General features: G+C 44.9%; 1 protein-coding gene across 2 annotated transcripts; it reads right to left on the bottom strand.

Annotated features, from left to right (window-relative positions):
- Nucleotides 1-17,904: 17,904 nt before the first annotated feature.
- On the bottom strand, nt 17,905-63,468 carry LOC143929707 (NTPase KAP family P-loop domain-containing protein 1-like). 2 transcript variants are annotated; one of them, XM_077453700.1, is made up of 5 exons: nt 63,369-63,468; nt 31,183-31,241; nt 24,751-24,882; nt 19,726-21,506; nt 17,905-18,992 (listed from the first exon to the last, which is right to left on the bottom strand). In XM_077453700.1, exons 2-5 carry the CDS (start codon nt 31,193-31,195, stop codon nt 18,681-18,683), a joined length of 2,238 nt encoding a protein of 745 aa, XP_077309826.1. In that variant the 5' UTR covers nt 31,196-31,241; nt 63,369-63,468; the 3' UTR covers nt 17,905-18,680. The 2 variants fall into 2 exon arrangements, with proteins under 2 accessions (XP_077309826.1, XP_077309881.1); XM_077453755.1 differs by lacking the exon at nt 63,369-63,468 and adding an exon at nt 43,727-43,823.
- Between the last annotated feature and the right edge of the window lie 8,621 nt (nt 63,469-72,089).

Here is a 72,089-nt window from a genome sequence, read left to right as displayed (position 1 = left end):
TCCAGCTTCAACATTTTGCTGGCTGGGGAGTTGTGAACTGAGAGGACCCTATACAGGCCCTACTGCTAAGTAACAGTTCACACTATAACCTCCTGGCCCAGCTGGAGTCTGGGGCCTTTGTTTATACCTGTAAGAGCCCAACAATGTCACTCATGAGGATTGAAAAAAAAAAGCTTGATCTCATCTCTGTATGGTCAATTTACGAGATCATGTTGAGATGAGGGTGTTGGCTCGGGCAGAAGAGGATGGGAGCTACAGGGTATATAGAACACAGGTCAAACTATTTAAGTGGGGTTGGCGTGATTCCCCAGACTGTCCACGGTGCCAAATATCACCTACTGATTTAATACATATGTTGTGGAATTGTTTTAAACTGGCTAAATATTGGCGAGAGGTGGTGAATACAATTAATGAAATATTTAATATAGATATCCATAAGCACCCTAAAATTTGCTTGTTGGGCTACCTTGACGAATAACTTATGCCCCATGAGATTCTGATACCAATTAGCAGACTACTTTTTATGGCACGAAAGCTAATTGCCCTAAGGTGGATATCTCCGCATGCACCTTCTTTTGAGGAATGGCGCTTTCAGGTAAACGACATTAATCTAAAAAGAACAACAGGTCTATTGTAACAGATGCATACCCTATTACCTGTACAAACTGTGGAAACCATGGATTTCGGTTCCACGGTTAGCCCCATCCTCACTGGCTTTTGCTGATCTTTAGAAGGGTGGGCAAGCATAGTTATGGAGAGTAAAAATGATACCAGACAAAAAATGAAGTTAGAGGGTAAAATCAGTGGGTAGAGAAGAAACTACTGACTTACGAAGATGGCAGAGGTAACTTTTTATATCGGTACAGACACATAGAATACTATAGTGGGCAGGAAATGGAACAGTCATCTGATTTGCCTGGGGTGGGGGTTTGGTTTTCCTTTTTTTTTTTTCTTCTGTTTGTTGTTTTGTTGTATGTTTATAAATATGTTGTTTATTTGTGGTTAAATACTTGTTATGTGGAATAGAGAATATATGTAAGAAAAAGAAAAACTCAGACTTTGCCGTGGATTGACCATATGTAAGGTATTATACAAACTGTATAAGTGATCAATATTATATCCAATAATAATGTATTTTGGTTTGTAATGATGAAAACAACTGGCCCATAGCCCAATGACGGCTACAGGGCGGTTGCTTAAAGAGGGAGTCCACTGGAAAAAAAATGATTAAAAGTCAGCAGCTATAAATACTACAGCTGCTTCCTTTTAATAAATGGACACTCCCCTGTCCCAGGGTCCAGTGATGTCGGCAGCCGAGGCCGATCGGTCACTCGGCTCTCGGCTGCTGCCACCACCATTCTCGGTTAGGGAATCAGGAAGTGAAGCGTTGCGGCTTCACTTCCCGGTTCCCTACTGCACATGCACGTGTCGCGCAGCGCAATGGGTATGGACCGCGCTGTCTCTGGGACCCGTGTGTGTCCCGGCAGGCAGCGCGCCGGGACAGGAAGAAGCATAGACTCCCATGGGAGTCAATGCCCGGAAGTGGGTGCAAATACCTGTCTTGGACAGGTGTCTGCACCCCCCTCCCCCCTGAAAGGTGTCGAATGTGACACCGGAGGGGGGGGTTCCAATGAGTGGAAGTTCCACTTAGAGTGGAACCCCGCTTTAACTCTGGGAGGACTTTATAGTACGTCCTCACAGAATTCCGATCTCGTGCGCACTCGAGAGCATCCGTGACCGCCAGGTCCACAGGACCCGGCGCATCACGGATCAAGGCTGTTTACCATGTGATCGCTCCGTCAAATGACAAATTAAATCCAACTCGCCAATATGATCAAAGCCAGAATCTTTTTTATTTTTTATTTCGGGCTTCCCAGCCTAGAGGTGAAATGTGGGGTCTTATTGACCCCATATCTCACTGTAAAGAGGACCTTTCATGGCATATTCCTATTACAAGGGATGTTTACATTCCTTGTAATAGGAATAAAAGTGATCAAAAAATGTATTTTTGGGGAAAAAAGTGTCTAACTAAAATAAAGTAAAATGAACAATAATAATACGTTTTTTTTTTTAAAGCGCCCCTGTCCCCATGTGCTCGCATGCAGAAGCGAACGCATATGTAAGTCCCACCCACATATGAAAACGGTGTTCAAACCACACATGTGAGATATTGCTACGAACGTTAAAGCGAGAGCAATAATTTTGGCTCTAGACCTCCTCTGTAACTCAAAACATGTAACCAGTAAAAAAATTGAAAGCGTTGCCCATGGGGATTTTTAAGTAGCGACCTTTAGCGCCATTCCACGAGTGTATGCAATTTTGAAGGGTGACATGTTCGGTATCTATTTACTTGCCGTAACTTCATCTTTCACATTATGCAAAAACATTGGGCTAACTCTACTGTTTTGTTTTTTTAAAGCACAAAAGTTTTTTTTCCAAAAAATAGCGTTTGAAAAATTGCTGCGCAAATACCGTGCGAGATAAAAAGTTGCAATGACCACCATTGTATTCTCTAGGGTCTTTGCTAAAAAAAAACATATATAATGTTTTTAGGGTTCTATGTAATTTTCTGGCAAATAAATGATGATGTTTACATGTAGGAGAGAAATGTCAGAATTGGCCTGGGTGCTCCAGAACGCCTGATGGCGCTCCCTGCATGTTGGGCCTCTGTATGTGGCCACGCTGTGTAAAAGTCTCACACATGTGGTATCGCCATACTTGGGAGTAATAGCAGAATGTGTTTTGGGGTGTAATTTGTGGTATGCATATGCTGTGTGTCAGAAATAACCTGATAATTTGACAATTTTGTGGAAAAGAAAAGGAAAAAAAAATCTTGATTTGGCAAAGAATTGTGGGAAAAAAAATGACAACTTCAAAAAACTCATTATGCCTCTTACTAAATACCTTGGAATGTCTTCTTTCCAAAAAGGGGTAATTTGGGGGGTATTTGTACTTTTCTGGCATGTTAGGGTCTCAAGAAATGAGATAGGCCGTCAGTACTTCAGGTGTGATCAATTCTCAGATATTGGCATCATAGCTTGTGGACTCTCTAACTCTCACAAAGACCAATTTGTACTAATTTTTACCAAAGATATATGTAGTATTTTTTTACAGAATTTTCTGTCTTTTTTCTTTTATAGCACAAAAAATAAAAAACCCAGCAGTGATTAAATACCACCAAAAAAAAGCTCTATTTGTGTGAAAAAAAAAGACACAAATTTCATATAGGTACAGTGTTGCATGATGGAGTAATTGTCATTCAAAATGTGAGAGCACCGAAAGCTGAAAATTGGTCTGGTTATTAAGGGGGTTTAAGTGCCCAGTGGTCAAGTGGTTAAAACATAAGTTTGCTTTATCTGCAATTCTCTTCTCTACATTCGTTCAAAGTCCAAAATTTTTAAAGCTTGGCTGAGCTTTCAGAAAATGGGGACGTAGAGCTGAAATGACACACTGCAGAGCTCAGTGAGAAGAGCTGAGAGCTGATTGGAGGGAAGGGACACGCCCTCCTTCACACAGCACAGAGAACATAGTTGAGCTGTCAGTCACAGGTTGTGTGCTGGAGGGGTCTCTCCCCAGTCACCTTTCTTCTTTTGGTTTCAGGAACACCTGCCAGAAGTGATTCGTACTGATAGCAGAGGAACTAATCAGCAGACAGAAATAACATTTATTGCTCTTAATTGAGACAAGTACATACTATATAGGATTATGCTTTGTTCATATTTCATGTCTTAGGTTTACAACCACTTTAAACATTTAAGTTGCTTAAAAATCATATGATGAAGTTGGATGGGCAATAAAAGCTTTTTTAAAGTGTAGAAAATTGATCAAGGAAAACTGTAGCAATCTAGGTTTAATCATCTAGATTTTGTTACTCCTCGCCAATATTGCTTTAACTTCTGAGGCAGTGATGACATTTTTTGAATTATCAGTCAGACAGGCTTTATGTGGATGTAAGCTAAAAAAAAAAAAAAAAAAATTTGATAAAGATGCAGGTTACCAAACTTTAAACTTGGCTCAAATCTGTGCATGCGCATTTGCGTGTGCACATTGTGGGTATGGTGGAGTATTCATTTCAATGGGCTGCCCTACCCATGAGAAATGCAGGGAAAGAAGTCCTCGACTATTTTTTAAAATCATGCTGTACCAAGTTTTGCACTTGTGCTAACGCGCCATAGTTGCGGATGCGTGGGGGTGACATTATAAATGAATGGTACCCCAACACATTTCTCTACAGAGCAGCAAACTTCTCTGTGTGTCAGAAAGCATGCAAAATCACAGTAATGTGACCCTAGCTACATTATTTTCTTTTTTCAGGCTTTTTTCTTAAAGGGGTTGTAAACCATAGAAAACCGAGACTAGCCCGGACTTTACTCTCCATGCCCAAGCTCTACGGCGGCCTCGCCGTTCCGGATGTAAAGAAATACTATCAAGCGGTGCTTCTCGGTAGAATTATAGACTGGTGCCGACACCAAGATCTGAAGCTGTGGATCCGTCTGGAACAGGCCCAGATGCAGGTGCCGTTACCAGGGGCTGCCTGGTGTTATAAGCATCTCCCAGCCCACATGAAGAGACATCCCCTGATAGGGACGACACTCCAGGTGGGGTCACAGATTTGCTCAAAGGAGTCGTTATCCACGCCTTATTCTCCGCTATATCCTATTATAAGGAACCCGCAATTCTCTCCTGGGCTGGACCCCCAACTTCTGAAGGCCATGTCCAGTAGCAAGTGCACAAGCACGACACTTCCGGACGAATGGGTACTGGCCGTCCATAGAGACGCTCTGTAACACATCGGGACCCTATAAACTAGCTTTTTGGACTGCTGTCCAACTTAGACACTTTCTTCGAGCTCTCCAATCCCCCCTCCGATTTGACGAACCGTTGACCGCCTTTGAGGAATACTGCTCTGGTAACCGGGCGCTTCCGAGAACGCTGTCCACAATGTACAACCTTCTTATCACACCCGTGGATGACGCTCATTTGACCTTCCTGACAAAATGGGAGAGGGAATTGAACTGTACATTTACTTCGAGCCAGACTCAAAGTATTGTAACATTGGCCCTAAATTCTTCCATCTGTACGAACATACAGGAAACAAACTAAAAACTTCTGATGAGATGGTACTTAACCCCTCAGGCTCTACATTCCTTCTATCCGAACACCTCTGCGCTTTGCTGGAGATGCGGACTAGAACAGGGCACATTGTTGCATATATTTTGGTCATGTTCGAAGTTGTCTTACTTTTGGTCCACAGTTAGGACCGTTATTCAAAAATTTACGGAGTACAATGTCCCCAATGACCCGGCCTTCTTCCTCCTGCACGTAAATACCATGTCCACTAAAAGTACAAAAAATCCATTCTATGTCACCTAGCAAATGCTGCTAGAGCATGTATACCGCTCCACTGGAAAAGCCAGGCCCCTCCATCGGTGGCGTCCTGGATTCGTAGGGTGGAGGACGTTGGTAAACTGGAAGACCTGGTGCTTACGGGGAAGCAACAGCAGGAAAAATTTAGGAAAACATGGGCGCTCTGGCACCAGTTCATATTCTCGTCCGAAGGAGTATCTTTGAGGACCTTGTAATATGGTCGGCATTATAGACTACATATAGGTTAGGGCAGTCCTGAATCAACCAGAATTCCCCCCACCCCCCCCTTTTTTTTCTCTCCCCCCCCTCTCTCCTTCTCCCCTCATCTTCCCCCTTCAGTGTCCCTTTTCCCCACCCCCGATGGCCTCTGCCCTTGGTACTGGGCTTTTGCCGGGGTATTGAGGTTCTGAGAGCAAGAAATGGGGGAAATGAACGGACTTAGGCTCTCGAATACACTTCTGGCTTCTTAATGACAATTTTATGCTTAGATAAGCGGTTATCCCCAGATGGCAGATTGACTTAGGTCTTTCATAGAGTTATAATTAGTATGCCATGTACAGTGTATACTGTGTACCTACCTCTCCCTTGCTCTCGGCAATATGTTTACTATGTGCTCCCCTTTTCCTCCCTCCCCCTTATGTATCCTACTTCTATGTTGTACGATATGTCCATGCCCATGTTGGGCATTGTTTGAAATTAATAACAATTTATATTTGAAAAAAAAAAGGGGGTTGTAAACTCTTGGGGTTTTTCACCTTAATTCATCCTATGAAAAAAAACTTCTGACACTGACCAGCCCCCCGTTTTACTCACCTGAGACCGTTTGTTCCCACACTGGAGATGTGAAAACCCTTTCTGGCCAGGGTCTCGGCTCTTGATTGGATAGATTAAATGCAGCCATTGGCTCCCGCTGCTGTCAATCAAATCCAATGACCTGGGTGGCGGGGCCGAGTCTGGCATTCTGTGTCTATGGACGCAAATGCTGGACTTTGGAGCGCACCCATACTGTAACCCCCAGGGAGAGCACTTCTCCTAGGGGGTTTTCCGATGCGGGGAGGAGCAGCGAGTGCCGGTGGGGGACCCCAGAAGTCAAGGATCGGGGCCACTCTGTGCAAAATGAACTGCACAGTGGAGGTAAGTATTTTCCACAATATATTTGTGCTAGTAGGTAGGAGCTTCATGAAGAAAAAACTGTTTGCTTTGGTAAGCCTTTATTTGCTTTATTTTCATGGGTAGAAGGTAGTAGGAGGATTTGCGTAGCCTATGGATAAGGAGACATGATGTGGCTTGCTTTTTAGCTTAATTTCGCTAAGCAAAATACAGTATACCTCTTTACTGTCTTTAAAAGTAAACTTTATAAAATCAAGTTGAAAAAGATACAGATCCACCAAATTCAATCTTTCACAAAATCAAGCAGCCTTGGCCTATGTAGTGAAAGACCATTGCTTTTTTAACCATTTGCTTACTGGGCACTTAAACCCCTTCCTGCCCGGGCCAATTTTCAGCTTTCAGCGCTGTCACTCTTTGAATGAAAATTTCACTGTCATGCAACACTACCCAAATGAAATTTTTTGCATTTTTTTGTTACCACAAATAGAGCATTCTTTTGGTGGTATTTAATCACTGCTGGGTTTTTTATTTTTTTGCCAAAAAAAAAAAATTCAAAAAGACAGAAAGATTTGAAAAAACAATACAGTTTTATAGTTTGTTATAAAATTTTACAAACAGGTAATTTTTCTCCTTAATTGATGTACGCCGATGAGGCTGCACTGATGGGCACTGATAGGCTCTGATGGGCTGCACTGATGGGCATTAATAAGACGGCACTGGTGGACACTGATGGGCATTGATGGGCATTGATGAGGTGGCATTGATGGGTGGTACTGAAGGGCAATGATAGGTGGCACTGATGGACACTGGTAGGTGACACTGATAGGCAGTACTGATAGGGAGCACTGACGATGAGGCACTGATAGGCATGGCAATGATTGGAAACACTGATGGGCATTGATAGGTGGCATTAGTGGGCACTGATTGGCGGCACTGATATGCACTGGCAGGTGGCACTGGTGGGCACAGATGAGGCAGCGTTTTTTTGTCTCCTCAAAGAAAAAAGCCGATTGCCGATCTTCTGTGTACATCACATGATCAGCTGTCATTGGCCTATAGCCGATCATATGGTAAGGGGCCGGAATCAGCCCCTTACTCTGATCTGTGATTAGCCGATTCTCATTGACTCAGTGATCACAGAGCGTGCAGCACAGGCCGCTCATGCACAGGAGGGCATCTACTGACAGTCCCTCCCGGCAATTAAGTCCTGTGCTGTAGCCTTCTTTCAGGTATAGCACGGACGGAAGTGGTTAAAGGGAAGTTTTGTTTTGTTTGATTGGGCTGCCCAATAAAGTGTTTTAATTACTGAAAAGTACATATGATTTTAGAATATACCATGCAACACAATGAATGCACATTTTTCAGTGAATATTGGGTCCTCTGTGCCAGTTATTAGCTGCCAAGATGTTTCATTGAAAGATAGTAGGGTGAATGGGCCCATCTCTTCTCCATTGCCAGTAAAAAGTAGAGAACTTTTTACTGGAAATGGATAAATGAATAAATAAATAATTTGGCTCGTATCTGACAATGTTTGCATGCCATTAGGTCCCTTTAATTGCTTTAAGGGTTTATAGTTCATTACTTTGCTTTACAGTGCTGTAGTTTCAATCTAGACACAGCAACTTGTATAGAAGACTCAGGCCTCCTAGATTTGCTAACAACCATACCATACAGTATGTAGCACAGAAGGGATGAAAATAGTAATGAGAATAATCAGTGTGTAGGTGGGGTGCAGGGTGGTGCGGCGGCAGTAATGCACACAGGTGCATTTGGAAACTTTTATAGAAGTAATACAGCAACAACTCAGAAACAAACCCAGTGGGGCAGCTATCCAGGTGTGCACACTCACAGTTCCAGTAACGTGAAACAACAGGTTCCAACCGAACTGACAGTATCTGTCGAGAGGGAAAAGAATGCAGCCTGGCTGTCTCGTGCCCAATCAGGAACCCTTGTCCTCGTCAGGAGCCTTTCCCTATCAATAATACTGTCCCCCACAGATGGGGTACCATTCCGACTCTACCCACTTGCATAAAGCAGACCAAACCCAGGGGCCAGGGTTTTAAAGTGTTACTAAACCCACAACAGTAAAATCAGTCTGTATATGCAGTAAAGCATGCTTGTTATACTCACTGTGGAACATAAGGGGTTAATCCTCTGCATTGTGCAAACAGGCTGTTTGATCCTATCTTCTCTGATCCTCCCCTTCTTCCACTGTCCCCAATCCATCTGCTGACAGAACAGAGCCTTGGAAGCACTCTGCACATGCTGAATTTGGTGTGTATTGCTAGAGCTCTTTTTTTTTTTTTTTGGAGGGTGCATGTGATCAGCACAGGGCCAATCAGCACTGTCAGGACAGAGGGTCAGGAAGCATGCAGCCTCACAGGACAATCAGAAGAGAAAGAAAACTCCTCCTACAACCTTTAACCAGTGCTCAGCCAGACACTGATTAAAGTCACAAGCCTGCTATATACTGATGATAAAAAAATGTATTTAGCAGTTTATAGGGTCCTGGGTTTAGTAACACTTTAAATAGACTCTGCCACACCTAAGATGGCCACCACTCACATGGGTGGCCAGTATCCAAATGGATCGTTGCCCCAGTGACTCAGGAAACCATAGAGGAACCCTGTTCCCTGTGACCTCTTCTCACTCTGCATTGCCACTATGGTTGGGCGCCACCTGCAATGGAGACAGTAGACTGCACCTGCTTACAAGTGTCCAGTTATACAAACATTTTGAATCTCAGATGTGCGTGTTACCATCCTCCCACCATGTGCTTCTATCTAGGTACATATAGTCACCCATAGTTTGACTAAACTAACCTACTAAGGCCTGATTCACACTGGTGCAATTTTAGATGCGACTCGGGTGATACTGAATCTAACAATGGAAATAACATAGTGCCCATACATATCAATGCAGCTCATCTGCAATGCAATTTGGAAAAGGGTCTTGTGCTACTTTGGTGCAATTTATAGTGCGATTTGGCCCTATAAAATGTGCAAACCACATGCAAAACTTAAACAAACATATCAAAGTCGCAATACACAATCGCTCTGCAAATAACGTCAAAATCACACTGCTTTAAATAATCACCGTCTTCTTCTGGCAGGGAGAAAACATTTGCTCGGTGGGAGGGATTCCCCTGTCTGTTACTCGTGGTGGCAGGAAAGAAATTTGATTCATCTATGGCCAGCCTTACTATTATGTGACGATTGTATTGTAGAGAATGTAGCAGGAGACTTGAGAACTTTATAGAATTACAGGAAAACATAAATCCCTATGTGGAAGGATACAGAGCTATCCCCTTAGAAAGCAAATCTTGCCACTAGTGTTACACAGATATCAAACACCACCTTCAACTTTTAGCAAGCTAATACATTATGCCACACTGGACGTTAAAATAACGTTATAAAAACTGCAGTAGCTTTGCAGTGAGTCTTTTTTTAACGTTTTTGCAATAGCGTTTATTAGCCTTTTTTTTCCACGTTAGCATATATATATATATATATATATATATATTGAAGTAACTGATCAATTCACTCTATTCTTATTATTATCAGTTATGTATTCCTTTGTCTAGTCCCTATAGTTCAGCTAGTCTATCAATTACGCCAAGCACATGTTATTGTTAATATCACAATGCTACCACCCTTGGCTATGAAATCAATACACGGTCTAAGATCAATCAAATCTCATTTATTTCCCAAGGAAATAAGAAAACGTGCATCAAGTATCAGTAGAAGTTACAATAATACATAGCATACAATCAAAGTGCAATATAAGGCTTATACTTATCGATCCTCGTGACTGGGTCTCCTGATGGAATAAAGAGAGCCAACTCATGGTTGCAACCCTGTTTTTGTTAAACATACCTCAGCCATACCACACCCCATAGCCCATCCTACTCTTTCCCGTAGACCAATCAGCGTCTCTGGGGCGTCTCCTCCCCCAGGCTAACAGTCCTGCCATACTTGGCCTCTGGGGGGCAGTGTTTGCCCATGAATTGCAACTGCTCCGACTGGATTGCAATCTTGTGGCTTGATCTCGGACGCCCCACCAGCTGTCCTTTGTTCTTGCAGACAAGCCGGCGCCATATTATCTTTGAAGTCAGTACATTCCAGGTGGGCTGAATAGAACTCATTCTGCTATTCAAATTGTGTCACATTCCTTGCTTTTAAACATGTGAAACTGCCTGGCATCAATATGGCTGAGTTCGGCTGTACAAACAGCTGTGTAGATGTATAATAATAATTCCTGTCTGATTCCAACATATTCCGCTTTGCGCCTAAAAGGCGCATACCACCCTTCTTCAGACATGGCTCCTTTTGAACAGTCCATAACTGTCTTAACGTGTGTGGTTCCCCAACATGTGCTTCCGAACCAGTACCTGTGGCACAGTCCTTAGCTTGTGTAACGCGTGGTTGTTTCCAACGAGCGCTCCAGAGACATCTCTTATGGAACAGTACACAAGTGTCTTACCACGCTGTGTTTTCAACGTGTGCAGAAACAGGTCCTATGGAGCAGTCCATAATTGTTTTACCATGTGATGTTTCCCAACACGTGCCGCTTTGCCACTGAGTTACACATCTCCACCATTCTTCAGCGACAGCTTCCATGTCACCATTCTGCATCTTGGGTATCTTCAGGACGGCAGTACAGGCAAGGGGTGCCCATTCATTCACCATTCACCAGCACCCATTCAGAGCAACATATCACCCAGCTTTCAGACCCAGAGTCTTGAGGAGGGCCTTTCTTGCCCATATTACTAGCCTACACTACCCCTAGGTCACACTCTACCACAAACATAAATCAACTTATTACCATAGTATATACATATATATGTATTACGCACCCCGCTCCCAACCTCCTATAACCTTTTACTGTAAATATGGGTCGGGATTAGGCAGGCTTGCTCGCAGCGGCGTTGCAGGGCTCTGACTTGGCAGCAACGTCTCCAATTTGTACACAGAGAGCTCACCGTCAAATCGTCCCTCAACTTGCATAGACAACTGGGAGACCCTTCTAGATAAATATCGCTTAACTACACATATAAGTTTACAACAATTACCAAACCCACACAATTCCACCCCTGTGCCTGGATTTCAGAGATCATGCCCATTGTGTACCATGCACCTCTACCTACGGTTAGGTTCAAGGAACCCTCTAGTCCCTTGACTAACACTACACCGGTATTCTTTAGGACAAAGAAACAAAAACTCGCCTATGTCCTAAATAATACCTGGGTGCCTTCTTCCCAGCAATGACCTCTCCATCCAGAATACAGAGAGAAATAACTTCCCAACATTATTCGTTCATCCCCATGTATTGACCTGGCCTACAAAGGACATCATGGTCATGCTTCCGACAAAGGGAAATATCAACCTGCCTCCAGCGTTTATCTTCTCTGATCACATGTGTGATATAGCCTCAAATGCAACAAGATAAAATCTCCAGTCAGTAAGCCCATTGATGCCACCAAATATACAGACCGAGTCTGCACTTCTGTATATGGGAACATACAGCATAACACCTTTCACAATCCAACTTAGTACAGCCCATACAGGCATTCGACCACTACTTTGGATTAGTGTAAGCAACGTGTTTTGGCAAAATCTTACTGAGCGGTGATGCTAACTCATCAGGCCACTGCCCCTTATACAGAGACAGTACAATCAGCTTGATGTTGGCTGATATTTCCACCTGCCACAGAGTGCGCGCCAGAGCCAATGACAGGTTTCTGTCCTCTCTACCAACCTCTCAACATGGTTGACAAAATCCGGAGCCACTCTAACCTGAGTGTTTCTGTGACTTCATTGAATGTTATCAAGGATACCACCAATCTCCCAGGGTAACAAAGTCACGCTCCTTCTCTGAAGCTATGGCTGTGAGTTTGTTCCTCAGGAGGCTGATGTCCACTCCATTAACAACACCCATCTCAGCTATTGTTCCCCCCCCCCCCAATATAGTGCGGAATACATCCCTCCTCTTTCGGGTTATTCCTCAGAAATAAGCATCCTGCATGGACCTCATTCTCTGGGAGTAAGTCACTGGTGCAATGGGCGCACTTGATTCAGTGTATACTCAGCACATATAGGGTGATAGGTTTTGTCAACCACTGTGAGATGTTGCAGCACCATGTGGTGAAGTCCTACGGTACCCTGGTAGCCAGTATTTGTTCCCTTTATTTTAACAGAGCATGCTCCTGTGTGTATTCACTGGCATTATCTGTGCAGGGTTTCAACTTCTCAGGTGAGACATCAACCAGGCGTATCTTCCCCATGTCTAGTTCTGGTGTCCCACATGTCCAGTAACCGAAAGCTTCTCTCTAGGACCGCAAGGATTGAGACACCACCCCTACGAGGAAGTTTTCACCCCATTGATGTGTCACCTGGCACCCTTTAGTCTGGCCAACAGCTACCTCATTATGCATACTTGCCAGCCTGCCTCCTGGGTACCTGCACCACATTAACTCTGTTACATCAATACATGTCATACATTAAAACCTTTCTTCTTTCAATTCCTCCTTCCAACAAAAAAAACACATATTTTACATTTTCATGTTTTGACGGATTGGATGTGTCATAATTCTTCCCCAACCTCCAACCCATTGCACATGTATAAATAACATGTTTGCATTCATCAGGAGAGACTTCAGCAAAAATATTTCACAAGTTCTCTTTCTAGGCACAGTCTTTCAGATTCAGCATTAGCACCAAATTCTCCATACGAAAAAACAGGTATTAATCTGAATCTTTCAGTTTTCCTTCTCTCCTGATGTTTATCGGAACTAATTTGTGGTATGGTGTGGCACAGACAAACTGCCAACCAGATGATCATCTGTCATCCATGTTCCAGAAGCCTCTCCAATTCTCGCTCCACTTGGATTCTGGAAGTGAAAACCAAGAGCAGTATCAAATTCTTATCCACAATATCTGCTTGCTTACCATGTTTACTTATAGTTCCCTCCTTGGAGCCCAGGACCTCAGTATTCCTGGCTTCTGCAACTTCTGACCAAACTATCCAAACAACCATGACCTCTTTAGGCTGAACCCACTGTAAAATGGATCCCCATGGTATGATCAAAAAATGTTTAAAACTGAACGTCAGTGTTGCTTCTCAAAAACTTCAAATTTTACAAACTAAAAAAAAAAACAATGCATCTATCTGTATCTTTACGATGTATGCACTACCCCTTTTCAGGTGACTGGTTCTAACTGAGGGCATTGTCAATTCCCCCCCTTTCAGGTGGATTATACCTACTACTTTTCCACCTGAATAAAAATATAACTAAAATAGAGGACTAAACCAATATCAAAAACAAAAAATTTGAGAAAAAAACAAACAAAATTAACTAAAAAAAAAAAATGTAAAAAACTTAAAAATCTGGCCATGATCACACAAATAACATGACAAGACAACCATCATACGACAAGACAACCATCATACAACAATGACAAACACTCAACTTTTAGTTGACAACATCCATGGACTTTTCTCCTGCAAAGAGTACTTATTCCAATCTGAAATACAATTAGTTAATGGGGAAAACGAAAAACACAACAAAGCATATGTATCATCACAACATTTTAGCTTCATTTGTAACTCTTTTTAGTACTATTATTTTTCATTGTTTGCAAACAATTACTAACTAATGAGCTCATGGTACCATGTGATAATCGATTATGCATTTACAATAACCTAACCCCTGTTCTGTTATATTTTTCCCACTGTTCTCACTTTGAGAGACCTGCAAACAAATGCAAATGTCCGTATACGAACCAGTTTAACTTCTTCCTGGTCTCTGGAAAAAGGAACACACAAGTGATTACACACAATTCTTATGTTAATCAGCAGTATTGGATATTACTCAGGAAAAGTTTACAAAGACTGACAATAAGAGAAGAGTAAAGAAACACAAGATAAAAAAAAACTCATAACAGAAACATCTTTTAACCACACAAAAGAAAAACCACAATACCAATTCAGGGGTTTATCCCTAAAAGAACAAAACAAAAAAAAAAGTATATCTATATCCAGGTCCTCTATCATATTCTGAACTTGAAACTTACATCAAACCTTTTTCATAGCCGGGAAACATTGACCAGAATATTCTTACCATGCTTGCAGCTCACTAAGTTCTGCTAAAATTGTTTTCCCCAGTGCTATATTTGAGTAACCATGCGTCTATCTCCATTTTGACTCTAAGCAACTGTCCTACATATTGCTTTTTAGTTTCTAGACCCCGCATTTGCGTTTTACACAGGAAATGGGTTTGATTACTATGGGTTCCGTGCTGTGGATGGCTACCCCACCTGGCTGAATAACACACATGAAGCCTTGGGGTCGTTTTCGGGTATAATTTCCTTTCGATATCATTATTCGCCGCCCGACAATATTTTGAAGTGTGACCCCCCCTTTTACACAAAAAACATTTTAGTTCTGGTTTCCCTGCATAGGCCATTTTTTTAGCATATGGCGCTGGAAACCCACATTGCTGGATAATATTACTGCGATTGGAATGCACAGACTTTACACTTTCGTTGTCTGAGGAGTCATCCGAAGTGTCAACTCCTGAGTCAATTTCAAGTGCAGTTATCCCACCTTTATTTTCTTCTTCCACATCGATTCCCATCACAGTACTATCATTTGCAGTGATAATAGCATACGGGTTTTCTTCATATTTCACTTCTAGCTTTTCTATACACTGAGCATGTGTGGAGGGTACCTCCACTATTGCACACTTGGAGGATAATTCCATTATGGCTGCTTGTGCCTTAAGCCTTGTGATAACCTGCAAATTCTCAGCCTCCCTTTGATTCAAAGAGGCAATGCAACTTTCTCTTAATTTACACGTTTGTTCTAATTCATCTAATCTCTGTTGCAATACACATTTCTCAGTCACTAATTGTTTAATCCGACTACTAGTATCTGCATCAGCCTTTTCAATCCTCATTGCTACATCACTTACCTGTTCCATCACTTTTTCTCTATCAGCAAACCATTCTAATTCTTTTTGTTCCGCAATTTCTTTCATTCTCATTAACATGCATACAGAATTGGCTATTCTCTTTTTCTTGCCCTTTTTTGAAGATTTTTTATACTTTATGGCATCATTATGAGTATTGCATTGTTTCAATAGATCATTGAATTGGTGTGTTAAAGCATCCTTTCTTATACTGTTGAATTGAATACAAGCATTTTTCCCAAGAAACTCTTCAAGGATATCCATTGACATGCTAATTAGACTATCCCCACTAGATTGCTCAACCAGTTGCTTAGACAATAGAAAACAGATAAACAAATGGACAACCCCCCCTGGTCCTACCAAAAAAAAACAACAACAAAAAAAAATAGATACGAACCGTTTAAATTTCCAGTGACTTGTGGTTCTACAGCATACAAGACACAAGGCACACTCTTAATCAATGCCTTGGTCTTCTATTGGACCAGAGCAATACACTAAACAAACAGATACCAAGCACACAAAGACACAGATGAAGCTGTTTAGAAGCTAGCTTTGACCTGTAGTCCCACTCCAAATACAAAAAAAAAAAAAATACAAATCCGTTTACCCACGAATTTCTTTAGGAGAACACACTCTTATTCAATGCCCTCCTATCCGATAGCAGGTCATAGGGAATTTCTATTGGGACAGAAAGTTTTTTTCACAATCACGTGGATATTTCCACTTTTCCCTCAAAATTGTATGGTTTATCCTGTCAATCTGCGGTTATATCACATAACCAGGGATGATCAGTCCCTTATCTCGCCAGTGCGCCAATTTGCCCTCTGGTTACAAGTTTCTGCAGCAAACACAACAATACGTACATATATATATATATATCAGTCACAGTTCTCACCAGGTTTTACGCGTGCGTTTATACCAGTGAAATATCTCACAGAATTTTCCTGCTCATCCAAGCGTGGTTTCAGAATTCGCGAGCCAGCGCCAATCTTGTCCACACTAGAGATGACTTTCAGTTCTGGGTGTCTGAGCATCTGTGCTTACAGGGACTCAAACAAAAATACCTTAGATTTTTGTGGATTCTGTGTAAAAATACGTTTTACACGCCTTCTGGGGTGCCAAATGAAGTAACTGATCAATTCTAGTCCCTATAGTTCAGCTAGTCTATCAATTACGCCAAGCACATGTTATTGTTAATATCACAATGCTACCACCCTTGGCTATGAAATCAATACACGGTCTAAGATCAATCAAATCTCATTTATTTCCCAAGGAAATAAGAAAACGTGCATCAAGTATCAGTAGAAGTTACAATAATACATAGCATACAATCAAAGTGCAATATAAGCCTTATACTTATCGATCCTCGTGACTGGGTCTCCTGATGGAATAAAGAGAGCCAACTCATGGTTGCAACCCTGTTTTTGTTAAACATACCTCAGCCATACCACACCCCATAGCCCATCCTACTCTTTCCCGTAGACCAATCAGCGTCTCTGGGGCGTCTCCTCCCCCAGGCTAACAGTCCTGCCATACTTGGCCTCTGGGGGGCAGTGTTTGCCCATGAATTGCAACTGCTCCGACTGGATTGCAATCTTGTGGCTTGATCTCGGACGCCCCACCAGCTGTCCTTTGTTCTTGCAGACAAGCCGGCGCCATATTATCTTTGAAGTCAGTACATTCCAGGTGGGCTGAATAGAACTCATTCTGCTATTCAAATTGTGTCACATTCCTTGATTTTAAACATGTGAAACTGCCTGGCATCAATATGGCTGAGTTCGGCTGTACAAACAGCTGTGTAGATGTATAATAATAATTCCTGTCTGATTCCAACATATATATATATATTTTTTTTTAGCGCTTATCTACGTTCATCAGCGTTTGTGCCCACTTAACATTTTTAAGCATTTTTTGTGGTCAGGAAAATGCACTTTTAGGGCGTTCAGACAACAGCCCATAAACTCCACTGCTGATAAACTTCCAAAAACGTCCATGTGTGCATGAACAAATAGAATAACATAGAGGGGAGTTTATGGGCTGCTAAAAAAAAACACCCAAAAAGGGCCGTTTATGAGCTTCAGTGTGCATGGAGCCTCATGTTTGGGGTTGTAACAGTTGACCACTGAAATTGTCAATACATTTAAAAAACAAGAATTTCACTTTCACTTTTGACATTTTTATTCAGGGTTTTTGTCCAGGAACAAGTAAAAACATTCAACTATCCACCAAATGTATCTTGAAGAGATGACCAAGACACTTGTGCCGTTCAACGCAAATAAGATTGGCCTCTTACCAAATATGAAAGATCCCCACCACAGAGCCAGGCATGTAATAATCAGACCTCCAGACATTCATTAATGGCAATAGCAGGACACCTAGTTTTCAGTGATTCCAAGAATCAGCATGTCAGATCAAGCCGCATCCGCACTCATGGAGAACAACAGAGGCCACACATAGTGTAAAACCGCCAAACAATTTATTAAAACAATAGAGAGGTACTTACAGATGTAAAAGAAAAATAAAAGCATGGTACAGCATGTACTGATACCTTGCCTCTGGCCATACGGTGAGTGCACTGACATCACAAGTTAAGCCCCACCCAACATGTTTCACCATCAAACAGCGTCATCATCAGGGGAACAAGAGACAAAAAATTAAGGCAATTTGCAATTTATGTATTTTTTAAGCTTTCTTAACAGTGGGAACCTATCAGGAACCATTTGTTTATATTTTGCATTTGTGTCCAGAGCAGCTTAGCTATACAACTAAACTCACAATACATGGTGGGATCTGTGGTATTATTGTCAATGTTACTGGATGGATGTATGCAAAGGAAAAGTGAGGAATAAGAACAGTGCCAGTGAAATGTGAGGACCTGTAAAAAGGAGTTATTTACAACACTATATGGCCAAAAGCAAGAACTCATTTTCAAAATTATTGAGTTCAGGTGTCTCCAGTGAGGGGTACTGTTAATGCTACAACATACAAAGATGTTTCCAATCTTGTGGCAGCAGCGTAGGGACGGTTTTCTCCTGTTACAGCATGAGCTTGCCCCTGTACACTAAGCCAGGTCATATAGCCTTCCCAAAAGAGTGGATGCTGTTATAGCAGCAAAGGGGAAAGCAACTTCATATCAATGTTCATGGTTTGGGAATGAGATGTCAAACAAGCTCATATAGGTGTGATCATCAGGTTTCTATATAATTTGTTTCCATACAGTATAAGTGAACATGGTTTAGGAAATATCTTCATCTGAAATAAACAGTGACATTTTGCTTTGTTTTAATAGTTTGTCATTGAATCCAACACCAAGTTTTTGTGCTTCCTGCTTGGCAAAAGCTGGGGCTGTTGTGGGAGCAGCAGGAGGTGGTGGAAGTACACCTAAGAAGTATACACTGAAGAGTGTCCAGTCTCCTAGACCCATACATAAAACATCTTTAATCTCATTATTATCACTGTAGACCAGGGCTCTGCCATTCAGATTGTGCTCTTTTATCTTCTGTACATACATCTGGAAGTTTTCCTCTCGGAAACATAATTTAGTCATCTGGAAAAAAAAGCAGAGGATATAGCGCATAAATATAAATTGAAGTGGAAAGGTTTGCATGTGAAATGTATGCACAATAAAAGGGCTTGAAATTTTTTGGGAGACAATTGTCCTATGTATTGTATAGTATGATAGTAATACACTTATTGCTTATTTGGTACAGATATTTTCTAACCTCAGCTAACCCCACTGGATTTGTTCAAGATGGCAATGTTCTGTTATGCCGCGTACACACGGGCGGACTGTATGGCCTACTTAGTCCGTCGAAACACATTTCAGCGGACAGTCCGCTCGTGTGTGGGCTTCAGCTGACTTTTTCAGCGTGCAGTCTGGCGTACTAAGTATTTCGGATTTTTCGAAATTCTGTCCGTCATACTTTGGTTTCAGCGGACAATCCGCTCGTGAGTAGGCTAGTTCGACGGACTAAGAATGGTGCATGCTCAGAAAGGATTTACACGGCGGAAGGGTGCATTGCTGTGTATTGGACTTCCTATTTCTAGTCCCGTCGTACGTGCTGTACACGTCATCGCGCAAGCTTTCGACGGACTGTTTGTGCATCCGTGTGTGGTCAAGTCCGTTCATTCGAAAGTATGACGGACTGTCCGTCGGATTGTATGACGGACTAAGTAGGCCATACAGTCCGCCTGTGTGTACGCGGCTTAATTTGTAGAAAAAGTATTAGCATAGAAACATTTATTTTCATCCAGTGATTGTAATAAAAGAATACACTTACTTCTTTACAGACTTCATCTATGGTCATATTCAGTAAAGTCAACATGGTCAGTCTGTTGCTCTTCTTAGATTCCCACAAGTTGTTGCTGCCTCTTAAAAGTTCCATTTGTCTTTTAATGGACTGGTCTAAATTGACAGTGAATGGCAAAAAAAAGTTGGCATCTGCTACTGTGAAATTTCCATACAATAGTTTGTGGAAAATCTCTGGGTCCCCATCAAGCTCCAAAAGTTGTTTGAGATTTGCTTTTATGGCATCTAATTCTTCCAAAGACTTCTCAAAAACATCCCAAAGGAATGTACGAGCGTATATAGATGATTCTCCTGTTGCATCCATTTCATCAAGGCACCTCCTCTGCTGTTCGTCTTCAATACACTGCAATATCCAACTAAGGCGACAAGGCCATTGTGTTGCTAGAAGTACCCATTCTGTTACTTTGTGAGGCTTAATCTCAGTCCTTGGCACATCTCTTATCATAAGTCTGATTGTTATGGTGATACTGTTTACTATCCTTCTGATGTGAACAACATTGTCAGTAATATAATCTTTCATTATTTCATTAAAGAGGTATCTGAAGGCATCGTCAATTAAGGTTTTTGTCTGTGGTCCTTTATCTGCAAGCAAATTACTACTTTGCATTAGTTCTCCAGAGCATCTAAAATTCAAGGGAAAGTCCTGGACTCCAAAATCGTTTTGATGGGGAGCTCGTTGTCGAAGGAGTTGTTCTTTCTCATTTGGTACCTCTACTAAATCTTTTATATTTTCTTCTTCAGTTTCTCTTATCAGCTCACCTTTTCCTTCAACTATATTTTTCATCATGTAACACTTAGTTATAGAGTCCATTTTGGGAATGCAAAAAGGCAGAGTTATAATACGGTTTAGGAACAGATATCCATTGTTTGCCATGCCTTTTAACAATAGTGAGCTTTCTACGCATTCCACGATGATCCTGGGGTCCACGGCTAGAATAGAAATAAATGGGGCACTGGGATCGGAAAGTAGAATATTCATGGCATTTAAGACTCCTACTACTTTATCTGGCATGCACTTGTCCAGGTTTGTGATCTCTAGGACCACTTTAATTTTCTGCCGTTGGAAGACTTCCATGACTTGTAGGTAGCAGGTGATGACCTTAACCTCCCGCTTTACATCACTCATGAAGCCCAGCTGGGAACTCATGTCTGTCCGGTTCATCTTTTGCTGCACCACACCCTTTTGGGTGATAATTGTGTTTTTAATGGTCATAATAGCTACTCTCAATATCCCTGCTGCCGAGATGCCAACAACAGTTGCTCCAACACCTTCAGCAGCAGCCATCATATCTCCAGTTGGGCTACCAAATGGAAAGCCATATATTATAAACAAAGCACCAACACCAATTCCAATCAAGATAACTAAAATTATGGCAATCCAGAGTGGGATACATAGAAACTTCTTACTAATCCATTCTTGTTTGAGTGGTGCATCTATAATTTTGGTTTTTCTGGCTACGGCTCGATAGACGCTTATAGGAGCCAGTCCAAAGTAGTTCTCAATACCATCACAGAGGGTGGTAACAAGACCAGCCCAGAGCTGGTCACTACCTGCGTATTCCCATGCACTGAAACGGATGAAGATAAAACGTATATTCTCTCGTTCTTTGTGCTTTTCTGTGATGACAGGATGGTAAAATATCATAAAGAAGATAAGCTTGATGAGGTCTTTTCCTGTGCATTTTCTTGTTTGCTGTGTGGTCCTGGCAACTTCATCCTGTTCTTTTTTCCATGATTCCCAACATAGATATTCTATAAATTAAATGACAAGAGTAAAGTGTAAGTAAAGAAAGAAGAATATGAAGTCATTGCAAAGGCAGTAGTAGAAGCTATGCTGCTTTAGTTTTTAAAGTTGTATTAAACCTGGTAATCTGGCCAGTAACACATTATAGTGCCTCCACTCTGGATGAAGGAGTACAGGGCAAATTTGGACAGCAGCATTGCCAGTCTGGTGGAAGGAGAATGTTAGATGGACTAGCAGAGTAAAGCCCCATACACACTATCAGATTTTCTGCTGATTTTTGTCTTCAGATTTACCAAAACCATGTAGTGCAAGGGCCTACCCGATTGCATACAAATTGAAACTCCTAAGGTTTGACCTCATATTATATGGTTTTGGTAAATCTGAAGACAAAAATCAGCAGACACTAACAAATTGAAGCCAAATTCCAGCTAATACATTATAAGCAGTTACAGCAATATGTTTTTCCTTTTGGGATAAATGTTTTACATGACCAAATAAAAGCTGATCATCGTAAACACCCTTGTCAGTGGTAAATGGTTTGTCTTGACTCTTAGGCCCCATACACACGATTTGATTGTTGGACGACCGTGCTCCTGATTTTTGTCAAAAGTGCGTGTGCAGGATTTTGTCTAGCATACTAACTATCCGCAAATTGTCGTTTGACAAACATGAACATAGTGACCACCGATGAGAGTATAAAGAGGAAGTTACTTTCTCCAGCGCCACACTTTGGGCACCTTATGCTAATTAAGTGTTAGTAGAAGTTAGTAGAATTTTGGTAAGCATTGATTCGCAATTTTCAGATCATATAAAACAAATGCCTTTTAAAATATGTTTGCCATAACTACATCAGTATCACCAGCAAAGCAGCTTCAATATTATCCCATTAAAGAAGATGAGAATGTGCACAGCAGTTCGACATTTCATAAATTGTCACGTCACGAATGTTAATTCTAGATTACGAACGGTAGTTTACAAGACCGAACGCTTCCGACTCGTTCCTTGATTCCGAGCATGCATGATTGTACTTTGGACTTTTGTGTGATGGATTTCTGTACTGACCATCCGAAAATCAGATGTTGAGTTCACATCCAACAAAAACTTTATAGCCTACACATCTATCTTTTGTCTGATGTAAAAGTCAAATCGTCTGTCGAAAGTACCGTACTAACGATCTGAAAATCCGCAGACAGCTTGTCTTCAGACTTTTCACCTTCTGATTTTCGTTCCGTGTGTTTGAGGCCTAACTGTTACATTTATAGGAGATCTTGCTTTGTTGAAAAACAAAATAATTACTGGCAGGATCACCAGATGAAAATAAAGGAAAGAAAGCCTAAAAAAGGAAATAAATGCAGCCATCAAATCTAAGAATTGGTAAGCTGCAATATAATAAATATTTGATTTGAGGTTTAATACCACTTTAAACCAGCTGCAATTCAGTGATTCCCAGATTACATTTTTGCTTTATTTATAATCAGTAAATACTAGACATGTGCAATTTGTTTAATTCCGAATGAGTTTTTTGACAAAATTTGACAAATCCATTAATACTGAAATATTCAAATTAACGAAAACTCGTTTAACACATTTTTCCAAAATTCGAAATAATTAAATTTGAAAGAATTCGAAAGTACGAAAATCCGAAATTTGATAATCCAAAAATTCGAAAATTGAAAAATAAGAACGAAAATCAAAAAGTTTGAAAACCCGAAAATTTAGAAAATCCAAAATGATAATGTCAGGTCACCTTGAGGCAAGGTGACAGATGCACACCGTAGGGATCAGCAGTGCACCGCAAGGTTGTGGACCCTAAGGCTGACTGTTGCGGACGGGAGACAGATCCCACCGAGGTTAGAGCATAAGATTCCCTGGGGCGCGGAGTGTAAGAGCCAGCAGGTGTTCACCAGAGCCTCTAGTGGTGAGGATGGACTTGGCTGCAACTGGCTCCAGGTCGCGACCCCCAGGGTCCCCCAGCTCGCACCCACAGTAGGCAACAGGAGGATAGGGATAGTGAGGGATAAAGCCAAGGTCGGGGCCACAAGCACACAGGAATAGTCAGGGACACGCCAATAGGTCAGGATCACAGGCAAACATGGATAGTCAAGGACACGCCAAAGTCAGTAACGGAACAACAGAAGAGCACACGGCAGGTAACAGGAAGCTAAACACACAAAGGAATACACAATGGTTGATCAGCAGGGTTGGCCTGCAGTGCACAGGTTAATATAGAGTTCTCTGATAGGAGCTAGGGTGGAGTCATGCCAGAGGATGGATTACAAAAGAAGTCAGGTGAGGGGTCGGCTGGTCTCTAGAGATGAACACATGGAAACAGGTAAGCCGACAAACTATTGCATAACCATGACAGATAACTAACTAATAATAGAATTTATTTTCAAATTTGGCTGTTAGTGAATGTAGCGAATACAAATTTATCTAAAGTTACGAATTATCCAAAATAACAAATGCCTAATCTAAACGAATGTAACATAATAAATTAATAATAATAATAATATTTTATTATTATTAATTCTTTAGGTTCCATTAATTTAGATGCAGCATTCGTTATTCGTTATGACCCCAAATTTTTTTTTAACAAACTAAACGAAAACTAACACATTTTTAGCCAGTGCACATGTCTAGTAAATACCCAAGTGCCTCGATTCTGGCATAAAGGAAGATGTTAAATTTAGCTCAAATAATTGTTGGAAAAATCACACATGATTAAGTCCTTACCTTTTCACCAGCAGTCTCCACTCTTCATCCTATTTCAGTAAAGTATTACTCCCCTCCATCCTCCATTTACTTCTTGCAGTTATTAGCTCCAATGCTGCACTTGGCCTTCATCCTATAGTCTTTTTACATTTGTCTTGTATAAAAAATTGACTTTGGGTTGTTCATATATCCTACTCTGATTTGATAGCATTCAATATGTGTACTGGATCATTGTATGGGCCCTCCTAGTTGGTTACAGCCAGTGCTTTCAACATTGTGAGCATGTTATCTAGTAACTTCATGTCCTCTAAAATAGCGATAAGCAGACTTGGCTGTTTAGGCTCATCGGGCAAATTGCATGTGATCTGTGCTACAGATGATGATCTGCAATCTCCCTGCAATCGTTAAGGAACCATCGGTCAATGGCTAACCTTGCATGCAAAAACTGAGTACTCCAGTATTAGACTGAATTCACACTGCGATTCACAGCTCCAGCAGGTCTCTGTTGTCAGCTGAGGTAGGAAATAGTGTGATACTTACTTTGAATTTTGTTAAGTAGAACGTCCTTGCGTCTACCCCATGGGGCATAAAATCCCACCGTCACAGGAGAAACAACATAGTATAGAGCCTTGGCCAGAGAAAAGCAGTAGACATCATCCTTGGTTTCAAATCCTTCAAGAACACAATGAACAAATATAAGAAATGAAAGAGTGATTGTCAGAGAGGTGCAAAGGCAGAGATAGCAGTAAAAAACATTGTCAGAATATTTTCTCCTTCCCCACTCCACTAAAAATTGTGTTGTTGTCTCTTGTCACTGTTGCATCACTTTCAGGTGGAAACATGCTCAGGAATATAAGAGCCCTTTCACACTGTGCCGCCCCGGGCGTCAGCGGTAAAGCGGCTCTATTCGGCCGCTAGGGGTTTGGCCAGTAGTTTAGCAGTGCTGCCCCATTGATTTCAATGGGGGGGGGGTGGTGAAGGAGCGGTGAATTCACCCCGCTCCTTCACCACTCCAAAGAAGCTGCTGGCAGGAATCCTTCTGACGCCCTGCCAGTGCACCGCTCCAGTGTGAAAGCCCTCGGGCTGATCGGAGTGTTTGGGGGGGGGGGGGGGGGGAGGGTGCACCGTAAATGCTGTTGCTTCTTGAGAAGTGAGGAATTAACATCCTGCACTCTCATGCCTCAAATCAGCACCTGCAAATCTGTTTCACCACTGTACCCCCTGCACATCTGCCCCACCACTGTAATCCTCTGCACATCTGCCCCACCACTGTAATCCTCTGCACATCTGCCCCACCACTGTAACTCCCTGCACATCTGCCCCACCACTGTAACCCCCTGTTCATCTACCACACCACTGTACTACCCTGCACATCTGCCCCACCACTGTACTACTCTGCACATCTGCCCCACCTCTGTACCCCCTGTTTATCTGTCCCACCACTGTGACCCTCTGTACATCTGCCCCACCACTGTACCACCCTGCTCTTCTGTCCCACCACTGTAATCCCCTGCTCATCTGCCCCACCAATGTACCCCCTTTCTCATCTGCCCCACCACTGTAACCCTCTGCACATCTGCCCCACCACTGTAACCCCCTGCACATCTGTCCCACCACTGTAACCCCCTGTACATCTGCCCCACCACTGTACCACCCTGCTCTTCTTTCCCACCACTGCAACCCCCTGCTCATCTGTCCCACCAATGTTCCCCTTTTCTCATCTGCCCCACCACTGTACCTCCTTGCACATCTGCTCCACCGCCATACCCCCATGCTCTTCTGTCTCACCGCTGAACCATCTTCTTATCTGTCCTAACACTGAACTTATCTACTCATCTGTCCTAACACTAAACGTATCTGCTCATCTGCCCCACCACTGTAACCCCCTTTCTCATCTGCCCCGCCACTGTACCTCCTGCACATCTGTCTCTCCTCTGTTCCCCCTGATCTTCTGCCCCACCACTGTAACCCCCTTCTCATGTGTTCCACCGATGTACCTCCTTTCTCCTCTGTACATCTGCCCCACCTCTGTACCCCCCTACTCCACTGCCTCACTGCTGTAGCACCCTGCTCATCTGCCCAACCAATGTACCTCCTTTCTCCTCTGCCCCACCACTTTACCCCCTGTACATCTGTCCTACCTCTGTACCCCCTGCTCTTCTGCTCAACCACTAACCCCCTGCTCATCTGTCCCATCAATGCACCTCCTTTCACATCTGCCCCACCGCTGTACCCCCTTGCTCTTCTGTGCCACTGCTGAACCCCTCTTCTCATCTGCCCCAACACTGAACCCCCCTGCTCATCTTTCCCACCACTGTAACCCCCTTATCTGGCCCAACACTGAACCCCCCGCTCATCTGTCCCACCACTGTAACCCCCTGCTCATCTGCCCCATCACTGTACCCCCTGCTTTTCTGTCCCACCACTGAACCCCCTTTCTATCCCTCCACCAATGTACCTCCCGCACATCTGCCCCACCACTGTACCCCCTTGCTCTTCTATCCCTCCACTGTAACCCCCCTGCTCATCTGCCCCATCAATGTAGCCCTTTTCTCATCTGCCTCACCACTGTACCTAAATGTTAAAATGTATAAAAAACCCTGCGCCAAAAATACACCAATCACAAATAATAATTAAGCTGCTCCTCTAATTGCACAATGTGGTCAATAGAAAATGATAATATATAGAGGGCGCTAGTGATACGCTAACAATAGTGATTAATATTGACAAAGTGCTGACGATTGAACATACAAAATGAATCATATAATATATGTTCCCAAAAATGTGAAACTCTATGAAAAACGTTGTAAAAAATCTTAAACAAGAACGTGCTAAAAAATATATATAAACAAACGTGTGTTGCAAAAGTGATAGTTCACACTAAAGCAAAGAAAAGTCCCAATGATAATAGCCACAATAAAAATAGGGACTTCAATATTAATCACTATTGTTAGTGTATCATTGGCGCCCTATTCTATCCACCACTGTACCTCCCTGCACATCTGCTCCACAGCCATATCCCCATGCTCTTCTGTCTCACTGTTGAATCACCTTCTCATCTGTCCTAACACTGAACCCATCTGCTCATCTGCCATACCACTGTAGCCCACTTTCTCATCTGCCCCACACATGTACCCCCTGCACATCTGTCTCACCTCTGTAATCCCCTGCTCATCTGTCACACCAATACACCTCCTTTCACCTCTGCTCTACCTCCTTTTCTGTCACGTGATATGCAGAGTGGTGAAAGGAAGCAGAGATGAGACACATTTACCTGTCCTGGCACACTCCTCCTGCTGATCCACCTCTCTCATCCAGCCCACGTGCATGTATGTGATGATATATGTGATGTATGTGATGTCACATGCAAGCATCTGGAATGGATGCGCAATGATGAGCTCAGGTCAGGGGCATTTTACTGAAAGCAGTGGGCCTGTGTGCAGGATCAAAAGTTGGGCCCCAGTAACTGATAAAAAGTGCGGTGCTCTGCGCCGCAGCAAAAGTTGTGTGTGATTTCCATTGCACTGAATACTGGTTGTGGCTTAAAGGGACACAGGGTGCAGGGGTTCATTAGTAAGTGAAGCAAAGGTTCAGGAATAATTTCAACAAAGTTCCCAGAAGCTCAACAGTAATTCCACAAACTGTCACCTGATTGTGGCTTTCTGAGATTGGTAGTGGCAACCAAGCGAGTCATCTTCCTCCAGATGGTGGGCAGGGCTAACAGGACTGTGATTGGCTTTAGCAGTGGCCAGTGACAATCCTCCTCCTCCTGGAAACGGGGACCCTAGCAGAACTGCACCCAATCTCTTCCCCATCACAAAAGCTGACAATCGCAGCTACAGAAAAGTTAGAGAACCAAACAATGTTTCCCATCTTTTACAATGTGCGGGGGCACAGTGCCTCCCCCTCATTGCAGGTGTGGCATGGGGAATTCTGAAATTGGATTGCTGTCAGTGTCTCACTGACACTTCCCTGCGATGCTCTGCTGATGGGGAGGGAGTCGAGTGCCGGTAAAAGAGGCTTCGCATGGCGCTTGCTGTACCCGTGCCGGGGGTTGCCTATCCCTTGTCTAATAGATAGGCCTTTACGGAAAAAAAAATATTATTTAATTTTTAAAACTGTTATACCACACTAAATGTTTCATCCATACACTAAATATTGAATTTGTTCTTTTGACAACTTAGTATGAAGGAAACGTAGTAACACTTGTGGGTTTAAACAATATTTTTTTGTGTATTAGTTCATTGTAAACTATATATCTAGAGGCATGGCAGGTGCGTGTCCTTTGCCTACAGTGCCTTTTTGCCGCAATAGGGATGATTTACTAAAGGCCAATAGACTGAGCACTTTGCCAGTTCAGTCTCACTCATTTTCCCCAGAGCTTAGTGAATGTAGTGATTTTCCTCTTCCAATCATGTACTATTAAAAGAGCGTTTTTATTTTATGTATTTTTTCTTACACCAGATTGGGTATTCTTTACAAAGAGAAGTTTCACCACATGCACTAAACTCTGGGGAAAATAAGTACAACTGCACTTGCATAGTGTGCACTCTATTTGACTTTAGTAAATCAACCTCATTGTGTCCTATATTCTCATCCCAGAAAGTTGGGTGGTGTGGGACCCAGTACTAGCCAAATTTACAATGAATCCAACCAACAACAAATCACATCACATTTTATGATTATGCTGATATATATATATATATATATATATATATATATATATATATATATATATACTTTGCAAATGTCCATGCTGTATGGTGCTGCATTACTAGCATACAATTTAATAAAACTGTGGTTCAAAGCACAATTGTGTATTCTTGACATATGCACTAAAATATATGTAGCAAAATCCCGGGCCTCTTTAGGCCCAATAGTGACCTCCAGAGTTAGGGAGAGCTGACATCCTTCAGTGTAGAGTGGATTACAAGGCATGGTGGGTGTAATACACGCCAGACACTTTTTGAATGCAAAGAGATTTATTGTCTCATAACAGAACTGTTGGAGAAAGGGTTAAGGCCAGGACACCCTTAGGTTGATACAATGTTATTGGGAGACTCCAAGACTTCTATAGGCAGACAGCTACACAGGTGAAGGCCTCCAGCCGGACACCACTTCTGTATAGGTAGGACCACCATCTCTAATGGCAACAATCTTGTAGCTATTACTAACGGTAAAGATATTCAACTATCTGCAACCCGAACAGTTCTCTTTACCCCACACTCACTCACTGTGGGTCTTCCTTAAGGAGCTCCCATTCTCTCTCACTAGACATCAGATCCATTAGCCATTGGATCCCTTGAGCTCTTTCACTTTAGCACTCAGTATCTTTCTCAGGCGTCACCCCCGTCTCACTGCTGGGTCCCTGGCTTGGTACTCACAGATACTCTTCAAGCTTCACCCCTGCTGACACATTAGGTCCCTGGCTTGGCACTCACAGATACTCTTCAAGCTTCACCCCTGCTGACACATTAGGTCCCTGGCTTGGCATTCCACAAGAGTCACCACTGCTGTTCCTCTGGGTCCCTGACTTAGCACTTGCTGAAACTTTCCCACTCCTTCACCATTCCTGGCTGGCAAGAAGTCTGCTCTGGTACTGGCCTCCGTTTACTCACTGTGGTCTCCAGTAGCAAGGTGGGTGGTCCCTTAGTTGCGACAGCTTTCCTTCTACCTACGACCATGACTTTTTCCCCTTCCGGAGGAACCGTTACTTCTGGTTGGACTACAAACCCACAGTCCCACCCCTATGCTGCTCTTCTGCTTCTGGATAGGCCCTCAGACAGCCCAGCAGCCAGATGTCCCCAGGATACGCTTTAGGTTTCTGGCCTAGCAGCCTGGAGTAATACAACACACGTCCACCCAGACAGCCATCCATGTGGCACAGAACCCTGATCACCTGACTCCACCCAAATAAACAGGCTAAGGGATCCAAGAAAATTCCTGCCCTATGGCTGAGACACTCCATTCCACCTAGGGACAGAAGAGAGAAGGGCAGCAATTCCAGAATTAGGGGGCGAAATTAATTGACCTCCTAACACAGGCAATTATCACTTGGCAAGTAAATTTAATAGCAACCCTGCCTAAACATCAGGGTGCTACATATAAAGAGTTATGCCCCGTACACGCGACCAGACTTTTCAACATCAAAAGTCTGACGGAATGATTCCGGCAGACTATTCGAACGTGTGTGGGCTGCAGCGGACTTTTGATTTGCAAAAGTCTGACAGACTTTAGAAATGGAACATGTTTCAAATTTTTCCGACAGAACTCTGCCGGACCCAGAAATCCGCTCGTGTGTGTGCTAGTCTGACGGACTAAAACGGACGCTAGGGCAGCTATTGGCTACTGGCTATGAACTTCCTTATTCTAGTCCAGTCATACGTCATCACGTTCGAATCCGTCGGACTTTGGTGTGATTGTGTGTGGACAAGTCCGTTCATTGGGAAAGTCCGTCAGAACTCTGTCAGAACTCCGTCAGAACTCCGTCGAAAGTCTGCCGGACTTAAGTCCTGTCGTGTGTACGCGGCATTAGTCAGCAAAAAACAAATTACTTTCCAATTCAAATTTTTATTCCATGCTAACTACTAAAATAGATTTGTAATGTACAATTTAAATTTATTTGATCCCACTGAGTGTCCAACATGAAGCTGGGGAGATCGCTCATTGTGAACTTTTTTGTGAGTGTGAATGCCAAGATCAAGGGTCTCCATATTGCTTAAAATATAATAAATAGTCTCCTTTATAATACTAAATGTATGAGCAATATTTGTTTACTCTAATCCTTCACCTTTATGACTGATGAAGGGGGAGATAAAGAGTAGAGTAACACAGATAACACGTCTGCATTATGTGAAATGCAAATGCACACCTGGGCTAGGTTGGATAAGAAAGGTAGAAGTGTGCAAACAAATAGATGATGAAAAAAGGAAAGAAAGAAAAGTAAGGATAAGAACATTAGACGTTACTTACTAGGACACACCATATTATCAGCTAGTAATATACAGCTTCACCAGTGATCCTCCTGAGATCTGTGGAAATCAGCAAATCTTTCTGTTAGTGTGACCTCACAATCATCTCAACTTCCTAGAAAGAAACACAGTACTCTTCTATCTCCTCCCTCCAATATTATCCTAATCCCATTCTCTGCTGATAAATGCAATATTGTACAATTTATTAACACTTGATAGTGCATGTGTGTATACTAAGGGTTGTATACTTTAAAAAAAAAGCTTAGTAATTACACATGAAAAAGTCTCAAGAGCTGTTACTGCACACAAGGTATTTTATTGCCATTGTAAGAATGCAAATAAAAAAAAAGAGAAGGCAACATAATTGTATTACCGTATTTTTCGGACGATAAGGCGCACCGGATTATAAGGCGCACTAGCAACGACCGGCTAATATAATGGATATTTCCATATATAAGGCGCATCGGACTATAAGGCGCACTAGATTATAAGGCGCATTTAATGAAACACAACTCGGATGCGGTACTGTAAGTCAAATTTTATTCAACTCTTTAGCAATAACCATAAAATGGTCTATAACAATAACTCTTAACACTGTTCAATTAAATACAAAACCAGACAATTATTTTTTCACTTTATTCTTCAATAACTATTAACACTGTTCAGTTACCGGTGAATACCGTACAAAACCAGACACTCACTTTTTCACTTTATTCTTCTCCCGCAAATCCATCAAATTCTTCATCTTCAGTGTCTGAGTTTAACAATTGGGCGATTTCGGCATCAAGCACGCCCGTATCCCTCTCATCATTCTCATCAGTATCCGAGTCAGGCTCGTTGCTGTCATCGGTACCGGTACTTAGCTGTTCAGTGATAATTCCGGACTTCTTGAAAGCTCGGATTACACTGGTGACTGATACCTTCGCCCAGGCATCCACGATCCACTGGCAGATAGTGGCGTAACTCGCCCGGCGTTGCCTCCCTGTGTTGGTGAATGTGTGTTCGCCTTCTGTCATCCAATGCTCCCACGCAGCTCGCAGTTTAACTTTAAACGACCTGTTGACACCTATATCTAGTGGCTGCAGTTCTTTGGTTAATCCACCTGGAATGATGGCAAGCACCGAATTAGTTTTCTTCACTTGGGCTTTGACAGTATCTGTCAGATGGGCGCGCATGGAGTCACAGACCAATAGGGATGGAGATTCGTGGAAAAAGCCGCCCGGTCTCTTGACGTAAACCTCTCTCAGCCACTCACTCATCTTCTCCTCGTCCATCCAGCCCTTCGGGTTAGCCTTGATGATGATGCCAACCGGAAACTTTTCTTTTGGCAGAGTCTTCCTCTTGAAAATTACCATGGGTGGTAGTTTCTGGCCATTAGCCTGGCAACCGAGAACTACAGTGAAGGATGACTTTTCGTTTCCTGTAGTGCGTATAGATACCGTACTGGTCCCTGTTCTCTCGACAGTATGGTTTACAGGGATATCAAAGGTAAGGGGGACCTCGTCCATGTTGGTGATGTGCTCTGGTCGGATTTTCTGTTCATTGATCTTGTTCTTGCAGTAGGTATGGAAAATGGCCAGCTTTTCTTCGTAATCCTTTGGCAGTTGCTGTGACATAGTGGTTCTTGTGCGGATAGAGAGATTCCGCCTTTTCATGAAACGGAAGCACCAAGAGGGACCTCCTCGAAAGTCGTTGATCTCCATGTCGCGTGCGATCGCTGTTGCTTTGAGTCGAATAGAGACAGTAGAGACGCTTCTACCTGCGGTTCTCTGTTCAATAACCCACTGTTCAATTTTGTCCTCCAACCGTGGCCATCTTGCTTTGTTTCCTCGGAAACTCAGTTTGGTCTTCTTTACCTGGCGCAGGGCATCTTCTTGCTTCCTCCACTTTCGTACCATTGATTCATTAATGTTGAATTCTCTCGCAGCTACTCTATTTCCATGCTCTACTGCATGACTGATAGCCTTCAGTTTGAAATCCGCTTCGTAAGCATGTCTCTTAACAGGAGCCATTTTTGGGGCAGCGGGTATACCGTAGAAAATGAACGAATGAATGCGCACACCTCCTGACTAAGATGGCCGTAATGCTCACGAAGCTGCACTGCTTGGATTGGGCATTACGGCCATCTTAGTCAGGAGGTGTGCGCATTCATTCGTTCATTTTCTACAGTATACCCGCTGCCCCAAAAATGGCTCCTGTTAAGAGACATGCTTACGAAGCGGATTTCAAACTCATCGCTATCAGTCACGCAGTAGAACAACCTAAGAGAGGTTTACGGTACGTCAGTTTACGGTAAGAGACCGGGTGGCTTTTTCCACGAAGGTCATATATAAGGCGCACCGGATTATAAGGCGCACGGTCGATTTTATGAGAAAATTTAGGCTTTTACGTGCGCCTTATAGTCCGAAAAATACGGTAAGTTAGAACACTTCCATACCTTTAATAATTTTTTTTTTACAGATAGGAATGAATGCATATGGTTGTCATCAAACTTTCTTATGTTGCTGTTTACCCTCAACAGTAACGGACGTTTTAAACGTTGGTTACTATCTGCCAAGTTAAATCGTGGGTGCAGAGCGAGATTTAGACCTTGGGGGCCTGGGGCACTTCATTATGGACCAAAACCAATGATACAGTGGTGCAATATAACTAATTTTCACTAATGTTTATATTGCACTACTATCATTGCTTTTGGTCCATAATATTATCCTACATAATGATCATGAATATGAATGGATGATGAAAGAAACAGTAATACTGATATTATAGTTAAAGGCATGGTACCACTTTATTCACATAAGGTTTGTAGCACTGACCCCCGAAGTGGCGGCTGGTTTTGCTGGGCTTACTGTTACCGTCTAGGGGTTCCCGAGTTTGATGGCCCAATAAACTGTAGAGACCGACACTTGAATCCCTTTGGGAATTTTTATTTGCAAAAACCCATTGAACAGAACACAGTCTTCCAGTAAGGAATAGAGGGTATGGGTAGTAAAGCTCGGGTTCTCTTGAAACGTCTGACACTTAAAATGTCTCTCTCTAAGTGATCCAGGAAATAGCCATTCGCTGGGTATTAACTGGATATTTCAACTATCGGATAAATCCCCTTTAGTGAATTTAGCAGCCGACAAGTGATTTAAACTTAGCAAAGTCTCTGCCACGGACTTGGTTGTAGAACTTTAGAATAGAACAAGAAAAGTCTCTCACAGAACTTAGTTGTAACTGAAGGATGAAATTAGGAGCTCTTACTCTTACGGTACCAGTATCTTGCAGCCGGTCCACCGATACCGGCGGTCCAGGCTCTTACCGAGCAGCCAGCCTCGTGCGTGGCCCTCTTCTGAAGAGTCCTCCCCTGGTTGTGTTTTCAGTTGCTGGGCCTCTCTAAACCCGAGACGGCACCGGACCACCTTGAAACCCTCCTTCCAGTTACTGTGCCTAGCCAGCCCGAGACTCGGAAACGAATGGATCCGCACCCCAGGCCATGAGGGCCTCTGGGGGATGGTCAGGAGGACCAGGACCACGGAGTCAGAACATACTTCTGGACCGGAACCCAGAACCATGTGATCTCAGCACCTGTCACGATCACTCTGGCGTTTCGGCCGTACACAGGAGACTTACCCGTAGAAACCTGTCGTGGAGAACCCGTCGTTTCCCCTTGACGCGCGCTAAAGCGAACGAACGCACTCACGTCAACTTGAACGAGCGCACGCACGCACGTGGGGTCTCGAACGGGCGCACGTCTACTCGCAGGGGCGCGCTGACCCGTCGCGCGACCGTTTTGGCGCCCTAAGGTCTTCTTAAGGCACTTGCTCCCTTCCATCCGTGCTGTCCAGTCTACAGCGTGTCCGTGACCTTGCTTCCTGTACCTGTACCTGTTACCTTGGTTCCTGATACCCGGCTTGTTCCTTGACCCTGATCCGTTGCTGCCTGCCTACGACCTCTGCTTGTCTGACCACGTCTCTGCCTTATCCTCTTGTACCTTGCTGATCGATTCCTGCTGACCCGGCCTGCACCTGACCCTGCTGTTCCTGCTTACCTGTTGGGGTTCCTGTATTTCCTGATGTCCACCTGCCTGCCAGTCTACCCACTTGTGCCTGCCTGCTACAGTCAAGTACCATCAGCTCTACCTACTCGCTGTCGGTGCCCTGCTGCTTATCCGGACCGGTCTTAATCTGCCAGGCACTTGTGCCCCCTGAACTTTTGAATACCTGTCCCCATCTCCAGGGGTTCATTAGCCAGGGGATACGAGGGGCCGCTCCCTGCATTCCAGGCTCAACTACTAGGTACGTGACAGCACCTTAAAGAGGAAGTAAACCCTGATGGGTTTACTTCCTCTTTTTTTCCCTGCAAAGGTAAAGCATAATGGACTACTATGCATCGCATAGTAGCTCATTATGTGTCACTTACCTGACACAGGAGCCAGCGAAGTCGCCGCTGTCACCTGTAGTCCGCCGCATCCATCTTGGTTGTGGCGTCTCTCGCAGCTCCGACGAATGACAGCGGAGAAGCCGCGATGACGTCACTCCCGCGCATGCGCACGGGAGTCGCGTCTCGGAGCTCCGACGCTGCCATTCGCCGGAGCCGCGATGACGTCACTCCCGCGCATGCGCACGGGAGTAGACAAATTTGGCAAATCCATTCTTGGACTTGCCGCATTTAGTGCGCCTGCGCGCCGCTGTCTACGGCGCATGCGCCGTAGACAGCGGTGCCCATTTTCGGGCAAATATCTCCTAAACCATATAGGTTTAGGAGATATTACTTGGACCTACAGGTAAGCCTTAATCTAGGCTTACCTGTAGGTCAAAGTTGTTTGGAAGGGTTTACTTCCATTTTAAGTACCCTCTCCCGGAGACACCGCACCCGCTGATTGGCTCAGAGAGAGAGATTGGTACCCAATGCGTCCAACCAGACTGCGTTCCAATGCCCGTCATAGGTGATACCTACACCTATGACCAGGCAGAACATAGTACAGTCCAGCTAAACTGATGCCAAGACCATAATTTACTAAAATTAACCCTAAGACCCAACTATGGTCGTAGAAAAAACTAAATTTACAAAAACATAGCGCGTGCTCTTCAGGAGCCCGGCGCTACAGGTATACAAGTCATAGTTTAAGCACTACTTTTGTTTTCACACCTATTAAGAGAAGCGCACATTTTAAAATGCATGGCACAACATCATTCTGAGGTCACGCATGCCCACACACACATGCAGTCATAGTGCTTTATGGTACAAAATACCAGTCTGGAATTTTACAGATGATGGCCGGCAAAATGTTACTTCCCAAGATACATTTAATAAAATAAAGTATGTTTTCTATTATACATTTTATTTGGGTTGTAACATGTAGCATGTTAATGCTGCAGTTGCCCCTGTGTCGTCGCTCCCCCCCCTCCCCGAGTCCCTGCTGTGACAGCTGGAAATACAGCGGATGGCTGCAAGCGCTGATCAGTGTGTACTGGCCGAGGGTAGCGGTCCAACTGTCAGAACACAATAGCACAGTGGTGGAGATCGCTGTACTAACAATGCTTGTGTTAGTACAGCAATCTGTCAGGTTTTTTTTCCGTTCATCCCGCTGGGTGTGTTAGGGTTTAGATGCACTTTATCCTGAATCAATACCACACGTCACAAAGTTTGTGTAGAAAGAAACTCCTTTATTTAATTTTTCATGAACTAAAAGAACAAACACTGTCTAAGCTCTCTCATGTGACCTAAAGCCTAAGTAGAGGTCACAAGGTATCTGGTTAACAGCAGCATAGTCAGTGTTAATTTGGTTAGAAACTAGAGGCCTATTGTTTCCAGTCAGTCTGGAAGCCCAATGCAGTATTCAGGCCACAGCTGTCATTAGCTTTCTATTGCTGGCAGTGTGAAAATGGATGTGCTTTTTGCAAGCAATACTGGGGAAGCATTAGATGTGTATGGCCAACTCCATACCTCTCAACTTTGAGATTGGAATGAGGGACACCTATCAGCAAAAGTATGCAGGTATAGGACACACCCCCTGCCATGCCCCCTTAAAGGAGAATTGTAGAAAAAAACAAGGTTGGTTAAACACACAAGTGCTTTTTTTTTACCACTACTATTCCTTTATATTGGCTTTTGGAATTTACAAATGCAGCAATTTAGAAATCAGATGAAAAGTTTAGCGCCAGAAAACAATTTTTGATAGATGAAAATTGCATTTTATATACATCTATATATATATCAGACCAAAATGAGGGACAAACGAGAAGGAATGAGGGACAGATGGACATTGCTCCAAATCAGGGACAGTCCCTCGAAATCAGGGACAGTTGGGAGCTATGCAACTCTGTTTAAACGCAAAAAGCAAATATAATTAATAAATCAGTAGTAGAGTCCGCTTTGTGATTTTTACCTACAGGTAAGCTTATCATAGAGCTTTCCTGCAGGTAAAATAATTATCTCCTAAACGTGCACCGATTAGGAGATATCCACTCTTTTGGCAGCTGGTGACGTCACCGGCGCGTGCGCTCTGGATTTGCTATCCCATAGCCAAAACACAAAAAAGAAATCCCTCCAAAATGAGGGAATCGGGGAGTGTCACCTAGGTCACCAGAACTAGTATCCCCATTGGAAGATTTCTCCTCTAGTCCTGTTCTGGCGACAACCCAAAATTTGGGATTCAGGCTAGCTATACATGGTTCAAATCTTGCTGAACCAGCCGAGATTTGAACCGTTAATGGGCAGGCTGAATGTACCAAGTTGATTGATTGAGCCGCTAGTGATAATCATTGTCTTCTCCCCTGATTCCCCGGTCAGCACTATCTGTGTTGATGGGGAAATTGTGTGAATTTCTTTCTTGTAACCTGTGGTTGTAGGAAAGAAATTTGCACCATGTATGGTTGGCCTTACTTTCACTTTCACTCTTGGTGATAATGGTAAACAAGACAAATAGGGTGAATCTCCCTAACAAGGGGGTACAGCTGGCACAAAAAACATGACAGGTATTCAAATCCCACTCTACTCTATCCAAAATTAAAAGGAAAAGTTTTGCCTTTAGTTATACTTGGATCAGTTATAACCATCCTGACATAGCTGAAGTAGATCCATCTGGATCTGTCTGCTAGTCTTCCTTCTGTAGACAGCATCGCGCAGGCGCACTGAGCATTCCACTGCTAACGGTGATATGCCGTTAGTGGCGGCTCACGTGCAAATGCGTGGGAGTGACATCATTGCGGCTCCGGCCAATCACAGTGCTCCGGTATCATGGCTCCGGCCAATCACAGTGCCGGAGCCATGATACCCGGTAAGAAGATGGAAGCTCCGTGGAAGAGGGGACAGAGGTGACATCGCTGGCTCCTGTGTCAGGTAAGTGACACATAATAGGCAACTATGCGATGCATAGTAGCCCATTATGCTTTACCTTTGCAGGGAAACAAAGAGGAAGTAAACCCCTTTAGGGTTTACTTCCTCTTTAAGTGGATCTGATCGGAAGCCCCATGCAAGTCTATGGGAAGACGGATCTAAATGGATGTGCTTCCATCTACATCCAATTACAGTAAAACCTTGGTTGAAGAGTAACTTGGTTTGAGAGCGTTTTGCAAGATAAACAAAACTTTTTAATAATTTTTGATTGATATACAAGCTGTGTATAAAAGATAAGGTGTGGCGGTGTGGTTGCATTTGGTGAAGATGCAGCATTTGGTAACTCACATGGTTGATGTTTAAAACAGGCACATCTAAATAGGCAGGCATCTGGGGTGCCTAGACCATAGACCATCCTCCGCACCGCCATCAATGTCATCCCTTCCATACTGCGCTCCACGAGCACTTCAAGCCACGCTTTACTTGGATGTGCCTGTTTTGGTCTTCAGCCATATGGGTTGCTGAGTATTGTCCCTTTTGAATGTGGCCATGTTGCTACACTTGGAGGAACCTTTCTTCTCTTTTATACTCTCTAGCTCCTGCTGGATTTTGCTTCTAATCCCTTTGTAGAGGCTGCCATCACATTGCTATAATCTTTTTATATGGACTATAAACTGAAGGACTTATGAATATATGGTTGTGGATCGAATCATCATTCGAGTTTCCATTATTTCTTAAAGGGAAATTTTCTTTGATATACAAGTGCTTCAACTTCAAGAACTAAAAAAAAAAGACATATGTACAAACTAACAAACTGATGCAAAAGGAGTTTTAATGTGTTTTTTTTTTTTTAACAGCTTTCGTCATGGAACTAATGCCAATGTGAAAGGATCCTCATTTATATGAATTATGAAGTATTTATTTATATATATATATATATATATATATATATATAGGATTACATTACAAATAGGTGATTCTGTCAGTAGCAGTGGCAGCTGGTGCTCAAATTTTTTTTGGGGGGGGCGCAAACAAACAAAAAATTCGGAAAAAAAAGCCCATCAATTGCAGCCTCACTGTGCCCATTCCTTGCAGCCTCACTGTGCCCATCAATGGCAGCCACTGTGCCCATCAATTGCAGCCTCTGTGCCATTAAACACAGCCACTGTGCCCATCAAACGCAGCCATTGTGCCATCAAATGCTTACAATGTGCCTATCAAATGCCGCCACCGTGCCCCATCAAATGCTGCCACTGTGCCCATCAAAGGCTGCCACTGTGCCCCATCAAATGCTGCCACTGTGCTCCATCAAATGCTACCACTGTGCCCCTCAAATGCCTCCAATGTGCCCATCAAATGCTGCCACTCTACCCATCAAAAGTTGCCACTGTGGCCCCCGCCCAATCGCCGTCTGCCCGGTACTTACCCTATCTCTGTGGCGGGTAAGGCAACGGGCAGAGATGAGCTGTGTCCTCCATGAGTCTCCTCCCCTCCTCCTGATAAGTGTCCAATCTCAGCACCTGTCCTTACAGCCAATCAGGTGATGGGTATCAGACCGGCACTACCTGATTGGTGGAGAGGCGGTTCAGTGTTAGAAAAGCTAATATTCATTCACTTTTCTAACACTTGGGTGGACTCCAAGCGCAATGCTTTGCACTCCGAGTTCCCCTTTTTTGAAGCCTATTGTAGCCTATGGCCCTTAACAAGTGCTTCAAAAATACACCCCCGCCACTGTAATTCAGGTGCCGAAAAGGGGCCAGACGCCTGAATAGGGGGTGGCAGCAGCTATGGATAGATTCATGCAATGCATGAATCTATCTATTATCCATAGACGGGGTGGAGAGGAGAGAGGGGGCAGCGCCCGTGCGCCCTTAATGGACGCACTGCCACTGGTCAGTAGTATATATAGTCAGTAGATGTAGTATATATTCAGCAATGGGGCAAATCTCAAAATTAGATTTGCATTGATACCGGTATCGATATCAATGCTGATACCAAGCATTTGCACAAGTACTTGCTCCAATACTAAAACTGATACCCGCAGACTGTAAGATCGGGTTCACATATGTGTAGGGCCGGTTTCAGTGCAATTTTTAACCACTTGCCAACCAGCTGCTGCAGTCATACTGCGGCAGAATAGCACGGCTGGGTGAAATTACCTTATGTAACGTTGCTTTGCCCTGTGGCCACTAGGGGTGCGCACACGCCCCCTGCTCACCCACAGAGCCGATGCGAGTGCCCCGGCGGTCGCGATCACTGCCGGGCTCCCGCGATCGCTCAGGGAGAACCGGGATCTGTGTATGTAAACACACAGTTTCTGGTTCTCTGAGGGGAGAAGTGACTGATTGTCTGTCTGTTCATACAGAGTATGAACAACAATCTGTCAACTCCCCTACACAGCCCACTCCCCCCTTTAGTTAGAACACACACTAGAGAACACAATTAACCCCTTGATCTCCCCCCTAGTGTTAACCCCTTCCCTGCCAGTGATCATTTTTACAGTAATCAATGCATTTTTATAGCACTGATCGCTGTAAAAATGGCAATGGTCGCAAAAATGTGTCAAAATTGTCTGACGTGTCCGCCATAATGTCGCAGTCCCAATAAAAATCGCAGATTGCCGCCATTACTAGTTAAAAAAAAAATTAACAATAAAAATGCCATAAAACTATCCCCTATTTTGTAGATGCTATAACTTTTGCGCAAACCAATCAATATATGCTTATTGTGATTTTTTACCAAGAATTTTTGGGAGAATACATATCAGCCTAAACTGAGGAGGAAAATTGTTTTTTATATATTTTTGGGGGATATTTCTTATAGCAAAAAGTTAAAAAGATTGCATTTTTTTTCAAAATTTACGCTCTTTTTTTGTTTATAACGCAAAAAATAAAAACCGCAGTGGTGATCATATACCACCAAAAGAAAGCTCTATTTGTGGGAAAAAACAATTGTCAGTTAAAGCGGCTGAGTGCCGAATCACAAAAAGTGCTCTGGTCAGGAAAGGGGTAAAATATTCCAGGGCTGAAGCGGTTTAAAAGAGTCTAGTGCAATTTCTTTCAGCGACTCATGTATGCATTTTTAATGTGTAAGGCACTGTGTGGGAGTCAGGGCCGGAGTGATATCATCATGGCCCCGGCCATTCATACAACTGGAGTCTGAGAACCCAGAGGAAGACCAGGTAAGTCTGTCATAATGTGCTAGAATGCGGTGTATAATAATAGATTATTACTTAAACCCGCAGAGGGTGCACAATTTTTTAAAAATTTTCTGGTGGTTTACTACAGCTTTAAGTAATAATTTTTCATTAGTCTAAAAAAACTGTCACATGACACTAAAAATAGGTATCAGTAATTGGTATTAGCTAATTACTTGACAAAAAGTATCGGTACTTGAACTCGGTCTTAAAAAAAATGGTATCGGTACACTCCTACTCAAAATCGCAAAACTCAAAATTTATAATGCACAACAATTAAGTACTAAGCACTTTTCACACTGCACATCATTATATAGTTACATTACCTGACCTGAGACCTGCTCTACTCTGCTCTTTGCCCTCCCAGTAAAGACTGGCCCCCTACAGGCTCTACAGGACTGACCATTGGATCTCATGTGTCTTGTGCTCATTGGCTGTTTTGTTTAGAAGATAATCCAGGAAATTATGGGTTTCTGATAACAAATGGCTCTGCATTTAAAGATACCTATCTATTCATAGCTCCCAAATGGCCTTCATTTAAAGGGACTGTCCTTCTTTTATGTACATTCTGTGATGCAATAAGTCTCAAAATCACAAGAAAATCTTTACAATGCACATACAAAACAAGTTAGGCAATGCACATTTCAATACAAAGCACTTTTCATACTATTTACTTTTTAAATGAACTAAATACATTAATAGCTAGCAAAGAAGTGAGGAATTAGAGTTAACCGTAAGGACCCTTTCACACTGAATGCAGTTCGATGCAGTTGGATGCATTTTGAACTGCACTCCGACAGCATAGACAGCCCAAAAGCAAGGTGATCCTATGGGCACAGTTCACATCATTGTAGTGCAGTTCAGCGCAGTTAGGAAAAGTAGAGCATGCTGCATTTGCAGAGAACGCACTACAAATGCTCTTGAAATGCACCACACTGTGCCCCTTTAAGCCAAGAAAGCCTAGTCCAAGAACTTATAGAAAAATGCACTGCAAATGCAGTGCAAACACATGCAAAATGCATTTAAGCACACATCAAGCGCACGTCAAACAGGGTTCATACGCGCTTCAAATGCATGTAAACATGCAGTCAAAAATGCAGTTGTGTGCAGTTTCTGGTGTGAATGGGTCCTAACCCTTGTTCAGGCAATCTCTGTATATGACAACAACCTTCTCCCATTGTGCTCTTGTGTTGCTCCTGTCACATGTGTCTTTATAACAGATATGGAAGCCGGACCACAGCCTACAGCAGGGTGTGCAGTCAATGCTGTAGTGATAGCATGACAAGACGGGAAGTGGCTGAAAGAGGACAGAGGGGAGCAACACTGAGACTTAAATAAGGGGGGGAAAAGGGAAAACTGCATTTATGAAAAAAAAAACTCTTTTTAACACACAGTATTTTAGCAAACTCCATGTCATACAATAAATATTTACATCTGCTTTAACAGAGTCTTCCTATTTTTAACAACTACACAATGCATAAGGAACATCAAGTGAGCAGGGCACAGAACACTGAATGCAATCACTCACTATTAGAAGCAATGAAGAAAATTGACTTATTCCCATCCTGACCAGTCACCTTTTTGCTTTACTCTGGTATCCTAACTTCTCATGTGTGACCATTCATACCATTCACACCATCCAAAAATGAATAACACATCACAGGTAATCTACTATTGCCAAAACCAGCAAACTAACATCTGTAAGTAAGTTGAGCAAATAATGATGACAATAAGCAGATTTATTATGATTCTGTACACTGGTAACGGTATTTAAACTACATTAGTAATCATCAAAGTGCTTACAGAAAATAGGAGCAACCGGAATATACACCATGCCCTATCTATAGAGGAAAACAGCAATATAAATACTTCCCTGTGTTAATGAGTAAAGGATTCTGCATAAAACAGCTTCTCCCCTCCAATTTCCAGAATTCTTCACAATGAAATAGTTTATTTCTCCATTTGTAACACAAACCCATTTAATACCCATTTTAATTAGGTGACCAGTTCACAATTTTCTACTTACCAGACAGACGTCTTCCCTACTAGACCTACTTCACTTTTGTCCTGGTAAGAGGAACAGATTCCACGCCTGTTTGTCAATAGATTATGGTATAATAGATATGGGCTACAGTACAACTCAATCTAAAGTCAACATGGGCCTGGCTCGGACTTTACCCTAACAAATAAAGTGATTAGGGGGCATTACCCCCCTACTTAGGGCAGCATACATACACCTACATATGGAAATGATGAACAGGTTATGCAATATGTACCCATGTACAATATAACGTTGTATAATATGCATGTTAAATGTCATATTCACATATGCTGATAAGCTTCAGGTCCCCTGCCAAGGCCATTTTGTGCCAGGTGACTTTAACTGCATAGCCTCAATCAATGTATCAGTTTCTGGAAATTAATTTAAAGCTGAAACCCAGGAATCAATTGTTTTGCATGCTTACATTAGTGCAGCTTGGCACAATGTGAGTATGCATTTCTCATACCTGATGGATTGCTGGGGAAGCTGACAATTGCTGTAGTAACTGGCCTACTACAGTGATAGCTGTCATCTTCTGGGTCCTACTCAGGTTCTATGCCATTGACTGCCCCACTGCAGACTGACCATAGTGGGTCACTCACTCGTCGCCACCACCATTCATAGAATGCCTTGTGTTTTCAACAATAAATACAAGAGGTTCTTTGGATGAAATGAAGAGAAGAGGTGGTGATATCACAATCTTCATAATTACATAGTTGCATAGTTGGTAAGGTTGATTAAAGACACCAGTCCATCCAATTCAACATGTGTGTGTCTCACTACCATTTCCCAAATCCCTATATATTGCATTCTCTAGGATACCCATCTAAAAGTTTTTTTTAATTATCGACACTCACACCCCCCAACAGTGGAAGGGAGTTCCACAGCCTTACTGATCTAACAGTAAAGAACCCCTTATGAAGTTTAAGGTTAAACTGCTTCTCATCCAACTTTCTTGAAAGGCTGTGTGCCTTTTTAGGAGACCTAAGACTGAATAGTTGTCTTCCTATGCTAGAATCATCATTTAGATGTTTGTATATTGCAATCCTATCTCCTCTTAAGCGAGGAGAAGAAATTTGAAGTGGTTGTAAATCTCAGACATGAAATATGAACACAACACATCCTTGTATACTTGTCTCTATCTGAAGCACTAAGGCCCCATTTACACATGGGTGATTCCTTATCACATGATTCGCGGCAAAAATGTGTGTGTAAAAATGCACCTTGCTCAGGGCCAAAATTCAGTCCTTGAGCTTCTTTGCTGCGACAAACACATATATGGCAGCCCATTCAAGTGAATGGGCTGCCCTATCCGCAACACGTGGAGTTGCATGTAAATCATATAAAAAAAACACGATCAGGAATGCACGTTCGCACTACACAAGCTGTAAACAGGGCCTGAGTGTGATTTTACTCTGAGATCAAAGTTTTCTTGTTCCTTTGTTCCCTGATAGTAGAGGCCTCCTTTGTTTTTCATAAGCCACTTTAGGATTCTTCCGAACTGTGTCAATATACCCCCTATAAGAAGCTTGAGAGCTTTGATCTAGTGATGTTCTAGTGTGTTCCAAAAGCCAGATCCACAGGTAGATGAGCTTCTCTCCTGAACATTAACCTGTAGGGGGAGTATCCAGTAGAATCATTTGAGGTGCTATTATAAGCATGGACTGCTGCAGCGATATGATCCCCCCAATGCTGTTTCTTCTCTAATGGGAGGGTTCCCAACATGTTCAGCAGGGTACGGTTGAAACGCTCCGGTTGTGGATCCCCTTGAAGATGGTAAGGAATAGTCCTGGATTTCTTTATGCTTAAGAGTTCACATAATCTTCTGATCAGTTTTCTCTCAAAATCCCTACCTTGTTCCGAATTCAGGCTCTGAGGCAACCCGTAATGAACAAAAAACTTCTCTACTAGAGTCTTTAGCACCGTACTAGCTTGTTGGTCCCTAGTGGGAAAAACTTGAGCATATTGGGTGAAATGATCTGTCACAACCAGGACATTACTGCGTCCACTCAGGTCAGGTTCCAGACACAGGAAATCAATGCACACCACCTTCATAGGTCCCTGGCTTTGAAGATGGCCCATTGGGGCTGCCCTGCCTGGTAAGGTCTTTCTCTGAATGCATTTTAGGCAAAAGCGACAGTAGCTTTCCACCTCCGTTCTCATGGACGGCCAGTAAAATCCATCCCAGACCAGCTTGAAAGTTCTATCTGGGCCTAAGTGACCATGATCATCACGAAGGGCGGTCAACAAAGTCAGAAGATGTTTTTCAGGGAGGAACAGTTGACACACACCTCCTGGTTCTTCAGAGGGGCCTCTTCAATATATGACCCCATCTTTCAACTTCATTCGCTCCCACTCTCTATGGATTACTTTGGCCCGCTCGATGGGGCTATTCACCAGAATCTGAGGGTCTTGGGCAGATAGCGATTTCCTTATCCGATGCTCAGTGGTGTCCAACTTTGCAGTGGACAGTAGGTAAGTTAATGGGTTGCTGCCAGTCTTCACCACAAAGGTAGCCCCATACAGATAGTCGCGTAGCTTATCTACCACAGCCCACTTGAGGGCCAAGAACTCCAATTAATGCACAGAATAGTTCTTCTCGGGGGAAGGGGGGGGGGGGGGAAAGCTGTGACTCACATTGGCCACTGGCTGGAGTTTCCCATCTGGCTTTTGGTACAATACCCCACCAAGGCCATTTCTGCTGGCATCCATGTGTAATTCATACGGTTTAGATGGATCAGCGTAGGCCAACACAGGTGCTTCAACCAGGCTCTCCTTCAGCCATTCAAAAGACCTTTCACACTTCGCTGTCCATTGTTCCTGGATAGACTCACGATGCTTCCTGGGGCCTCCCTTCTGGATTCTCTGCTGGTCTCCTTGCATTTGCTTCTGTAACAGCTCGTTCAATGACCAGGCAATCTGTGAGAAGTTCTTCACAAATATTCTATAGTACAAGCAGAAACCCCCAAATTACCTCAGCTCTCTGATGATATTTGAACGAGGCCAGGAAGTGACAGCCTCCAACTTTTGAGGGTCAATTGCTATCCCATCGGCTGACACCACATGCCCTAGGTATGTGAACGAGGTCTGGTAGAACTGGCACTTTTCTAAAGACAGCTTCAACCCCTCGGTGTGTAGTCGCTGGAAAGCTTTCTCCAACTGAGCTCCAATGCTCTGCTAAACACAATGATATAATCGAGATAGACTAGCACTTCTACCAAGTTCATATCACCCACAGTGTTCTCTATCAGTCTATGGAAGGTAGCAGGGGCCCCTGTTAACCCCTGTGGCATTCGGTCAAACTCAAAAAACCCTAGAGGGCTGATGAAGGCCGTCTTTTCTCAGTCATCTGGATACATAGGGATCTGGTAATATCCACTCTTTAAATCCAGTACACTGAACCATTTGGCCCCTGATAAATATTGTAGGGCTTCTATGCGAGGGGTTGTGTACTGCTCTGGGATAATTCTTTGGTTCAAGGTTCGGTAGTCGATGCACATCTGAAGGGACCCATTAGTCTTCCTCACTACCATGATCACTGAGGCAAAGGGGCTCCTGGACTCCTTAATGACCCCTGATAGCTTCAATTCAGCCAGCTGCTCTTGAAGATCCACTAGATCACACAAGGGGATTCGCCTGGCCCTTTCTCGAAATGGCTTATCTTCGGTCAATCAAATTCGATGTTGAGCACTCCTGGCACAGCCCACATAAAAGGTCATTTTTGTAGAACATTTTCTCCCATTGAGCTATCTGAGCTTTAATCCTTTCTTCCCAAAAGCAGAGGGCAGATTTGGGCAGTGAACCGTGGTTCTTCTTCAATCTTCCTTCTAAACTACCTCATCCCCCCCCCCCCGTTACTGGGGTGGCAGCACTCACTTTGCCGATCACCATATGGGGCTTCAAGCTGATTGGGTTACAAGTGACATTCCTCACGCTGACAGGAATTCATCCCATGTTTCTTAGTAAGGCCTGAGTGGGTACAATCTCTGGAACCAATTATATTCCAGTCTTCTCCTCGGATAAATCAGCCTCTACCACCACGTAAGGGCCCAGCTTGTCCCATGACAGCTTGACCGTGGCAATCAGACTGGCTCTCTCCCCAGGCCTTCTCTTGTAATACTTGCTGAAATACCTGTCTCAGCTTAGGATGATTCTTTCCTACTGGAGTGCTCTCCAAGGCAAGAGTAGTCTCCTCACAAGGTTGGTGTTGGTTTCCCCCCATGGTTTCCCCCCATGGCAGGATCGAAAGTTATCTTAACCACTTTCAGACCGGACCATTTTGCTGGTAAATGACCAGAGGTCTTTTTACACTTTGGCACTGCGCTGCTTTAACTGGTAATTGCGCGGTCATGCAATGTTGTACCCAAACAAAATTTGCGTCCTTTTCTTCCCACAAATAGAGCTTTCTTTTGATGGTATTTGATTGCCTCTGCGATTTTTATTTTTTGCGATATAAACGTAAAAAGACCGCAAATTTTGAAAAAAAATGATATTTTCTACTTTTTGTTATTAGAAAAATCCAATAAACTCAATTTTAGTCATACATTTAGGCCAAAATGTATTCAGCCACATGTCTTTGGTAAAAAAAAAGTCAATAATTGTATATTTATTGGTTTGCGCAAAAGTTGTCACATCTACAAACTAAGGTACGTTTTCTGGAATTTACGCAGCTTTTAGTTTACGACTGCCTATCTCATTTCTTGAGGTGCTAAAATGACAGGGCAGTACAAAACCCCCCCAAATGACCCCATTTTGGAAAGTAGACCCCCTAAGGAAATTGATAAGAGGCATGTTGAGCCCATTGAATATTTTATTTTTTTGCCTCAAGCGATTGAATAATGACAAAAAAAAAATTTTTTTTTTTTTTTTACACAAAGTTGTCACTAAATGATATATTGCTCACACATGCTATGGGCGTATGTGAAATGACACCCCAAAATAAATTCTGCTGCTTCTCCTGAGTACGGGGATACCACATATGTGGGACTTTTTGGGAGCCTAGCCGCGTACAGGGCCCCGAAAACCAAGCACCGCCTTCAGGCTTTCTAAGGGCGTAAATTTTTGATTTCACGCCTCACTACCTATTACAGTTTTGAAGGCCATAAAATGCCAAGATGGCACAAAACCCCCACAAATGACCCCATTTTAGAAAGTAGACACCCCAAGCTATTTGCTGAGAGGCATGTTGAGTCCATGGAATATTTTATATTTTGCCACAAGTTGCGGGAAAATTACAAACTTTTTTTTTTTTTTTTTTTTTTTCACAAAGTTGTCACTAAATGATATATTGCTCATGCATGCCATGGGCATATGTGAAATGACACCCCAAAATAAATTCTGCTGCTTCTCCTGAGTACGGGGATACCACATATGTGGGACTTTTTGGGAGCCTAGCCGCGTACGGGGCCCCGAAAACCAAGCACCGCCTTCAGGCTTTCTAAGGGCGTAATTTTTTGAGTTCACTTCTCACTACCTATTACAGTTTTGAAGGCCATAAAATGCCAAGATGGCACAAAACCCCCACAAATGACCCCATTTTAGAAAGTAGACACCCCAAGCTATTTGCTGAGAGGCATGTTGAGTCCATGGAATATTTTATATTTTGCCACAAGTTGCGGGAAAATTACAAACTTTTTTTTTTTTTCACAAAGTTGTCACTAAATGATATATTGCTCACGCATGCCATGGGCATATGTGAAATGACACCCCAAAATAAATTCTGCTGCTTCTCCTGAGTACGGGGATACCACATATGTGGGACTTTTTGGGAGCCTAGCCGCGTACGGGGCCCCAAAAACCAAGCACCGCCTTCAGGCTTTCTAAGGGCGTTACAGTTTTGAAGGCCATAAAATGCCAAGATGGCACAAACCCCCCCCCCCAAATGACCCCATTTTAGAAAGTAGACACCCCTAAATTTAGGGGTACACTAGTGAGACTAGGTAATAAATGGCGGGTGCCCTGAAACTATAAAAAAATAACTAACCAACCAGCGTCACCTGTAACAGTTATATGGTGATCACTGGTGAAAGGGTTAACTAGGGGGCAATCAGGGGGCTTTATGCGGTAGTATATGGGGGTCCCTGGCGCTATAAAAAGCTGCGGCGAACCTAAATACCTACCTGCCTAACTAGCGTCACCTGTGACACTAATACAGCGATCAGAAAAACGATCGCTTATTAGGCTGGGTTCACACTGGAGCGATGCGGGAACGCCACGAATGCGCGGCGGGTTCCCGCATCGCATGCCTCCCGGCGGCAGTTCACACTGCCCTATGCGAACTGCTGGGAGTGTCAGTGAAATGTTAATGACACCCCCAGATCAGTTCGCATATCGCAGTGCGATCTGCAAACTTGGATCGCATGGTGTGAACACCCATGCGATCCGATTCTGCTGCGGACCAAAAAAAGGGTCCCGTGCGAGTTTGCGGCGGGTGCGGCGGGTGCGACACGAATTCAGCCATACTATCTGTATAGCTGAACTCGAATCGCACAGAGATCGGATGTGATTTGCACTGCAGTGCGGTGCGAATCACATCCGTTCTCATAAACCGCTGCAATGTGAACCCAGCCTTAGTGACACTGGCGACGGGGGGTGATCACGGGGTTAAACCTTTATTGGGGGGGTTAGGGGGGTACCTTAGAACTAAAGGGGGCTAACCCTAACTGCCCTAACAGTTATTAGTCACAAATGACACCTGCCGGGTGATCAGGGGGTTAAACCTTTATTAGGTAATAAATGGCGGGTGCCCTGAAACTATAAAAAAATAACTAACCAACCAGCGTCACCTGTAACAGTTATATGGTGATCACTGGTGAAAGGGTTAACTAGGGGGCAATCAGGGGGCTTTATGCGGTAGTATATGGGGGTCCCTAGCGCTATAAAAAGCTGCGGCGAACCTAAATACCTACCTGCCTAACTAGCGTCACCTGTGACACTAATACGGCGATCAGAAAAATGATCGCTTATTAGGCTGGGTTCACACTGGAGCGATGCGGAAACGCCGCGAATCCGCGGCGGGTTCCCGCATCGCATGCCTCCCGGCGGCAGTTCACACTGCCCTATGCGAACTGCTGGGAGTGTCAGTGAAATGTTACTGACACCCCCAGATCAGTTCGCATATCGCAGTGCGATCTGCAAACTCGGATCGCATGGTGTGAACACCCATGCGATCCGATTCTGCTGCGGGCCAAAAAAAGGGTCCCGTGCGAATTTGCGGCGGGTGCGGCGGGTGTGGCGGGTGCGGCGGGTGCGGCGAATGGCTGAACTCGAATCGCACAGAGATCGGATGTGATTTGCACTGCAGTGCGGTGCGAATCACATTCGTTCTCATAAACCGCTGCAATGTGAACCCAGCCTTAGTGACACTGGCGACGGGGGGTGATCACGGGGTTAAACCTTTATTGGGGGGGTTAGGGGGGTACATTAGAACTAAAGGGGGCTAACCCTAACTGCCCTAACAGTTATTACAGTCACAAATGACACCAATGCAAAAAAAAAAAAAAAAAAATGACATTGGTGTCACTGTGACTGGGGGGGCAGGGGTAATTGGGGGGGTGATCGGGGGGTAAAGGGGGGGTGTGAGTGTGCCTGGCATGTTCTACTGTGTGTGGGATGTGTTGGTGCAACTCACTGATCCGCTCTCCTCCGTGTCGGAACGAAAAATACCGACACGGAGGAGAGAATACATCACTTCCTCTCCTGTGTTTACATTACAGGAGAGGAAGTGATGTCACCGGGGATTTCCATTCGTCGGGAGCGATCGCGAGGGGGTGGCCATGAATGAATGGCCGTCCCCTCGTCCGGGATCGCTCCCGAACGAAAACCGACCGCCGCAGGCACCGGGCGGGGGCCCGATCGGGCCCCCGACCCGCGGGAGGCAAATCACGTACATGTACGTGCTTATGCCTGCCCGTGCCATTCTGCCGACGTACATCGGCGTGCGGCGGTCGGCAAGTGGTTAATGGGTATGTATCCATCATATGGGCACTTCTGGATCCCTATGCCCAGATCTCTAACTCCTTGAGTTTGCACAAAGGGATATGCTTCAAGTACTTGTGGTAAAAGTCCCGATACAGCAATATCACCTTGGCTCCAGTTTTCAGTAAGGCTTGTGTATAGATTCCCTCAACTTGTACTGAGACTATAGTGGAGGGCCCCACTAAGTTCCTTGGTAGGTTTCTCACAGGTGGCTCTATAGTTTGTGTCCTAACCAACCTCTTTTGAGGCGGTGGAGTTGGTCTAACTATTCGTTCAGTAAGGTGAGCATTGATTTCCTGCCTCTGTCTTCCCTTCCCTGAGGATTTTGTTTCTTTCACTCGTTTAGGTAAAGAAAGGGTAGAGGTAACAGATGACTTGTGTCCTTTCCTTTTCTTGCCTCTTTTCTTGGCTTTGGAGCTCAGTTTCCCCTCAGGACTCTCAACTAGCTCCTTCACTGAGATCCCCCTGAAGTTTCCCGCTGGCTTTGGGAAAACACTTGTAATGCTCTCAGCACTTCCGTGAGTGAAGGCTGATGCCAACTTGGGGCACTCAGCTCAGAAGTATCCAACCTCTCTGCACCAATAATATCTCTTCTCTCACCCCTGGTACGGTGTTTGGTCACCTTGGCAATTCCTGTGTTCCTGGACCTTCGCTTGGGTTTCCATCACCCGCATCAGAGAATGATACCTTTGGGTTTGGGCCTGAGCTACTTGGGCCATCAATTTGGTGGGCTCGAGTTCTGCCACTGGCTTATTAGTGTCAGGAAGCACCATTACCACCAGTTCAGACTCAGTTCCACTATCTTTATCCAAGAAATCCATCTCCGCATGAACAGCTCGAGTCACCACTTTCTCTTTGTTCCCAGGAATAGAGCCCAATTCTTTCGATCTTTGGATTTTCTCTTCTAATAGAGCCTCCTCCTCTCGTACTTCTCTTATCTGTTCAGGGTATGTGGGTACCACTTGAGTTCTCTTCAATAGTAACTTCAATACAATAGGATGATTTGGATTTGGTGGAGCCCCTTGCAGAACCCGGTCCAGGCGAGCCTGATGAACATCTTTTGGGTCAATACCCTCTTGAGGTTAATTTGATGCAGCATCCTGTCTACTCGAGAGATGTATTTGGACAGACTCTCTCCCTTCTGTTGGTGGGTGTGGTTGTACATCAGGTTGGCGGTAGTTTCCAACCCTCCCAAATACAGCATACAGAGCATCTATGTAGTCCATGGTGAGTCCATCCTCAGATTACAGATCACATCAGCCGCTGGACCTCAAAGGCTCTCACTAAGCCACTGTCGTTTCACAGCCTCTGGAACACTCCACTCTTCCATGGCCTGCAGGGCCTGACTCATCCACGTTTCAAACTCATCTTCCCCCGCAGGAGTTGGCAGTTGTCCTGAGAAGAACCTAAGTCTTCGATAGCTCTGGTTGGCATTTCCAGATCCATTCTTCACTAAGCTATCAACTAGTCGGCTCATATACATGTAGAATGAAAGAGAAGGGCCACTGGCCCCTTGAGAGTCAGCTCCCACAGGTAAGGGACCCTTCTCCTGAGTTCTGGTCGAGGGCTGCCTCTCAGTCTGTTCTCCCCCCACTTTGAGTGGAAACACTTTAGCAATCACCCCTTCAGCCAGACGTATCTCTTCCTCCTGAAAGCACATAGGTACTTCTTCCTGCCATTCTAGTAGTACCCTGAATTGAGCCACATAATTGGCTTCATTTTCATTTTTGTAAGCCCAATGTCCTGGGACCAGATGTCACGGTCGTTCCGCTACCCCGATCGTACAGAAGAGACTTACCTGCAGGGTTCCTGTACGACGGGATCTCCGACGCCCTCGGACGCGGGTTGACGCGAACAAACACGTGCGGGTGCACGCAGGTTCCAACAGACGTTCGCAGGTGCGCGTCGACACAAGCGGGCGTTCGCACCGTACGGACGTGCGCGGGGTCACGAGCGTAACCACGGCCACCTGCGGGGGTACGCAAACGGGCCGTACGACCAATCCTGGTGCCCAATAGACTATTTAAGGCCACAGCTCCTGCTCCTCGGCGCTGTTCGGCCTACAGCGTTCCTGAGACTTCTGTTGTTTGTTTGTGATCGTGTTCCTGATATTATACCCGACCTGTTCCTGGACTCTGCCTGTATTCCGCCTGCCCTTGACCTTTTGCCTGATTGACTACGCCTCTGCCTTCCGCTTTTGTACCTCCGCTGCCAGATAGTTACCGACCCAGCCTGATTGACTACGCCTGTCTGCCCGAAGTCCGGCACCCGTTGTCTCTGCCACCTTGCCGGTCCACTTGTGCCAGCCGTCCAGCAGTCCTTGACCGACATCCAGCGCCGGGTGCACCTGCCGTTCCAGTTACCATCTGTTCCAGCTGTATCCGCTATCTGCTATCCGGCTAGGCACTTGTGTCCTCCGGGCTCCTGAACCCCTGTCTCCATCACCAGGGGCTCGAGAGCCGGAGGTTTACGAGGCGCCGCTCCCTGCACGTTGGGGCTCTCTAACCAGGTACGTGACACCAGAGCTCTCAGCCACCTTTTGAGCTCCCTGATTCCTGCCCCAAGCAACCGCGGCCAACAAAGCAACTTCCTAAGCGGATTGTGGCTCTTGTCTAGGTTGGTTAAGGCCAGCTGCAGATAGCATCCCAGACGAACCTCCGAATGTAGCAGGACCCCCTAAGGGGCTGCTTGGAATTACCTGCTTATCTGCACTGCCATGACCTGATGAACATTCCAACCTACCTGACATGATGGGCTCAGACATCTTTGCACCACCTTAAAGCAGTAAATCAGATGACTCTGTGCGTTTATGTTCTGGTAATGTTTACTGGAACAGTTCAAAGAACATATTGTCACAAAGAGGTGGTAATAGATCTGCTGAGTTTTGGGCAACAGCGCCAATTCAGCAAAGGAATTCCTCCAAATAACACAAACCAAATATCTGCAGGTAAAACAGTCTAGTATATACACATGTACAGTGGAGTTCTGCTTACACTTAAAAGGATAAACAAGTTAAAGGGTTATATTGATAAGCTTCTAAAGGTGGGGGGGGGGGGGGGCTAGGTCAGCCTTTAAACCTTTAACCCTAATGAGAGGTTAGACTTAATGTGAATGGTATAAGGACCCTTGAAGCAGTAATGACAGTAATGCCCTCGTTGCAGATCTGATGGTCTTCCCCGGCATGTGGGAGCTCTATAACTGTATCCAATAATGTTTAATAGCAAGCATATCCTAAATATTTATCTTCTCCCCAGCCACACCTTCTGGGTCAGCCTCCCAGGGATTGGCTATCGATTGATCCTCCTACACTATTGATGGAATATTATTCCAACAGCAGGAGCAATCTACCACCAAGTTTAAGGAAAAACCTGAGCAGACCTAAAAAAAATACATTACAGCTCAACAGGCTACAGTAAAGTCATATGTAGCCACCCTGCCCTAAGCAGGAGTGTCTATTTAAATCTAGTGGTGCTAAGCTGCAGTCAGCTTAGCTGAACTGATGGTTCAGCTTCTTCAAATTTCTCCTGGGCCATGGTTACTGTATTTCTTGAAATAGTAGTAACTAAAGGTGTCTATGCACAGTGTTCAAGATAAGTTCAGTAAAGTATTCTCAAGGTAAAGATGTCTATGCAAAGTGTACCAGTGAAACAGTGAAAAAAGGATTTGTAAAGGTGAGTAATTGCCCTCTCACCAACGACCAGGCCGATTAAGGGCCCTCAGGACAGCAGCTCCTGTAGCAACTCACGTGTAGCGGTTCCGCTGTATCGATCTCCCGATGCAAAGCTCTGAACAAAGGTTGGCGGGCGGGCGAGGTGGTGCTGAATAGATGTCTGACGAACAGCAAGCAGCGTTAGGCCCCTCTCGCCCGAGTTGGAATGTGATACACCGCGTTGTAGCAGCGACATCTCTCTCCTTGCACAGAGAGGTCCATCTTGCGTCAGGCCCAGGGGAAGAGAGTTCAGGGTAGTGCTTTAACTTTTTATATAGTTCCCCCTAGCAATATCTCCAATGGCAGCAAAGATCCCTGGGATATGTAGTCCAGGTATAGAGTCATGTGACACAATTAACAGTCTGAGGAACTACTCATCCCACAATCCATTTAGCTTAGCTCACAAACATGATGTTAGTTGATAACACTGGGCACTAGAGGGACATGCAATGCATAGAAATACCAAGGGGAACACTGTACTTTATAATTGTAGTCCACATTGCTACATTACATTATATACGATAAGATCTTATCCTAAAAAAGGATTTTTAATGAAAGAAAATCCCAAGTATAATTTTATTTTTGTGTAGCCTAAATAGGGTGCACAGAATAAGGTCTGGTGGAAACCATAGCATTGCAAGGAAATTGTGAAAAGCCTTTTGTAAGTCTGGGTTTTTAAGTTTGGGATCCCTGTAGGCAAAGGGCCAGGAAACAAATAACAAAGAAAGTGTAGTAGGAAAAGGAAAATAGCCCAACTAGCGGTGAAGGATGAAAGAAGAGAGATGATATGGGGAGCAAGAATATAAATTCACTCACTTTTCATTGTATGCTGGAAAACCTGCAACATATTAATCAAAGTGCCCGGGGTGCCCTGGATCTATTTAGAACCTAGAAACACCTCTGTAACTGCTGTCATTATGTACCCATTGACATTAAAGTGATCCTAAAGTCTCAGTTTTTTTTCTTTAAAAATAACAAACATTTTATACCTACCTGCTCTGTGAAATGGTTTTGCACAGAGCAGCCTGGATCCTCCTCTTCTCAGGTCCCTCTTTGGCTCTCCTAACCCCTCCCTCCTGTTGAGTGCCCCCACAGCAAGCAGCTTGCTATGGGGGCACCTGAGCCGAGCTGCAGCTCTGTGTGTCCATTCAAACATGAAGCTGTGGTTTGACCACACCCCCTTCTCCTGATTGGCAAACTGACTTTAAACGACAGCAGCGGGAGCCAATGGTGCCGCTGATGTGTCTCAGCCAATCAGGAGGGAGAGTCCCAGATGGCTGAGGCCAGTGGAGGCTGGTGCTAAAAAAATTTGGAGGGGCACAAACAAAAAAAAAATTGAAAAAAAAAACCATCAAACGCAGTACTTTGCCATCAAACGCAGCCACCGTGCTATCAAACACAGCCACTTTGCCATCAATTGCAGCTACTGTGCCATCAAATGCTGCCACTGTGCCCATCAAACGCTGCCACTGTGCCAAATGCTGCCAGCGTGCCCATGAAATGCTGCCAGTGTGCCAAATTCTGCCAGTGTGACAGTGTGCCCAATGCTGCCAGTGTGCCCAATGCTACCAGTGTGCCAAATTCTGCCACTGTGCCAGTGTGCCCAATGCTGACCAGTGTGCCCAATGCTGCCAGTGTGCCAAATTCTGCCAGTGTGACAGTGTGCTAAATGCTGCCACTTACCCTGTCTTGTGGGGCAGCGGGTAATGGCAACGAGCAGGGTCCTTCATGTGTCTCCTTCACTTCTTCTCCCATCCTCTCCTCCTGTCAGGCGTCCAATAGCGGCGCCTGTTGTTTCAGCCAATCAGGTGACAGGTAACCAGACCTAAGCAACCTGATTGGCTGAGAGGTAGGGTCAGTGTTAGGGAAGCGATATATTCGGTTCCCTAACACACCAATGTAATCAGAGAACGCACAGCAGTGCACCCACTGTTTACCCTTTTGGAAGCCAATTAGAGCCCATGACTCTAATCAGGAAGCCTATTAGAGACTCTAATCAGGTGCTTCCAAAGAAACCCCACCACTGTAATACATATGCCCAGTGCCTGACAAGGGGCCAGGCACATGATTAGGGGGCGGCAGTGATGACCATAGATAGATTCATGCAATGCATGAGTCTATCTATGTCAGAGAGCGAGTGACAGGAGAGGGGGAGCGGCGCTCCTGCAGCCTTTATGGATGCACCACCACTGGCCGAGACACTCGTGGACATCGCTGGACAGAGATGGGGGTCAGGCAGGCATGTACTGGCCATCGGGACTACCGGGAGATTCCCGGTGGGCCGATGGCTCAGTGGGCCGGTTTCAGTGACAGCCTAGCCAAATGAATGGCTGCGCTACTCGCACAGCCATTCATTTGAGCACCGCTGTACTTCCGAGAACAGCGCGGCGCACTTCGGCTCTTTCCGCCCCCACTCGGCGCTCTCATAACACATCTTCGGCCACCTCCGGCCCACAGTCGTCCTTTTCCGCCACCGCTCGGCTTCCCCCGCCCTGCTCCTCTCCGACAGCGAACAAAACTCGGCTATCTCCGGCGGCCCCCGCGGTAACGGACGCTGTGAGTTTAAATGAGCCGGGGGCCGCCATGAGAGCAGCCGACAGGCAGAGAAGTCCCTGGAGCAGACGAGGGAGCCTGGAGGATGGCGGTGCTGCAGGAACCCATCCAGGTAACCGGCCGGCCCATTGAATACTGTATATAGCACATGGCTGTATATATATATATATATATATATATATATATATATATATATATAGCTGTATACAGAATATGGCTGTGTGTATGTGTATATATATATATATATATATATATATATACATAGCAAAGGATGTGGTGCTAAATAAAATAACATAAAAAATTCATTTGGTGAAAATAATGGTTAAAATAATATGCAAAATCCAACATAGCTAAAAGTTCACCAAAACTGTCAATTAATATTAAAATGTGCATAAAAATATTTTCAGCAAAAAAATCATATATAAAAATGCTTATAATTAAAAACCCCCCTTTTTTTTGCACTCTTTTTGCACTTTAATACCAAGGACATAGTTTGGATAAAATGGTTTTAATTATAAGCATCGTTTATATACGAATTTTTTGCTGAAATTTTTTTTATGCACATTTCAATATTAATTGACACGTTTGATGTACTTTTCGCTATGTTGGATTTTTTGTATTATTTGAATCATTATTTGCACCAAATGGATTTTTTTTATGTTATTTTGGTTAGCATCACATCCTTTGCTATATATTCAATTTATCTGTGGCTTTGTGTAAGGCCCCTTTCACACATGCGGATGATATGTCCGTATTTCATCCATCCGTTTGCAGATGAAATACGGGCATACATTCATCCCTATGGGATAGCAGGTGTCTGCGGATGAACATCCGCAGACACCAGATTTCATCCGCCTCCGCAACAGTCTGCACAGCGGATCGGATGAACATGGACAGACGGTCCGTGCGCATCCGATCCCCATAGAGGAGAGCAGAGATCTGACAGGGCGTTCCCTGCACAGTGTGCGGAGACCGCCCTGTCCGCAGCCAGCTCAGCGGGGACAACGGAGCTATCCCCGCTGAGCGAGCGGATCATCACGGGGCGGATCATTACTGATCCGTCCCGTGTGAAAGGGGCTTAAACCTGTTTGATGTTGGCAGCTTCTCATTACTGCGGTTGATCAAAAATAGGTGTGCGCATTAGTTGTTTATTTTAAAATATATAATGCAGAGCCAGACTTCGGGCAGGTGACAGGGGGACACCAGGGGGTGGGGGGGCTGGAAAATAAAAGATCACCAGCAGTGTGCTGTCGGCTTCTGAGTTTGCATACTCCTGCTATGTGTCTAGCCGGGCCGTGATGACGTCACTCTCGTGCAAGTGCGCATTATACTGTTTTTGTGCATGTTTGCAAAATTGGAGTGGGCCGGTCTGGATGAAGTCCAGGGCCAAATTTTTGTCCCAGTCCAGCCCTGGGGTCAGGTAAATATTAGGGGGGGCTGCTGCACACAGAAGGCTTTTTATCTTAATGCATAGAATGTGACAAATACCATAGACTGCTTTAAGATAAAAAACCTCCTGACTTTACAACCCCTTTACTTTAGACCAAGTGACATCATCACTGGGTATCTCTGCTTCCTTATGCAATGCAGCCAGATCATGGCTGGTATAAGGGGTTGGCAAGGAGCTGTACTTTTTGAAAACATCACACACTCTGCCACAGTTTTCCTCTCAGGAGCTCTCAGCCTTGATGCAAGCAGCAAAGACAAGGATTCTTGCACTTCCAGGATCAATCCCGAGCAGCACCGCCTTTGTCTATAGACACAGACAGCGAGACTCGGCCCTGTCCCCATCCTCTCCTCACAAGCAGCGATTGACAGCAGCAGGAGCCAATCACTCCCTCTGCTTTCTCTGAGACAGTGAGGAGAAAGAAAGACTTCCGCTCTGCTGCTCTTTGGCCCATTGCTGGATCGAGATCAGGCTCAGGTAAGTATTTATCGGGGGAGGGAGCAAAACATGAAAGGAAGGTAAAAGAAAAACTTTAGCATTTACAATCACTTTAATCACGTGATTGGGAACCATGGTGTTGCCATTCATTAGTGCGAGACCAGTACCAGTCAGTGAAAGTGCCTTCTCAGAATTAGGAACAATTGTAGCTTCTGAAATTAAATGTACAGTCCCTTGAAAAAGTATTCACACCCCTTGAAATTTTTCACATATTTTCATGTTACAACCAAAAACATAACTGTATTTTATTGAGATTTTATGTGATAGAGCAACACAAAGTGGCACATAATTGTGAAGTGGAAGGAAAATGATAAATGGTTTTAATTTTTTTTTACAAATAAATATTTGAAAAGTGCAGCATGCATTTGTAGTCAGCCCCTCTGAATCAATACTTTGTAGAACCACCTTTCACCTTTCACTGCAATTACAACTTTAAGTCTTTTATGCCGCATACACGTGATCGGAATTTTCGTCGGAAAAAGCTCTGATGATTTTCCCGACAGAATTCTGACGGAATTCTGCTCAAGCTGTCTTGCCTACACATGGTCACAACAAATTCAGATTGTTTAAAACGCGGTGACGTACAACATGTACGACGGGACTAGAAAAAGGAAGTTCACTTGCCAATAGCCAATAGCTTCCGTCTCGTAGTTGAATCTGAGCATGTGTGATTTTTGGCGTGTAGGAATTGCATACACATGATCGGAATTTCCGATAGAAAGTTTTTCCGTCAGGAAAATTGAGAACATGCTATCAATTTTTGGCTGGTGGAAATTCGGACAGCTAAAATCCGATGGAGCATACACACTGTTGCATTTTCTGATGAAAAGCTCTCATCGATCTTTTTCTGGCCGGAATTCCGATCGTGTGTACACGGCATTAGGGTGTCTCTACTAGCTGCTCATTCTTCTTTGCAAAATAGCTGACAGATTGGATGGAGAGCATCTGTGAACAGCAATTTTCAAGTCTTGCTACAGATTCTCAATTGGATTTAGGTCTGGACTTTTACTGGGCCATTCTAAAACATGAATATGCTTTGATCTAAACCATTCCATTGTAGCTCTGGCTGTATGTTTAGGGTCACTGTCCTGCTGGAAGGTAAATCTCCTCCCCAGTATCAAGACTGTTCCAGACTCTAATACTGCGTACACACGAGCAGACTTTTCGACAGCAAAGGTCAGACGGAACGAATCCCCTGGACAATTCGATCGTGTGTGGGCTTCATCGGACCTTTGCTGTCCAAAAATCTGACGGACTTCAGAAATAGAACATGTTTCAAATCTTTCCACCGGAACTCCGCCGGACCCAGTTCCTATCGAAAAATGTGCTCGTCTGTATGCTAGTCCGACGGACAAACAGCGATGCTAGGGCAGCTATTGGCTACTGGCTTCAAACTTCCTTATTCTAGTCCGGTCCCACGTCATCACGTTCAAATCCGTCGGACTTTAGTGTGATTGTGTGTGGCCAAGTTCATTCATTCGCAAAGTCCGTCAGAACTTCGTCGAAAGTCCGTCAGAAAGACCGTCGGACCTAGTCCGTCAAAAAGTCTGCTCGTGTGTACGTGGCATAACAGGTTTTCTTCTAAGATTGCCTTGTATTTGGCTCCATCCATTCTCATCAACTCTGCCCAGCTTCCCTGCCTCTGCAGAAGAAAAGCATCTCCACAACATGATGCTGTCACCACCATGTTATACAGTGGCTATGGTGTGTTCAGCGTGATGTGCAGTGTTAGTTTTCCAACACACATAGCGTTTTGCTTTTAGGCCAAAAAAATTCAGTTTTGGTCTCATCCGACCAGAGCACCTTCTTCCACATGTTTTCTGTGTCTCCCACATGGCTTCTCGCAAACTGCAAACAGGAGTTCTTCTGGTTTTCTTTCAATAATGGCTTTCTTCTTGCCACTCTTCCGTAAAAAACAGATTTGTGGAGTGCACAAGTAATATAGTAGTTTTCCTGTTGACAAATTCTCCCACCTGAGCTTTTGATCTCTGCAGCTCCTCCAGAATTACCACGGGCCTCTTGGCTGCTTCTCTGATTAATGCTCTCCTTGCTTGGGTTTAGGTGGACAGCCATGTATTGATAAGTTTGCAGTTGTGCCATACTCTTTCCATTTTTGGATGATGCATTGAACAGTGCCCCGTGAGATGTTCAAATCTTGGGATATTTTTAGGAACCTAACCCTGCTTTAAACTTCCACAAAACATTATCCTTGACCTGTCTGGTGTGTTCCTTGGCCTTCATGATGCTGTTTGTTCACTAAGGTTCTATAACAAACCTCTGAGGGTTTCCCAGAACAGCTGTATTTATACTGAGATTCAATTACAAACAGGTGGACTGTATTTACTAATTAGGTGACTTCTGAAGGCAATAGGTTATACTATATTTTAGTTAGGGGTATCAGATAAGGGGGGCTGAATACAAATGCACGCCACACATTTCACATATTTATTTGTAAAAAATGTTTTGAAAACCATTTATCATTTTCCCTCCATTTCACAATTATGTGCCACTTTGTGTTGGTCTATCTCATAAAATCCCAATAAAATACATTTACGTTTTTGGTTATAACATGACAAAATGTGGATAATTTCAAAGGGTATGAATACTTTTTCAAGGCACTGTAGATTAACCCTTTTGCTGCCCCCTATGTGCCTCCCACTGCCATGTTTCCTGGGCTCTGCTATCTCACCTGCTGACCCATGACCTGTGTGGTGGGTTTTGCAGGGTAAGGGTAGAGAGACCAGTGGTTGTCCATTTACTGATATTCTTTAGCTAGTTATGCCCCGTACACACGTTCCAATTATCGTAAGACAGATCGTTCACATTTTGTTGCATACAACTAAGATCAAATACAACAGTGCAAAATGCGTGTAAGATTTTTGTCGTACGATTCTGGAAAAATCTTCCTTTGTGCGTAGCTACGTATTTTAAATGATGTCAAATACGTGTGACCCGTGTGTCCTTCTGGTTTATTTTTGTGTTTCTGATCATGCATGGTGTTTGTCGAACGACTTTTATCGGACGCATACTGTACTGACTACACGATTGTCGTACGATAGGCTGTCATCCGACCAAAGTTTTCCTGTTTGTCCCTTCGGATTTGGTTGGACGTATTGTCGTGATCGGCTGTCGAAAGCTGCGTACTAACGATCAGATTATCGAACGAACTGTCCGAAAACGACTTTTGTGGTCCCATAATCGGAACGTCTGTACGGGGCATAAGGATCCAGAAGTAATGTGTGTTACCTTAGTTCTAGTTTCTGCTGTCGTTTTCTCTGGCTATACTATACTATACCTTGAGTCAGATATCCATATGCAGCATAACAATAAATCACTATCAACGCCTTCACAAGAAAGCCTAATAGTTCAAATATAAACAGAGACATTTTGAAATAAATGCTAGCTTTTATACCTCTTCAAATACAAGAAAACATTCCACTTACTTGTGTTAAGTTACTTTCAACTAGTAATTAGTGAAGTTTGCCTAGCCACTGACACCGTCAGTTGTCATGGCTCTTGCCCTCCGGACTTGTTAGTAATAGTATGATTTGCATAATGACACGAAGAAAAAAAATTGTGCAACAAGACACCTTTGCTGACTTTCGCTTTACCAAGGTAACTATCAGTAAAGTCTGATATCACACACCAAGGCTAAAATCGGTTGTTTAGTCATAAAAAAAAAAACTAAAAGTCACCAACTACAAAAACTGTAGCTGCTAACTTTTAATAAAAGGACACTCACCTATCCCAGGATCCAGCAATGTCCTCACCTGGCCGGTTTCTTCACTGGTCTTCAGTTCCTGGGCCGGCATACTAACCATGGGCAGCCGGCTGTGACTGCTTGTGGCTTCACAGCCGGCTGCTCACTGTGCATGTGTGAGCTGCACCGCGCTATTTGTTATATGGGACATGTCCCAGAAGGCTGCGGGGGAAATGAGAGGGGCTGGACTTCCGCTCGGATCGCCATAGAGGTCAGATTGAAAGTGGGGGGGCAAGTACCTGTCAAAACCAGGGAGAAGGAAGAACACAGAATTTCCCCTTTTGGGGAAAGGTTCCGCTTTAAGCTATTGATGGATCGAATCTTTGCCACTGCTATGGGCAACATGTGCCCACGTAAAAACAAAATAAAAAAAAGTACTGTTCAGCAGGGAGCAGCTCTTAAAAAGGTATAAAGAGCAAGATGTGAAGATGTGCATCTATATGTAGAACTACCTCCAAACCGCAGCCCCTCTAACACACCAAGTTGAGTGTACAAACATACAATATCACAGGAAATCACTTAAGCTAATACTTATATAACAGGTGCCCTGTTTTTCCCACAGCCTTGTCAACCTGGCTGCCTCACGTGCATAGACTCCTGAGGGAGAGAGAGGACTGTAAGTGTTTGCACGGGATTTCTCCCCCATTCTTTTTCTTCTCCTTACTGACTCACACAGACACACAGAGCTGTTAACTCTGCATCCTCCTCTGTGTTCCTATTGGCAGAAGAAGAGAGAGCCAATCAGAGAGAAGGCAATTACAGGAACCAATGAGAAGGACTTTAACAGCAGCAGCAAAGGATTCTGGGACATGTAGTCCCCATCTAAAATGGCCCCATAGCTTTCTATGGACACAGAACTACACAGACCAGCTCCCCTCAGGATTAAGGAAATGACTCCATCTTGATTTCCTGAGGGCATTCAGTCACCACAAGGTAGGAGAAGGGACTGGACTCAGGGGAGAGGTGCTGCCTCCCAGGCCAGTCCACCGCACCGTTTCAGACGTCTACAGCCGGTCGGGACATCCAGCCTGAGAGAGAAGGATTCCAGGTGCACATCCAGGGATACCTGTGCCGTCGGTGTGAAGTGTTCCAGTGTGAGGTGACCAGTTGGGTCACTAGAAGTGTCAGCCTGTTCCAGCATGCTTGTTTGGGCCTTGAACACAGGTTTCGTGATATCTTTGCTTTCTGAGAGAGTCTTGGCCTGGGCAAACCCACTATGGGAGATGCAAAAACCTGTTTTTGTGGCTTCTTTTAAAAGGATATTTGACATTCCCGCATGCTCCGCTTCTTCTGCCAAGTGCCTCAAGTTCATCAGAGTACCAGAATTGTTGCCGATTACACCATTGAATTCCGTAATGTGGCAGCAGAGGTTGCTTGGAAAATTGAGGCCCTATTTCTCATGGTCTCTCGGATACCATCAAGGATGAGATAGCAGCCCGAGATATAACTACTGAGCTGGAGAAGTTGATCATGTTCGCCATCCTCATTGACTCCAGACTCAGAGAAAGACTCTTTTAAGGAGCGCTTGTGGAAGCTTCCTGTGCATTTGTCTCCAAGCTTTGCAGTCCCACCCTTGCCTCCCTCACCTCCCATGCCTCCTGGTACCGAGTTGGTCAGTGAAGGTGAACCCATGCACTTGGGTTTCACGTGTCTGTCAGGGACGTTACCTGGATGGTTGCGGTGCTGCCCGCGTTGGTGTGCGCCGATGTCCTGCAGTGCGTGCTAGGGTGCGTGTTCCTGTGCGCGCGGTGGTGCACGCTCCTGCGGGCGCTGGTGCGCGCCAGTGTGTGCCCTTGCGTGCTCCTACTGGCGCCGGTTCGCGTCGGCGCGCGCCGGTGCGCGCTGCTATGGGCACTTCGGGTGACGCTGGTGTGTGTGCTGGCGCCCGGGTGCGCAAGTGCGCGGCGCTTGGCGCCAGTCGCCCTATTTAGGCCTGCTGCTTAGACCATTCAGGTGCTGCCTGATCAACAGCTCCCCGGTTCCTGTTCCGTTGCCCGTATTCTGCGTTCCTGTTTCCAGATCTCCTGACGACCCGGCTCTCCTTGGACACCTCTGACCTTTGCCTGCACCTGACCTCGGCCTGTTTGACCTCGCTCCTGCCTGCTCCTTCTGTACTTCTGCTGTCCACCTGTTGCCAAACCCTGCCTGAACCCGGACCTGCCTGCTCAGCTCCTGCTCTGTACCCAGTTTGCCTGTGTCCTACCTACGCACCTGCTGCTGGAAGTTTCCTGCAAGTTCCAGCTCCTGGAGCCATACCACAGGCTCTCTTACCACTCCGCACTCTCAGCCACCTGTCTGCTCTATCAGGGGTTGTAAGTCGGACACGTACGGGAGACCACCCTCTGCCCAAGCGGACTCACCGGTTCGGTAAGTGCTAGTCTGACAGTATCAGGCAGCCATGTCTGAGTCCGGGCAGGGGGCCTCCCCCATGGATGAATTATGCAGACATTTGGCTGGTCTGACCCAAGCCGTGAAGAATCTCCAAGAAGGCTACTCAAGGTTGGAGGAGCAAGTTCAAGCCTTGTCCTCCTCATCTAATCCTCAAGGAACCTCTCCCACCGGTCTTTCATCCGCACCCTCCGTAGTGATGCTTCCTCCAGAGCCACGAGTACCTACGCCCGAGAGGTTTTCTGGCGATCGCACCAAGTATCGTGCGTTTCGCAACTCTTGCGAACTGTACTTCGCACTGCAGCCCCCGACATTCTCTCTAGAGGCAACCAAGGTGGGCTTTGTAATATCCCTGTTGTCCGGCGAGCCTCAGACCTGGGCCCACCGTCTGCTGGAGCAGAAATCTGGAACCCTGGATAGCCTTGATAATTTCTTCTTGGCCATGTCTTGGCCATGTCTCAACTATATGAGGACCCCCAATTGACTGCGACTGCAGAAGCCGCACTGCACTCTCTCCAACAAGGTCGCAGGGCGGCCGAGGACTATGCGGTGGAATTCCACCGTTGGAGTTCCGACACGGATTGGAATGACGCCGCCTTGCGCCACCAATTCCGGATGGGACTTTCTGACCCCCTTAAGGATGAGTTGGCACGGGTAGGAATACCACAAACCCTGGATGAGTTAGTCAATCTCTCCATTCAGATTGATCATCGCTTAAGGGAGCGCCGGTCGGAGAGGTCCTCCAGCCACTTCCGTCCCACCTGGGTGCTCCCCAAGGTTCCCAGTTCTGCTGGTTAGTTCTCTTCCACCTCTTCTGCTCCCGATCTGGAAGCTCCTGAACCGATGCAGCTCGGGTTACTTCGGCCCTCGTTGACCCCTGAAGAAAAGCAGCGCAGACGTGCCCACAACCTATGTCTCTACTGTGGGGAACCTGGGCACTATGTCAGGGCCTGCCCCAAGAAGACACGTAAGTGTGTTTCCTCTTCCTTCATGTGTGCCTCTGTTCTACGAAAACCCAGTTCTCACCTTGCCCTTCTCCTCACTTTGCAGCTTCCAGGAGGGAGTTTCCCAGTGTCAGCCATCATTGACTCCGGAGCATGCAGCTGCTTCATCGATCTGACTTTCGCTGCCAACCATCACATCTCGCTTCTACCTAAGGCTCAGGGGCTTGCTGTACACCTAGCAGATGGCTCCGCTCTTAGTTCCGGTCCTGTCACGCAAGAGAATGTCCCTTTGCTGGCTACTATGGGCACCTGTCACCAGGAGCACCTAGGTCTGGATGCCATCTCCTCCCCCATGTTTCCCATTATCCTGGGGATACCCTGGTTGCAGGCCCACAATCCAAGCATAAATTGGGCCACAGGAGAAGTCAAGTTTCTTTCTGAGTACTGTCAACAACACTGCTTGGGCCAACCAACCAATAATTCCTCTCAACTTCTCTGTTTGGATATCGATCCGGAATTGCATCAGTCCATTCCTGAACCCTATAAGGACTTTCTGGATGTATTCAGCAAGAAAGGGGCAGAGACTCTTCCCCCCCACAGGCCTTATGACTGCCCTATAGAACTGTTACCAGCCACTGAAGTTCCTTTTGGGAGAATTTTTCCATTAACGGAGCAGGAGTTAGGCACGCTCAAAGATTATATTGATGAAAACCTGAAAAAGGGGTTTATCCGTCCTTCTACTTCCCCTGCCGGTGCTGGCATTTTCTTTGTCGAAAAAAAGGACCATTCCCTACGTCCCTGCATTGACTATCGGGAATTGAACAAGATAACTGTTAAAAACCGTTATCCTTTACCCCTAGTACCCGAGTTATTCCAAAGGCTGGGGTCTGCAGTCATCTTTTCGAAATTGGATCTTCGCGGAGCTTATAATCTAATCCGTATCCGAGAAGGGGACGAATGGAAGACAGCGTTCCGTACTCGTTTTGGGCACTTCGAGTACCTTGTCATGCCCTTCGGGTTGTGTAATGCACCCGCGACCTTTCAACATTTCGTCAACGACATTTTTCGTGACTACCTGGATCTATATGTAATTGCATACGTGGACGATATCTTAATCTTTTCCTCATCATTGGAGGGCCATCGTAGACATGTTCGTAGCATTTTAGCTCGACTCAGGGTACACGGGCTCTACACAAAACTCGAAAAATGTGAGTTTGAACGCCAGTCCATCCAATTCCTGGGCCTGGTTATATCAGTGGAGGGCATCAAGATGGATCCCCAAAAAGTGTCTGCCATCCTGGACTGGCCTGCGCCTGTGGACAAGAAGGGTGTACAGCGCTTCATTGGCTTTTCCAACTTCTACCGGAAATTTATCAGGGGTTTCTCTGCAATCATTGCACCCATCACCGAACTGACCAAGCAGGGTACCCGATTCTCTTGGACCCCTGAGGCTCAGCTGGCCTTTGAAAGACTCAAGATGCTATTTACTTCTGCCTCTATTCTGAAACATCCGGATCCAGCCTTACCCTTCGTCCTTGAGGTTGATGCTTCAGAAATCGCTGTGGGGGCGGTGCTCTCCCAGCGGCAGGGTGCCAAGGCCCTTCTTTTTCCGGTGGCGTTCTTTTCCCGCAAACTGTCGTCATCCGAAAGGAACTATGATGTTGGGGACCGAGAACTTCTGGCCATTAAGGCGGCTCTGGAGGAATGGCGTTATCTATTGGAGGGTGCTGCACATCCTATCCTGGTCTACACTGACCATAAAAACCTGGAATATTTGAGAACTGCCAAAAGACTTAGACCACGGCAAGCCAGATGGGCTCTTTTTTTTCCCCGGTTTCAATTCCACATCACCTATAGACCTGGTTCTAAGAACGTTAAGCCGGATGCGCTGTCATGTATGTTTTCTAACCCTGAAAAGACTCGGCCTCCTGATACAATTCTCCCTTCTGGGAACTTCCTGCTCCTCCAAGGGGACCTTATCTCCCGGATCAGACAGGCTTCTGTGGGAATGCCCCCGAGCCCTGAAGTCAGCTGTAGTGAGGGGTTGTTCTGGCATAAAGGCAAAATTGTGGTTCCTGAAGCCTTGAAGGTGAACGTGTTGGAACTCTGCCACGACCATAAGATGGCCGGACACTTTAGTACCTTGAAGACTGCCGAACTGGTTCAGCGCACCTTTTGGTGGCCTCAACTACTTAAGGATTGCAAGGACTATGTGCACTCTTGTAGCACTTGTGCCCGAAGTAAAAACAGCCGGACACGGGCTTGGGGTCTACTGAAATTTTTGCCTGTCCCTGAGAGACCGTGGAAAATGATTTCGATGGACTTTATCGTGGAACTTCCCCTATCCGAGGGGTTCTCTACTATCTTTGTTGTTGTAGATAGGTTGTCCAAAATGGCCCACTTCCTCCCGATGAAGGGCACCCCCTCGGCAATGGAGACGGCCAAGATCTTTGTCAAAGAAATTGTAAGGCTGCATGGGGTCCCGGCAAGTATTGTGTCCGATCGAGGTGTCCAATTCACTTCAAGGTTTTGGAAAGCGCTCTGCGGGTCTCTTGAAATTGAATTGGCATTTTCATCCGCTTATCACCCCCAGACAAATGGACAAACGGAAAGAACCAATCAGTCCCTGTTTTTCTTCTTTCTCGCAAGATGACTGGGTCTCGTTTCTACCTATGGCGGAGTTCGCATATAACAACTCCTTGCATTCCGCCATCAACCAAACACCGTTCTTTGCCAATTACGGCTTTCACCCAGCTTTTTTACCCAGTTCAGTTCCAGAATGCTCTGTTCCGGCAGTTTCCTAGACATTGGACTTCTTCTCTAATAACAACAAACTCCTAAAGGAGACTATGGCCCGGTCCCAGGAATGCTATAAACAGGCGTTTGACAACAAGAGACATGGAGAACTTGTTCTGGCGCCCGGCAACCAAGTATGGTTATCCACAGCTAACCTAAAGATGGCCTGTCCCTCCAGGAAATTAGGCCCTAAATTCATGGGCCCTTTCACAGTAAAGAGGAAGATAAATGAAGTTGCCTATGAACTTAACCTACCTGATTCTTTTAGAGTGCACCCGGTCTTTCACGTGACCTTATTGAAACCCGTTACCCCAAATCCCTTTGCTGGCCGCACTACTGGCCCACCCAAACCTGTTATAGTGGACAATAAAAAAGAGTTTGAGGTCGAAGCAATCCTTGATTGTAGGAAGAAGGGTAATGTAACCCAGTACCTCATCAAATGGAAGGGGTATGGCCCTGAAGACAACTCCTGGGAGCCCGAGGGCAATCTACATGCTCAAGAACTTTTGCGGGCCTTCAAGAACCGCCAGGTTTCCAGATCGGCTCACCTGGGCAGCCGGAGTCTGCCCTTAAGGAGGGGTCACTGTCAGGGACGTTACCTGGATGGTCGCGGTGCTGCTCGCGTTGGTGTGTGCCGATGTCCTGCGGTGCGTGCTGGGGTGCGTGTTCCTGTGCGCGTGGTGGTGCGTGCTCCTACTGGCGCCGGTTCGCGTCGGCGCGCGCCGGTGTGCGCTTTTATGGGCACTTCGGGTGGCGCTGGTGTGTGTGCTGGCGCCCGGGTGCGCGCTCGTTCGGTTGCGCCCGCGCACGTCGGGGCGCGCACTTGCGCGGCGCTTGGCGCCAATCGGCCTATTTAGGCCTGCTGCTTAGACCATACAGGTGCTGCCTGATCAACAGCTCCCCGGTTCCTGTTCCATTGCCCGTATTCTGCGTTCCTGTTTCCAGATCTCCTGACGATCCGGCTCTCCTTGGACACCTCTGACCTCTGCCTGCACCTGACCTCGGCCTGTTTGACCTCGCTCCTGCCTGCTCCTTCTGTACTTCTGCTGTCCGCCTGTTGCCAAACCCTGCCTGAACCCGGACCTGCCTGCTCAGCTCCTGCTCTGTACCCAGTTTGCCTGTGTCCTACCTACGCACCTGCTGCTGGAAGTTTCCTGCAAGTTCCAGCTCCTGGAGCCATACCACAGGCTCTCTTACCACTCCGCACTCTCAGCCACCTGTCTGCTCTATCAGGGGTTGTAAGTCGGACACGTACGGGAGACCACCCTCTGCCCAAGCGGACTCACCGGTTCGGTAAGTGCTAGTCTGACAGTGTCTCTCTGCAGATGAGAGAACCTTTAGGAGGAGGGAGAGATTGTGTCTTTATTGTGGCCAGGCAGGTCACTTTTGAAGTCTTGTCCTACCCATTCAGGGAATGCCCAAACCTCGAGGTCCTGTCACGGACAGACCTTGGGTGGTGTTGTTTCGTCCCCAGTTATCCAGAAGGATAAGCCCCAGGTTTCGGTTACCCTTTCTTGGGCTGAGTCGTCCGTTGAGGTACAGGCTCTAATTGACTCTGGGGCTGCAGGCCTGTTCATTGATGCTGCCTTTGTATGAAAGCACTCAATTCCGCTGCAGCTGCGTGACACTCCACTTGCCATTGAGGCTCTTGACGGGAGACCTCTACAGCCTGCGCATGTGACTCATGAGACTATCCCATTGTCCATGGCCATAGGGGCTCTTCATCATGAGATAATCCAATTTCAAGTTATTTCCTCACCTAAGTTTCTGCTGATTATTGGTTATCCTTGGTTAAAGAGGTACACCCCCTCTTTTGATTGTCTTCATGCTGAGGTTCTCTCCTGGTTGTCTTCATGCTGAGGTTCTCTCCTGGTTGGGGGCAGAGGAGGACATTGCTGTGGGGTGGGGGGAGGTGAAGGGGGCAGAGGGGGACATTGCTGGGGGGGTGAAGAGGGACAGAGGAGGGCATTACTTTGGGGGGGTGAAGGGGGCAGAGGAGGACATTGTTGGGGGCGGGGGTTATTAATGCCCGTTGACAATGGTCTATTGTAAAAAGCTGTTTGTAGTCCCTCATATCAGGCCAACTGTGAGGTGTACTTGGGAGCTTTCTGAAAAAATAAGAATTAATAACAATATACCCCAAGATTTTTTCTGATACTCATGTTCAAACCTGTTAAGTAGAACGTCCTTGCGTCTACTCCACGGGGCATAAAATCCCACTGTCACAGGAGAAATAACATAGTATAGAGCCTTGGCCAGAGAAAAGCAGTAGACAG

This window comes from Lithobates pipiens, unplaced genomic scaffold (genome assembly GCF_037356315.1).
Source record: "Lithobates pipiens isolate NorthernLeopardFrog02 unplaced genomic scaffold, aLitPip1_a1.2 Scaffold_1, whole genome shotgun sequence".
In the NCBI taxonomy this organism is placed as follows: Eukaryota; Metazoa; Chordata; class Amphibia; order Anura; family Ranidae; genus Lithobates; species Lithobates pipiens.
Note: the sequence above shows the minus strand (reverse complement) of the source record. Positions and strands in the feature narration are given on the sequence as shown.

Excerpts from the sequence above, each read along its gene's own strand:
- LOC143929707 (XM_077453700.1), bottom strand. Across the intron at positions 21,507-24,750 it reads TCTACTTAACAAAATTCAAA|AATATCTATGTTGGGAATCA; the intron begins GTAAGTATCACA and ends TTTAATTTATAG. Across the intron at positions 18,993-19,725 it reads TAGATGAAGTCTGTAAAGAA|ATGACTAAATTATGTTTCCG; the intron begins GTAAGTGTATTC and ends TTTTTTTTCCAG.